This window comes from Perognathus longimembris, chromosome 26, assembly GCF_023159225.1.
Source record: "Perognathus longimembris pacificus isolate PPM17 chromosome 26, ASM2315922v1, whole genome shotgun sequence".
In the NCBI taxonomy this organism is placed as follows: domain Eukaryota; kingdom Metazoa; phylum Chordata; class Mammalia; order Rodentia; family Heteromyidae; genus Perognathus; species Perognathus longimembris.
The window spans coordinates 2,286,035-2,357,136 of record NC_063186.1 but is presented as its reverse complement, the minus strand read 5'-3'; the positions used below and the strand labels follow the sequence as shown (position 1 = coordinate 2,357,136).

Below are 71,102 nucleotides of genomic sequence, written 5' to 3'. Positions count from 1 at the left end.
GACGCTGTTTGGATTAAAAATGAGGACTAAATAAGTTACAACACCAAGCCACAAGAACAATGCTTCTGCTGATTTCACTCCTTTCTGAATTCGTGGCCTAAGAAATATAATATCACCAGAGTTTGTGAATTGTTAACTGAAAATCCATTTATTCCCTTCCCAAAGTGACTTTCTTTTTACAGAACAGATCCTATAGTTAGCACCATAGGAAGTGTCATGTCCACAAATGGTACAGTCAGGTAGGTGACAATTCTTTATCATTTATAGAAAGATAGAAGAAAAGTCATATATCAAATGGCCGCAGAAAAGCTTACTAAATCCAAAGACAATTTATCGCTTGGTTTCAGTTATGTGAGTAGGAGCAGAAGAGGCCGATACTGAGGAAAACGAAAGGGTACCATGTTGACGGACGCTAATGTACTCTTTATTTTCTAGGATAAATCAATTAGCACAAGTTTACCTGTCCTAGACTTGATAGATGCCATTGCACCGAACGCTGTTCGTCAAGAAATGGTCAAGAGAGAAAACCTTTCTGATGAGGACAAACTGAACAATGCTAAGTAAGCTTTCACGGCTTATAAATTCCCTAAAATGCTTCCGGGAGCTGAGGATGGTAGTATACACCTGCAATCCCAGCACGTGGAAGGCTGAGGCTAATCTGGGTAATACAGACCCTGTATTAAAAAAAAAAAAAGAAAGAAAGAAAGAGAAAAGGATTAATAAAATCCTTACAGGAAAGGTTTCACGTGTTATAAAGTACGACTTGAATGGGGAATGAGATTTAAGTCCCATCCTGAACCTTTTCTGTGGAGTTAATCTTACCAAAATGTTTGTACACTTTTGTGAACACCTGTCCAGTGAAAACCAGTTGACCACAGATTCCAAGATGGTTTTCCTTGTCTTTTCAAGGTATGCCGTCTCCGTCGCTCGAAAGATCGGTGCTCGGATCTATGCCTTACCCGACGACCTTGTAGAAGTGAAACCGAAAATGGTGATGACCGTGTTTGCGTGCTTAATGGGAAAAGGGCTGAACAGGATAAAATAACGCAACATTTAATGCGCTTTTCTGCCACACTAAATACACGGAATGCCTCACAGTTTACAGAATTTTGAAATGTAGCGTGTACAAAATCAGAGTATTTGTATGCTGAAAATAGAGTTCTATGTTCATGAATGAATTCAATACCCTGTTCCTATTAGTTAGAACCTGACAGCCTTTTTTTTGTTTGTTTTTGGATAACACAAATAATTTACCTCTTGATACTGATACTAGAATGGTTCATTATCAACTTGATATTTCATGATGAAATTATTTTTGTTTCCTAAAAGTTTTATCAAAACCAGATAAATTCCCTCTTTTTTCATGGCTTTAAAAGATCAAAAAAGTTTTTTCAGGTCCTGTTGTGAAATGTTTGGATTTTTTTTTGATGTGCTATTTAATTTTGATCGTAAATATAGCCAGACTCCAATTTATTCATTTTCTTCTTCTGATTATGTGATGTAAAACTCTATTCTGTAAATTTCTATAATGTCTAAAATCTGAAAGTGACAAGTATTGCTCATTAGCATGATTATTTTTTTGTGCCTGTACTGGGACTTGAACTCAGGGCCTCAAGCTCTTGCTTGGCCTTTTCCCATTCAAGGATGGTGCCCAGTTGAGCCACACCGCCACTTCTTGCTGGTTAATAAGAGCGAAGTCTCACAAACTTTCCTTCGTTGACTGCCTTCAGATTTCAATCCTTAGATTTCAGCTTCCTGAATAGCTAGGATTATAGGTACAACCTATCAGCATTTTTTTTAATGTATAAGAGAGCTAATTCTTGAATAAATACCAGAGTCCACTCTTTGTATAAGTAGCAGGAGCTTTTTAATACTTTAATTTGAACTACACTGCTATTTTGCATATCCTAGTTTGGTAATAGAACTTTATCTGTGACATGTAGTATATACTATATGCTGGTAGGATGGTTTTAGAGAAATGTGTGTATATCTACTTACACACATGCTCACGTGAAGAGTTCCTTTAAAAATATTCATTATGATTGTGTGCATTATTTTTTTCACCTGATTCCTTTCAAATACTTGTAGCCAAACACAGCTAGAACATGATGGCACTATTCCATCTGTATATTACACTTGCCAGTTTGGCTCTCTAGGGGAATTGACATAATGTAGAATACGCCCGCCGACACCAACGTTCCACCTAGTTCCGCATTTCCCCCCATAGTCTTCTTTAAACTGGCAGTGTCTGTTTCATATTTTTGGTATTCAGGAATAGCTAAAACTTGAGACCTCCCTTCTTTTCTCCTAATAGTCTAGCCGCATCCCAATCCTGTTTCTCCCAGCTAAATTCAGAAATGTACTCCCTCCACCTTTCCCTGTTTTGTGCCAGCAAGCAAGACTGCTGTGTAGCAAGAATACTGTCACTTCCGCTCCACTGCGACCCCTCCTTGGACCATTGATCATAGCAGTGTGTCCACGAGTTTAGAATATTTTTTAGAATGAAATGATCAACGGGTAGATAGATATTTGAAAATGTATTCTTCTACAAGAGATCTCTCTTTCCCTTTTATATTTTGATGATTGTTTTCTTATTTGAAGATCATTGTATGTTCTTGCTCTTTTATGAGATTCTTTACATTGTGCTGTCTTCTCTTTATTTTATTTTTTTTTCCACCGTGATATTCCCCAAACGATCTGATTTCCGTGGAATTTGGCACTTCGGGGTGTTCTTTTCCTCGCAAAGTATATTTAATTAAAAAAAACAACAAAACGCTGTGTAAGTAGAAATGTGTCGATATTTATTTCATTGGAGGAAAAACATGCAACCCTCGTGTAACCCAGGAGAGTGGGGAATCTTCAAGAGTTCAAGGCCAACCTGGGGAAAGAGAAAGGGAGATCTCATGTCAAAAGAAAAACAACACAAAATACAAACGCAAGGGCTGGAGCCAGGCATCCAAGTGGGGGAGGGGGGGGAAAACGGGTGCTGGGGCTCGAACTCGGGGCCCGGGCGCTGCTGGCCTTCAGCTGCTGCTTTGCTCAAGGCCAGGGTTGCTCTCTGCCTCTTGAGCCACAGCCGCCCCGCCTCCGCCAAGCCCCGCCCCCCCGAGCGCGCCCCGCCCCCCGGGGCCGCTCGCTAAGCCTCCTCCTCCGGGCCCCGCCCCCTTCCGGAGCGCGTCCAATTCCAGGCCGGAGCCCTCTTCAGGCCCCGCCCACCGGCCCCTTAGCCCCGCCCCGGTCCCCGCCCACCAAAGCCCCCATCCATTCCGCACGCCCCGCAGCCCTCTCCGGGCCCCGCCCCCCTCGGGCCCCGCCCCCTCCCGCAGGCCCCGCCCCCGCGGCGTCGCCGGCGCCCGGGATGAGGATGACGTGAGGGGAGAGCCGCGAACATCCATCCTGTCCGGGCGGGCGCCGCGGGGCCGGCCGCGAGGAGCCGCGCCCGTCCGAGCCGCTCTCCGCTCGACCCCCGCCCCGCCGCCCCCCGCCCCCGTCTGCCCTCGTCCTCCTCCCGGGCCGGGCCGCCTCCCGCGCGGCCCCCGCGGCTCCTGGCACGGCCCCGCGCTCGGCTGCCGCCCTGGCGCGCTCCAGTCTGTCGTCCCCGGACGGGCGCGGAGCGGCGCGGCCCGGCCGCCGGCGGCTGGGGAGGGGGCGCTGGCCCCGGGGCCGCGCCGGCGCCGCCACCAACCTGGGGCTGTCGGTGGAGGGCGAGTGCTGGCTCCGCGGGGAGGCGACGCCCTTCGGGGCCAACGGGCCGCGCGCCGCCGAGGCGGCGGCCGGGGGAACCACGCACCCCTTCTCGGGGCCGGGGTCGGGGTCGGGGGGAGCCCCGCCGCCGTCCCCCGGCCTGCCCCCGTCGTGGGCCGCGATGATGGCGGCCCTGTACCCGAGCACCGACCTGCCGGGCGTCCCCTCCTCCTCCCCGCCGCCCTCCCCATCCGCGTCGCCCCACGAGGTGATGGCGCTGAAGGATGTGCGGGAGGTGAAGGAGGAGAACACCCTCAACGAGAAGCTCTTCCTGCTGGCGTGCGACAAGGGTGAGAGCCCGCCGGGGGGGACCCCCCCCACCACACACCCCAACCCCGGAGGCGCGGGGCCCGGGCCTCTCCCCGCGCCCCGGCCGTCCGTTCCCGCCGCGCGCGCGCCCGCCCGGGCCCGAGGCCCCGCCCCCGGCCGGTGGGCGTGGAGTGGGCGTGGCCTCGCCCCCCTCCCCAAAGGTGTGCGTGTGTGAGGGGGGGGGGGCGTCAGGACCCCACTTTGAGCCCTACCTCCCCCAGGCTACTAGCTAGTCTACTCCCGTTTTCCTCTACCCCCCCCCCCACCTCTTCTTGCCTTTTGGGGAGCCCTTCCTGGCCCCCCCACATTCCGAGGCCTTCCCTTGAAGGGCATTTTCACCCTGTTTTAAGTTTTTGTTGTTTTTGTTTGTTTTAAAGGAATTTGGGATCTCGAATATCCCCAGGAGAATGGGATTTAAGAGATTCTGCTTCTCCATCTCCACCCCCCCCCACAACCCCTTCCCCCCAACTTCCAATAATAAACTGAAGAAGGTCTGTATGCATTGTTGCCAAAGGGAGGGGAAGGTTTATTGCTCCAGAGCCTTCTTTGGGAGATCAAGGTACTGGAAAATAACTACAGGGCGAACTTAGGCAGAATGCATTTAGTGTGCTTTAAAAAAGAAAAATCTAGAAATTGGTCATTTTTATGGTCTATGAAAGAAGCCGGCCTGTAAGTATGCCCCCCGAGTGATGCCTATAATAAAAAGGAGTAGGACGTTGCCCACAGATGGCTTTTTTTGTCCTACACGAGAAGCACTGAGAATTTTGTTTCTAAAATACGTAGCTTTGCTGTGCTGTATGTAGGCCATGCATGCCTAGAGGAAAAAAAAAAACAAAAACAAAACTCTGTTAGAACAGTGCAGACTTCCAAACATACATCCGAAGGACCATTTACACTGTGGGAAGATTAATTACAGAAGACTCCTTGCCTGTCCGCCTGTGTTGAGTGTGTTTTAAGTAAACAATGCCCTCTCTTACCTCCGACTGCTTTTGAAATAGAATTTTATTTACACACTTTTGGAGACATATTGATGTGTAAACAAAGTCTACTGCATGGTCTTATAAGCATTAAAATAGTATGAAAGCCTTTGTAAAGATTTCACAGACATCTTTGAGCAGTCTCCGAACTGTAAAGCATGGAATGTCTCTATCATCACAAAATTGTGGTCTCTGCATTATTTAAAATTTCCCAATATTGCTAGCATGGCTTGCCTGAATTCTCTCAAAAATTGTCTGAAAGGGGGGTGGATGCGTGAGAAAAACTGTCTGAGAGGGGTAATTTGTGTTATTGTAGAATAAGTACCCCTGCACCTACCCTACTTCATTGTGATTATTTAGAAGCCAACAGGAAATATAACAAGAAAAGAAACTGGATATTCCAGTCAAGTTGCAGGCAGAGAAATGTTATCATGGAATATGCTTGGTGTAGAGTTTTTAAGTTTTCTTTTGGTTTGTTTTTTTTAAAAACAGTCTCATGGTGAGTCCTTTCAAGTGCTGAGATTACAGACCTGTGCAACTACACAAGGCATAGGTATTCGGATGCTGTGTAGATTTAGGATTATTGCAAGATATATCTCAAACAAAAAAACGTTTAAATTGATAGCAGGTTCTGAGACTACCCATGGCACAAGTTGAAACAGCTTGATATTTGTCAGTTACTCATTTTATAACATTAAGATCCTTGGAGAGAGGCTAAGGGCATGGCTCAAGTAGTAAGAGGGGCTTGTCTAGCATTTACAAGGCTCTGGGTTCAATCCCCAGTACCCTTTTTAAAAAATGAAAAAAAAATAGTGAAATAAAATAAAAATGAATTCATGTGATAGTGTGTATATTGTTTACATGTCTGTGTTCAGTAATATTCTTAAACTTTTTTTGGTGTTAGGCAAACAAAATCTAAAAGTGAAAATTTTCTTAAAGTAGCTAAAATTCACATTGCATTGGCATCTTCAGACCAGGTGGCAAAGGTGTACTAAAATAGCTGTTGGAGTAGGGCGCTCAGGCTCTTTGTAGACCATTTCCTTAAATCCTTACAACTCAATGAGCCAGATATGTGTGCGTGTGTGTGTGTGTGCGCGTGTGTGCGCATAGCCTTATATACCTAAGAAGAATCTAGGAATTTCTAAAGCCAAACTTGTGGAAATATGATGGTCATGTGTATGTCAGTGAATGGGCGGTCCTTAGAGAAGTGTATAGGTAAAGGAGTAAGCAAAGTAGAAAAGATTTAGTTTATAATGACTGGCCTTTATGTAAGTAAGTCCAATAGAGGCAGGAAAAGCTAACCCCAGTAGTAGCCATTTCATGATGGCTATTACGTATTTGTCATAATGGGTTTGAACCTCTAATAGGTTAAAAACTGGGCCCTTTTCTGGACCAGTTTCTGAGAAAATTCAGTTTCTGTTCCAGTAATCATAAGTCTGAGTCTGCCACTGCTCCTATTTCTAGACACAGAACTTTATAATTCAAAGGCTAATTGAAAGGAGTTCACTTTCTAGGTGAATTTTATTAACCAGTAAGGCATGATACTTATTGCTCATGTCTTTTTCCTTTCTCATTGAGCGTGTGATCATGAGCCTCTTTTATTCATAAGAGTCTGTCGTTTCTCTCTTGCCAACTCATTGGAACAAGGATAGCTAGTATTTTATTTAGGAAGAACTTAAACTAACTGTGACTCATTAATCTTTCTCACTTAGTTTAACTGTTCAGTAGATGGTCCTTTGGGAACACTTGTGGACATATGTTCACATAGAGCCTCTGATTTGCTGATGACCAGTAATGAATTCTTATGGAGAAAAAAAGCATACAAAAAGGCTCAGTCCCTGCCAACTCTTCATGAAGACTGATTTTCGGGAAATTTAATTAGGGTTTGAGCCCGTCTCGTCTTAACGTTCACACACGAGGTCAGAGTGATCTGGAAAGGAAGAAGGATTCAGCCTACTTTGTGCTCTATTAGCTTTGTGATTACTACACTATAAGGAAGGCTACCTTTAGCTTCTTACATAAGCTTTGTTTACCTCAGGATTAAGGATGTTTTTCAAGTGTGCAACAACTTTGGGAGTGTTTCCTGAATACCTTAATATATTTAATGATGCTTTTTTGTTTGTTTGTTTTAGCTGTTCGTGGAGAGGTTCTGAAGCCTGTGAGGTTAGAGGAGGGTGGCAAGAATTAAAGACGCTGGGAGGTCTGTGTTGGTAGATGGTGGCAAAGGTTAGAGAGATTTGCCTAGGAGGGAAGAAAGGAGGAAACACACAGCCCGCCATCATCCATCACCGCATTTAAGTACTTTGTACAGGAAAGCCTTTCAATCACCAAAGTTTTAGGTTGTCCTAGCTGAGAAGTGCTACCAAGGGGAGTCGATTGTGGTTATTTTACCAGTGACAGAACAGCCAGCCAGCAAGATAAACAAAAAAAGAGGACTCCTCACTTGGGCGTATCCTGGTCACAGAGCCGAGGTTTTATTGTCATGGTTTTCCTACTGCTAAGACACTACAGTGGACTCACCTGGAAAAAGGGTTTTTCACGCTCTCCTCCAGCAGCAGTGGTAACCTTTTAGGGCTCCATTCCTTTGGTGACGTGTTTGCTAAGTTTCTACCACAAAGCATTAGCGTCTAAATTTTAATTAGTAGTGCTACAGGGACAGTATTTCTTTTGTGAATAATCTTCTTCTGGAAGGAATTAAGGAACTATATTTCAAGAAAACTAGTATCTTCTCTTCTCTCAGTGTGGGGATTGTAAAGTTATAGATTAAAAAAAAAATACCAGCATATTTATGCGATAGTTTAGCAAATAGAATCTGCTACTTATCTTTCTTATTTATCTATTTTGTAGTACTGGGGTTTGAACGCAGGGGCCTTGCACTTGGTAGGCAGGGGTGTATCAAATGAGCCATGCCCCTAGCCCTTTTTTTTGCTTTAGTTCTTTTTTTTTCTGGTCCTGGGCTTGAACTCAGGGCCTGTACACTGTCCATAAACCTCTTTGTGCTCAAGGCTAGCACTCTACCGTGTGAGCCACAGCCCCACTTCCAGCCTTTTCTGTTTATGTAGTACTGAAGAGTCGTATCCAGGGCTTCATGCGTGCCAAGCAAGCACTAAGCCCCATTCCCAGCCCCCTTTAGTTTGTTTTAAGATAAGGTCTTGAGCTTTTCGCCCAGGCAGTCCTCAGACTGCAACCCTCTTACCTCTGTCGCTTGCATAGCTGGGATTGCAGGTGTTTCCTACCTTGCCAGAATTGTTTATAAGATTGGGTCTTGCCGCTTTGGGTCTGGGCTGGAATACTCCTAGCTTCATTATCTGAGTAGTTGGCATTATAGACATGTGCCACCATGCTGGAGCTCTATTTTTCTTATTCACTTAGTCCAATGTTAGTATTTTTCTGTATCATGAAATCACTTTCTTTTTTCTTCTAGTTTCCACTCTGTTCTTTCCCAGTTTCTTATTAAGAAATAATTGTATTTGCAAGCCACTTAAAGTGGTGTATATTCATGTGATGTTTAGAAAGCAAAATGAAGCAAGACAAGGCACTCTTGCTTGTTTTCTCTAATTGCCATTTCTCTTTCGATTGATTCGCTTTATTCCTGCCCTGTACCATCTTGTCATTAGACAAAGAGAATAAATAGTTCCCAATTTCCTATGGGATAACTGATTGATTGTGGGCTACAATCTGGCACTGCAGTTCTAGTCATAATTTGTCAACTGAGTGTTCCCTGGTTACTTAAGTAGCTTCATTAATGAGATGCTCTGTGTGTGTGTGTGTGTGTGAGTGTGTGTGTGTGTGTGAGAGAGAGAGAGAGAGAGAGGATGGAGGGGAGGAGGAAAGGGGAGGATTTTCAGTCAGTCTTCTCTCTTATTGTAGATACCATACATACCAACAAGTAAAAATATACATGTTGACACCACTTTTCAAAAGTCTACTTTTCCTCTTCTGAGTATCCTCTATTAGATTTTTAACCATTATGATGTGGACGCAAAAGTATATGTGTGTCTGAGATATAAAATTTCTTCTTTTAAGAAACATTTCTTTTCTTGCTGCCAGTTTGCCTGTCTGGATATTCTTTATTAAATTGCTCTGCATATATCTTCTGTGAATTTCTCTCCTTATGTTGTCAAATTAAGAATTTTAAGGTAGTAAGTTTTATTTCATATTACTCACTTAAAACTTTTCTATTTGTGTTTTGTATTTGCTGCTGACACATAAATATATTTTTTAAATCAAGATACACAGTAGGAAAATTTCACATTTGTAGTGTTTATTTCCATATACAAGAATGAGTTTAGGGTTTTTTTTTAATCTTTTAATTCAACAAGCTAAGTTTTTCTTTACAGTCATTCTTATTTAATATGTCTTGAATATTAAGTTATGTTTGTATATTGTTATTTAGGTGACTACTATATGGTTAAAAAGATTTTGGAGGAAAACAGTTCAGGGGACTTGAACATAAATTGCGTAGATGTGCTTGGGAGGAATGCTGTTACCATAACTATTGAGAACGAAAACTTGGATATACTGCAGCTTCTTTTGGACTACGGTTGTCAGGTACAAGGCCAGATAATTTTATCCACAGCTTCTACGAACTGTTAGATATGCCATGTTTTCATCTTTCCTTCTACTTAACCTCCTTTGTCTTTGCCTTCTAACCTTCTCTCTTTCACCTTCTGTTGTATTTTGAGCCATAATACATTTTGAAAACAGACCAAAGGTCTGACATTTTTAATTGATCTACTTTTTTTTCTCTCAGTTGTCACTTTTCCCTACATTTGATAGAAGTCAATGATCACAACTTTTTTTCTTATTAACTATATCATTACTATTTTCATTGTGTAACCAAGAATAGTACAAGGGTTCTGAAAGTGTTTGGGGAGTAGGCTTTTCTGTGGCCCTTATTTATACACAAATAAAAAATTCTCATTAAACAAGATAATTTGACTTTGGTTTTCTCCTAAGTTTTTATTAATATTTTTTGTTTGAAATTTAACATTTACTTAGGTCTAAAGATGGGTGCTTTGTGTTAAGACTGGAAATGATAGATTTTTTTTTAATTTGTCTTAACAGCAGTTCAGGTAGAAAGGAATAAATAATTCAGTCTAGTAGAGATCCTAAAGCAACTTTGGTAATAATATTTGCTTTTCCTTTTTGATTTGCTTATAAATGGATGTAGTCATGAAGTCTCTATGTTGGTGTTGATGAGGTAGTTGGTTTTTTTGGACTGAGATCAGGAAGCACTCAAAGAAGATTCTCTTGCGCATAGGTAGATATTTTTAGAGTTAAAAAAGAAGCTGCCTTCAGTTATCCAGAAACGTCACTTATCCAGAACATAACTGAGAATCACAAAGTTAGTCAAAAGTACTTCTGAGCAGCCCGAGTAGCTGCTAAATTTAATTTCCAAATTAAACTTAGTTGTAGGAGTCCTTCTGGAGCCCTTATTCAGACTTTTTTTTTTCTTTCTCATTTTAGGTCCCAGTTTACCAATTCTCATTTCTTAGTTTTGTATTCTGAAGAGGTACATAGGCTATGAAAAGGGCAATAACACTTCAGGGGAACAAAATGAGACACATTTAGCCAAGAGGTGACAGGATTACATGTCTGGCCATCTCTGAGGTAGCTGCATGTTAGGGTGCCAAGGAAGGGCTATTTTATCATAGTAAGGAAAAGTTAAATTATATTCACTATCTATTATTGCAGAACAAAGAATATACTTGCAGAGTACTTCTGAGAGCAGAAGACCTTCATCAAAGTAGTTTCAAATGCAAAGTTAAATACTTAAAGGCATAAGCTTCAGTTACTAGAAAACAAGGTTATGAGGAAATGTAGTCCCTAATGATTCTGGATAAAAGGGTATTGTGCCATAATTTTGTGTTTTTACACATATGGTTTCATGTGAATAGTGATTCTGCTGTGTTTTATACATGGTTCTTTTACATCTTGATCACATACAAATATCATACTCCACCTCTCTGGATGTACTAATAGATGGAAAACTGAGGCTCATAGATTTTAATGAGTTGCCCAAAGTTCTAAAATAAGTAGAGGCAAACCCAAGATTTGAATTTACTCTTCTGACTACAAATCCCATGCTCTTTCCAGTTCACTGTGTTCTGTCCAGATTGCTATGTCTTATTCTACCAATCAACACATGTCCAGGACCTCCCGCTGGGTGTGATTGTGGCTATGAATAAACAAAACATGGCTTCTTCACTGAAGGACTTGGAAGTGAAGTAGACAATTAGAGTGTATGTGAATTACAAGGCAACCTAATAATGCCAAGGTATATTTAATAAGTGCAGAGCGGTAATCATGCTTGACCCTTGTATATTGCTTTGGAGTGATAGAATGTTTTCTTGTATATTACCTTGCGTTGTATTAGTGGTTCTTAACTAGGAGACAGTGGGAAATATCTGGAGATAGTTTCAGTCCCACAGTCGAGGTACGTGATTACTGGTGTCTAGTGGGTAGAGGCTAGGTGTTTCTCAACACCCTCTAGTGCACGGGACAGCAGCCACAACAAGCAGATGTCCACCTAAAATGTCAGTAGTGCTACCATTGAAAAGCCTGTGTTTTATACTTAAACATTTGTGGTTCAATATAAATATTTGAAATGCAGGAAAGGATGGAATCACTGTAGATTGGAGCTATCAAGAAAAGTTTCTAGTATACGTAGGGAGATCTGGGTTTGATCCCTAGGACAAAATAAAATAAAAATCCATATTAAAAGAACATTAAGAAGCAAGGCACTGTTGGCTCTCCTAGCTATTAGAGTCAGTGAACAGAATTTTTGAACTAAATATCTGTAATGGATGTTATCAGGAAAAACATAAAAAAAAGGCTTTAAACGCCAGGCTGGGAGAGTGGGGTTTAATTCACTGTCATTAACTGATTGTTGAGAAGAGGTGTGATATGGTCCAGTGGTATTTTAGAAAGTGAATCCGATTGAATTTAGGACAAATTGGGAGAGTAGAGGTAGCAGTGGCCTATGCGAGTGGTTCTTATAGTAATTCCATTATGAAAGTGCTATCCAGAACTGGAAGAGCACCTATAATAGTAACAAGATGAATAATAGCCACAAGAAGAGGAAGAGGCGGAGTGCACACCACCCTTGCCTAGAATGCACCAAGCCCGGGGTTTGAACCCCAACACTAAAGAAAAGGGAAAAGCAGATTTGAGAGATGCTATGAAAGAAGGAGGGGCAGATATTAATGAATATTTTAGTCTGAAAGTGGGAACTGAGGATTCCAGGATGATCTGGAGCTCTTAATCATGCCGAGCCAGGAGAAGGATGCTAGCAAGCATGCTCAGAAGAGAGGTCAGGCTTGGGGCAGAGAAATACGGTTTGTTGAGTTGGAGTCTCTGCGGGCAGTTCTGCACAGCCACAGGGAAAGATTGTGGCTTGGGAGAGACCAGGCTAAGGAGGTACTATGGAGTCAGGGGTATGATATCTTGGGAGATGGTGAAATCACAGGAAACAGAGCTGGTGCAGGCTCATTCTTAGGGATCATAGACATTTTAATAAAGAACATGAAAAGCCAAGGGTTTCATTTTGTAGGACTAAGTGGATGCTTGAAGGTGTCAAGGCAGTTAGGGAAGTATGGCATTGAGAGAACCAAAATAAAAATCTAATTGTGTTGCTTAGAAATTAAAAGAGAGAGAGAGAGAGAAAAAAAAACACAGTAAAGTGCATTGGAATTTTGAAGTATGGCATTGACAGAAAATGGTACACCCGGATTCAAGAATTTTGATACAGTATGTCAAAATGTCTTGCCACAGTGAGTACTAAGAAGAAGAATCAAGTTAAACTAGCAGAGAGTTGTGGGGTGGAGGAGCTGGGGTTGTTGTATCTGTGAACGAAGGACCAAAGTCTTGTGCCAAGTGTTGGAGAGTATTAAAATCCAGTACTAAGTCAGGCAAGTAGATTCGGAAAGGAAGCAGCTAGAGTTTAGAGGAAAGAGTATGGGAATTGTTGAAAAGACAAATTCTGAAGTAAGAAGGATAATAACAACCTCATGTATACATAATAAGCTGAAGATGTTTAATAAAGAGTGGTCAGTTTTTAAAAATAATTAAGATTTTTCCCACCAGTACTGCCGTTTACTTATCAAGTGACATATTGTTTGTATAGAAAAAATCAATAGTCTTTATTTACATGGCATTTTTATATAAACATTTTTTATAGCTGAAGCTTATCCTTTTAAGCATCGAATCATTTTATGTACATCTTTATTCTTTATTAAGTGGTATCTGAATATAATTTAACTTTACTGTCAGAAGTTGGAATCTTTGCAAAAGTAATCACTTTGCTTTGCTTCAGATGGTCTGAAAGTATTAAGATGTTTACTCATGTTAAATATCTTTAGACTGCTTCTACTGATAAGGGACTTCATTAGTCCAGTATTTGATTTTTTTCAACGGTCAACCTTTAACAATTTGTTTTCTGCCTTCTTGCCTCTTCACCTAGCTGTGTCCTATTCAGTAAATCTGAACTATACTTGGGAGAACCCGACAACTGGTTTACAGTTGTCTGAAAGTGGCCTGTTTCTTCTGGGAAATAATGCTGGAAAAATTAGATTGTGGTGGTCCCTCATAGGGTGTTTTTTGTTTTCAGTTGTAGCCATCGCTCTATTTCCGATGGTTGTGCTTGTCCAGTGTTTGAGAGCAGTGGTACTGCTGTATGGGTTGAAATCACAAAGTCATAAATGAAATGCTTAGCCAGTAATGGATAGAGTTCTTTTTTCAAAACGTTTGTTTGCTTCAACTGACCTAATAGGCTAAAATTGAAGAGAAATATTTACAAAGCATAAGAAAAATGCTAGGATGTAAAGGCAAGGGCAATAGCCCGATGTGCTTTAAAATTTGTAAGGGATGACACAACTGACTAAATCTCCCATTTGGGTAGGAGTTTTTTTCTATGGAAAAACATAGTTGATTCTTAATGGTGGCATAAAGACTTCAGCACTTTCTTTGGGGTGTTCATTCTCATGTTACAGCAAGAACGTTGATTGGTTAGAAAGATACACATTGAAATAATGGGAGCATTTTCTGAGATTCAATCACAATCCCCGTGTCTTCCTCCTGCCATTAAGGGTTCTCCTTAAATACAAGCAAACCAAGCCAAGCCCTAAGGAACCCAAACCAGACAGACAGACGTGGGACCGTGTGCTTTGTCACACGACTTGCAAGTCCTCGGTCCCTGGGAACTTTGGCGACTGCCCTTGCTGAGACCGCACACAGCAATGGCAAACCTGTGCACCCCTGGAGTCCGCCAGGGCACGGAGGCCTCTCCCTCCCCTCCACCCGGCTCTCCATGCTCCCCTGTTCCTTACTGCAGTCGTGATGTTATTCCCCACCCGTCCCCTACTCCCTACCTCCTAGTAATCATTCCTTGGTGATTTCTTTTATAGGTTTGGGGTGTGACAATTTTATTTTATTTATTTATTTTTTTTTGTCCACAATTGAAAAGTAAAGATCCTGAAAGAAAAAAAAAAATCTCCCTTTAAATCCTGCACGTTCCCCTTAGCAATTCCTCCAGCCCAGCACTCTCGCTCCCCCCCACCCCATCCCTTGGCCGTCTATGGGGTAGAGGGGCAGGGCCTCCCGGGCAGCACCCGCACCCGGACACCACGCAAACTGCGTTTTTTGAACCTTCACGTCACTGTACCCCAAGACAGTTGAATGAAACTGAATTCGTAGAAATAGTTTACCTTTTTATCTTCCACCTTCATTTTTAACTTTTTTTGTTTTAAAGTCCGCAGATGCACTTTTGGTGGCAATCGACTCTGAAGTAGTGGGAGCTGTTGATATACTACTAAGTCATCGATCAAAACCATCATCAAGACCAACTATAGTAGTTAGTACTCTTACATACTTCTTAACGTGGATTTTTAAATGAAAGTAGATCTCCTGAAATTGCCCTTGTTTTTCTGCCCACAAATTAATTATATATATATATAATTTTTTTTAAGAACAGATTTTTTTTTCCACTCAGTGAAATATTACTTTAAAGGAAGTCGATAATTGCAAGAATGATAGTATTGCTTTCAGGAAGCCTTTTTAAAATTTAGTTGATATTTCCTTAATTTTGCCAGTGTGGACCATTATTTTTAGTTTGGAATATTCTGCAGGTAATGTTGAAAATACAGATTAGTTTTTGATGGATTTAAGATTGAAATGTAAACAATGAATGCATAAGACTGGAAGAAAATGAAGTTAAATATTTGGTTGACTGGTAGTGGGAGGATTTTTTTTAAAGCATAAGAGCAATGAGCAAAATACAGTGGCAGAATTTGGCTATTTTTTGAGCCAACAGAAGTTCAAACAATAGGCAGAATGTAGAAAGTAATAAATAGCTAAGAGAAAGTATTTAAAGCAAAAATCTCTAGTTAATCATATTAGAAAATGAAAAACATTGAAATCATATGAGAACATAAAAGCTCAGAAAATACAAAGCATTAAAACTTACTGATAGTCAAATAAAAGATACTTATTTTTGCTTATCAAATCAGCAAACTTTTAAAAAAGAATAATCAGTGGTGGTCAGGAATACTGCAGGCTTACACACTACTGGTGGGGCCTATATTCACCGTGTGTCATGAACTAGAAAGATATTTGTATCCTTAGCTTAGTTCTTTCTCCTCTAGTCATCTATGAAGGAAATGGTCAGAAAACCAGACAAATGATTGGTCAAGATTAACCCCATCTGTGGGGCTGGGAATATGGCCTAGAGGCAAGAGTGCTGGCCTCGTTTACATGAAGCCCTGGGTTCAATTCCCCAGCACCACATATGTAGAAAATGGCCAGAAGTGGTGCTGTGGCTCAAGTGGCAGAGTGCTAGCCTTGAGCAAAAAGAAGCTAGACGGTGCTCAGGCCCTGAGTCCAAACCCAGGACTGGCAAAAAAAAAAAAAAAAAAGATTAACCCCATGTGACACAACTCAAACATCTTCAAACATCTTCAAAGTAGTTCAGTGGCAGGTGGTTTGCCTGGAATGTACAAGGCACTTGGTTTGATCCCTAGCATGGGGAGAAAAATAATTATCCTAAGAGAAAAAAATATAAGTAACTCTACATACAAAAGGAGGTATTTATTATCCATTATATTTAAATATTATAACATTTGTTATTGTGGGGATATAGTAAAACAAGCATTTTAAATAACTGTTGAGTATAAACTTGATTATACTCAGAAAAGTTATTCTTTTAAGGACTAGTTATAAATTGGTAGCAGACTTTCTACCCCTGTCTGAGAACTATAGGAGCACTGCAAGATTTCATACTTTATCTTATGTTAACCGAGCCTTTTTTTCCTCATTTAGGCTACTGCAGAACTGTGACTATTTGGCTGATTGGTAGAATGCAGGCGTGGAGGCCCTAGGTTCAGTCCCTACCACCACCAAAAAAAAAAAAAGTGTCACGCTGGGAATATGGCCTAGTGGTAGAGTGCTTGCCTAGCATGCATGAAGCCCTGGGTTCGATTCCTCAGCACCACATATATAGAAAAGGCCAGAAGTGGCGCTGTGGCTCAAGTGGTAGAGTGCTAGCCTTGAACATAAAGAAACCAGGAACAGTGCTCAGACCCTGAGTTCAAGGCCCAGGACTGGCAAAAAATAAAACAAAAATGTTAAATAAAAAAAAAAGTGTCACTCTCTTCAGAGATAGGACCTCCTATCTTAAGTGATAGTAAGAATCCAACAGGTAATATAAGTAGGCCTTTAAGAATGCAGCCCTTATCCACAGGACCAGAACCCTATCCCATCTAGATTCCTCCTATTTAGTTTTCTGCCATCTATCTTGCAGTTGCTCTCCTATTTTGGTGTGCCTATTTCTAGCCTTTTGACTTACATCTCATGGGCACAAAGGAGTGTAGTATGCTAGGTACTAGAATTGCTAACAGTTACTGACTGACTGTAAGTAAGAGTTTTCTTTTTTCCTTTAAAAATTTTTACTTTGTAATTAGGAAGATAGTTACTGTTAATCAAATAAGTGTTCATTTAAAATGAGATATTTATCCCATCATATTTAAATAACATTTGTTAAGTAACATTTTAATAACATTTGTTACTGTGGGGATATAGTAAAACAAACATTTTAAATAACTTGAATATAAACTGATTATACTCAGAAAAGATATTTAAGATAGTCTTTTAAAGACGAAGGAACTGCTATTATTTCATCAGTGACCTGAAGTTTCATGCAAAATTCTCTACATCTCTTGTTTTACATGAAATATCCTGAGCTATATCTTTATGAGATTATTAAAGATCATTATGAGATGATCTTTGAAATATTAAGAACTATGGTTGTTAATAATTGATCCTTAACGTACCTATTTTATTAAAAGATGTCCTTAAAAGGGAGAGTGGTAAAGACAGGTTTAAGGGAATTCTGTATTATGAAATGTTGTTTGGGTAGAAAGAATATGGGCATTTTTATTCTTCCTTGCTCTTCTGTATTTTTCAGATACTTTATTATGAGTGTACCCTACTTTTTAAAATGTGAACTTGATGAGCTTACACTGGAATCAAACAGCTTTCAGGGAAACCTCTGCAAACAAGTGAGAAATAATTGGAAAGAGTATGCATTAGTCATAAAAAGCCAACCTTTTATGTAATCCTGATTCTCAAATTACTACTATTTTGTCCTCATTGCATGACATCACTAGGCCCATTGGGCCCGCCTAGTTCAAGGAGTTCAGGCTCCGGAGTAAAGCAAAGGTGGATTCTGATCAGCACCCTGGTGCTCTGTTGTGTGGCTTGGGCACATTAACTTCTCTGAGCCTCAGTTTCTTCGTGGTTTATTAACCATGCTCAGTTTTTCAGGCTGCTATGGGAATCAAATGGGGAGAAGAATGTAACTAGTGTCTATGATTGGTAGGGCTTTTGTGTGTTTGTTAGAGGATTAGTACAGATGACGATGGAGAATGTGTAGAGAGAGAATGACGCAAATGACGAGCGTTTCCTGTCTCCTACCTTTCCCGGTAGCCCCATTGGTATCATGCTCTGATGCTCTACCTGTGGTTAATGCTTCATTTTTTCATTACATTCTTTTTCTAAACTTGTTCTTTATCCTTGTGGAGCATGTTTCTACAATCCTGTCAAAATTAAATGCTTTTTCCTCAGGTGTTTCTCTAAGTACCCTCACTTCTTTATTAGAAAACAGAATCCTAGTTCCATGAATTCTAGGTTCCATGAACCTATTGAAGGTTGTTGCTTATTATAATAATACCAAATTAATCATTAGAATTAAGGTTCCAAGTTGCAAAGTATTAGTCTAAAGTGTTTAATCGTATTCCTTAAAATAATTCTTAAGTTTTCTTCAGTTCTTTAGCCTTCCTATTTTTTTCATTTCACCCTTTAACTAAATATATTTCCAATCATACATAATAACTTTTGTGCATTTATGTAACTGTTTTTCAGAAACTAATGGAACGAATTCAGAACCCTGAGTATTCAACAACCATGGACGTTGCACCTGTCATTTTAGCTGCTCATCGTAACAACTATGAGATCCTTACGATGCTGTTAAAGCAGGATGTGTCTCTGCCCAAGCCCCACGCCGTCGGCTGCGAGTGCACGTTGTGTTCTGCGAAAAACAAAAAGGACAGTCTCCGGCATTCCAGGTCAGAGAGGGCGGCTTTTGATAAACACACAGGTGAAGCAGTGAGGCGTAAGTCCATGATGCTGACTCTTAAAAAGTGGTTCTCTGTGTGCCTCTTTGAAGGGACGTGAGACTGGGGAGCCTTATAAAAGCCAGACTTCCAGCCTCTTTGCTTGCCAGCGTGTTCTGCTTTTTGTAGATGTGCTCGCAGGTGGAGCAGTACATAGTCGTGTTATGTGAGATCCATGGGTCTGGTCTGGACTTGAGAAGATGATTTTCAGTGTTGGTCTTTACTATGGTTTAGATCTGGGTCCCCCCCATCAAAACACATGCTCAAATGAGGTTTGCAGTGTGGTCGTCCTGAGAGGCAGGGCCTTGTAGAGGCGCAGCGCCCTCGGGAATAGGCTGATGTCTGTGTCAAGAGCCTGGGATTGTGCTTGTGGTAATGGATTCATTCCTACAAACGTGTCACATCCCTCCCAAGCCGCTCTCACACATGTGTTTTCTTCTGCGTGTGGTGATATTCCAAGGGATGGTAATGTCTAGGGACTATTTTCATGGGAAGGATACTTGACGACTGTAGTTATGCAAATTGCTATGATTAAAAAAATACTGTGTGTGTGTGTGCGCGCTTGTGTACGAGGGCTTGAACTCAGGACCTCATGCTCCCTTAGCATATATCTCATTGAAGGCTGGTCTCTACCACTTGAGCCATACCTCCACTTCTGGCTTCTAGTGCTTAATTGGAGATAAGAGTTTCTCAAGTTTTGTCTGCCTGGGCCTCGGTTGGACCATGATCTTCAGATCTCAGCTCCTGAGTAGCGAGGATCACAGGTGTGAGCCGCCGACGCCTGGCTTCTTTTTCTTTTTCTTTTTCTTTTTTCTTTTACTACGTCGCCCCAGGTTGTGCTGGAATTAATGGTCCTCTTCTCTCGGCTTCCTGAGTGTTGAAGTTATAGGCGTAGGCTACCACATCCAGCCGAGGAATTGTGAGTCGATGAAGAAAGACAATAAAACAATTTTTTAAAGTAACAGATGTACTCTTTACCTGACTTACCTAACTGTAGCCCTCTGTACATCACCTTTATAATAACATTAAAAATTTTTAAAGTTATAGATGCAGATCCAATATTTGCATGTCAGATTATTTGTTTTAAATATTTCTCCTTTCAGACAGGTTATTTAAAATATTGCTCCTTTTATAGACGTCATCTTATAATAACTTCTTATATTTATTCTCATTGGTATTTCCTTTTAATTTTATAATATGTTATGCGATTATAAACATTTTAGGTTAAACCTCTAACTATGCGTGTATAAGATTTTCTTACATAATCTGATTGTATCATAGGTTTCGTCTCGATATATACAGATGTTTGGCCAGTCCAGCTCTGATAATGCTAACAGAAGAAGACCCCATTCTGAGAGCATTTGAGCTGAGTGCTGACTTGAAGGAACTCAGTCTTGTGGAGGTGGAATTCAGGTATGAACGAATGGAAACTGGAAATCCTATAAGGTCTTTTGTTTTAATTTTTCCCCATTGCGTTTCTTCATGAGCAGAATTATAGCTTACATTTATTTACGTCGAATAGATGACGACCACTTGGTGCCACTGCCTTGGCATTTTCCCCAAAGGAACAGATCCGGGTACTGTTTGCTCCTCCCCCTCTGCTCCCTGCCCTTTCATAACCACGGTCATGCTCTTGGTAAGCTGAGATAGTCCTTATGGGAGAGCATCCCTGGAGCCCTCCGAAGAAGAAAGCAATAAGGTTCCTAGCTGGTCTCTCTGGTGGGGTTTCTGGAGACTGAATTTTATTTCATCTTGATATGACAGTAGTATGTACTTTTATGCTCTCCAGAAGTCATGGTTAAAATGTAACTTTTTTCTACCCTCTAACTTCATTAGCACATGAGTCTATTGTTTAAATAGGAAGAATTCTAATCTCATACTTTTGAGATTTACCATATACAGTAGAATGCCTTTATAAATGAAGTTCCTAAAAAAATTATAACACAATAACTTCATTAGAAGACAGATGCGACCATTCTAACAGACCACCGCATTTTGCAGGAATGATTATGAGGAACTAGCCCGACAGTGCAAAATGTTTGCTAAAGATTTGCTTGCACAAGCCCGGAATTCTCGTGAATTGGAAGTCATCCTAAACCACACATCTAGTGATGAACCTCTTGATAAACGGGGCCTGCTAGAAGAAAGAATGAATTTAAGCCGTCTAAAACTGGCTATCAAATATAACCAAAAGGAGGTAGGAAGTTTTGTATTAAAGTTTGTTACTTCACCAATGTCTAGTGTCTCAAAGGTTTTGGAATATGTCTGGATTGAGAATCTACTTCTGCTTCATAAAAATTCTGTCTCCTTGTGGAACTTTTCGAGTCTGAGTTTTAGTTTTAAGAATTAATGTATATTTAAGCCAAATGTGGTGGTGCACAACTGAAATCCCAGCCCTTGAGAGGAAAAGAAAGGAGAATCCTTGCAACCAGGCCAGACCAGGCCAGATCTTGTCTCAAAAATTTTTTTTTTATTGTCAGTCCTGGGCCTTGAACTCAGGGTGTGAGCACTGTCCTTGGCTTTTTCTGCTCAAGGCTAGCTAGCACTCTACCACTTGAGCCTCAGCGCCACTTCTAGCTTTTTCTATGTATGTGGTGCTGAGGAATCGAACCCAGGGCTTCATGTATGTGAGGCGAGCACTCTACCACTAAGCCATATTCCCAGCTCTCAAAAAAAATTTTTTTAAATATAAGACACTGAATATTACCATTTATTGAGTACTTGCTTAATGCAAGCACATAGTAAACACAAAGAGTGAATAAGAGGAATGTTTGAGTCCACATTGCTTAACTTAAGCACTCCATATGTGTCAGTTGCTGTTATATAATATTTAATAATTACTGTTAAAATGAAATAATATGGACCTTGCTAAATAGTAACTACATAGATAAGTATTACCTGTTTCTATCTTATTCTTCATCTGTTATTGGGTTCATTTATAAATCACCCTTTGTATACTAATAGTGCTTTCTGTTTGAAAATACTAATTTACTTAAAAATATAAATATTGTATTTCATTATTCTTCTTATTCAAATTCATTGTGAACTCAGACGAAGAGACTCATGATATCACAAAGTTGAATCTAATTCTCTGGCATTACCCCTTGCCATTAGGCAAAAATGCCAGTTTCTGCTATACACACACATACGCACGCACATACACACACGGGCACACATGTGTACATATATACATATGAAAAAGGTAGGTATACATTTTATATTTCACTAAACAATGACATTTAGTCATGGACAATGATGCCTAGTTGATAATATGGGATGCTGGCAAATTGTATATTTTAAGAATTGCTTCTAACTCTTATTATTTTCATTATTAAAACATGTTAGAATCAGATTTGCTTACCAAATTTATATTTTTAAAAGGGATCCTAATATAAATAATGATAGAAGGTTCGGTTCAGGACCTTTGGTGCCAAAAGAAGAATTTGTTCTTATCTTGATTGAACATTTGACTCTCACAATGGCATTTTCCCCATTGCATTCCCTCTTATGCTATGTGGATGCATGGCATAGTAATGTCTGAAATTGACTCAAATTTTCCTCTTATTTGGGAATAACTTCCCTTCTCATGTGAAATTCACTTTTAAGCATGTTTAAGAGTATCTTTAAGCTGGGTGCCAGTGGCTCACGCCTGCAATCCCAGCTACTCAGGAGACTGTCATCTGAGGATCACAGTTGGAAGCCAGCCCAGGTAGGAAAGTCTTTACGACTCTTAACCACCTAAAATCCAGAAGTGGAGCTGTGGCTCAGAGTGGTAGAGAGCTAGCCTTGAACAAAAAAGCTCAGGGACAGCGCCCAGACAGAGTTCAAACCTCAGGACCAAAAAAACAAAAACCACCGTAGATAATCTTTAATGTATTTTAAGACATTCTAAGTGCTTTTGATGGAATAATATGTAGACTTTTTTGTTGTTGTTGTTTTGTTTTGTTTTGCCAGTCCTGGGGCTTGGACTCAGGGCCTGAGCACTGTCCCTGGCTTCTTTTTGCTCAAGGCTAGCACTCTGCCACTTGAGCCACAACGCCACTTCTGGCCATTTTCTATATATGTGGTGCTGGGGAATTGAACCCAGGGCTTCATGTATACAAGGCAAGCACTCTTGCCACTAGGCCATATTCCCAGCCCCTAGACTATTTTGTTATCTTTACAACTTGGCCTCTTGCTACTAAAATCAGTAACTTCTCTATACTAGAAATAGTATTATGAGTTTGTAGGCTGATACTATTGGAGAAGTCTTATAAGGTAATAATAATAGTTAATGTTTGCATAGTAAGTGCTACAAGCAAGGCATTGTTCTGAGATCTTCACACTGAATCTTTAGAACAGCTCTGCGGATGTTTTATGGAATCATTAGAGATTGAGGCTTAGAGAGGTTTGAAACTTGCTGCAGCTCTGCAGCAGAGTCTCAGTTCATGTCCAGGCAATCTAACTCCAGAATTTATGCTGTTAACCTCTTCACTATCTTATTAGTTGTAAGAAAAAAGCAAAAAAAAAAAAAAAACCCAACCAACCAACTGATTCACTGGATAGATTCTTCTAAACTATTATTAAAACCTTGAATAATTAGTCAACTACTATTTAAAGATTCTATCCATCTGTCTATCCATCTAGCCAGTCCTGGGGCTTGAACTCAAGGCCTGGACATTGTCCCTGAGCTTTATTTGCTCAAGGTTAGCTCCCTACCACTTGAGCCATAGCTCCACTTTCGATTTTGTTTATTTGTTTTGTTTTTGTTGCCAGTCCTGGGACGTGGACTCAGGGCCTGAGCACATTCCCTGGCTTCTTTTTGCTCAAGGCTAGCACTCTACCTCTTGAGCCACAGCACCACTTCCAGCTTTTTTCTAGATATGTGGTGCTAAGGAGTCAAACCCAAGGCTTCATGTATACGAGGTGAGGTGTGCACTTTACCACTAGGCTATATTCCCAGCCCATCCACTTTCGATTTTGGGTGATTAATTGGGAGATGAGAGTCTCATGGATTTTCTTGCCTGGGCTGACTTCAAACCATGATCCTCAGCTCTCAGCACACTGAGTAGCTAGAATTACACTCATGAGCCACTGGTACCCAGCCCTATTTCTTCATTTTGATGTCTGTGTATGTCCTTTGCAGTTTGTCTCCCAGTCTAACTGCCAGCAGTTCCTGAACACAGTTTGGTTTGGGCAGATGTCGGGTTATCGCCGTAAGCCCACCTGTAAGAAGATAATGACTGTCTTGATGGTTGGCATCTTTTGGCCAGTTTTATCACTGTGCTATTTGATAGCTCCCAAATCTCAATTTGGAAGAATTATTCACACTCCCTTTATGAAATTTATTATTCATGGAGCCTCATACTTCACATTCCTGCTGTTACTAAATCTGTACTCTCTTGTCTACAATGAGGATAAGAAAAACACAATGGGGCCAGCCCTGGAAAGAATAGACTACCTTCTTATCCTGTGGATTATTGGTAAGTATCAAGGTACCTGGACTTGGCCTTTGCGTAGCCTGTTATTTCCCCCCTGGCTTGATGGCATTGTGAGCATCAAGTTCAATTTGCAGTTTCACAGTTTGCATACCAAGAATTTAAACAATTTTAGAGTGACTGCACATTTAACTAACACTTTTACAAGGACAAATGTTCCTGAACTTGACGTTTCACTTTATGAGTATTCTGAGTATTCGGGACATGTATAGAATATCTGACAATAAAAGCAAGATTCTTATTCTTGAATTGCTCACTCAGAGTGGAAGGTTGTCAATTAAACAGTAGACACTTGAATTTCAAGAGAACCATTCTGGTAACTGTATTGAAAATAGATTTTAGGGAGAAAAGGATAGGAGCTAAAGACCAGGTAGGTAGCTGTCTAGGCAGGCAATAGTGGTAGCTGAAAATTGAAGTGGCTGTGAGAAGGACTAGATCAAAACATATTTGGAAGTAATGCCAGCAAGATTAACTTTTACAAGAAATATAGGAGTCAAGGACGTTTCAAGGACATTGAATTAGGCAGCTAGAAGCTGGAGTTGCCCTGATTGGAGATGGGAAATCTGCAATTTGGGGCAGAGATAGGAAGTTCAGTTTGGACATATCTCCAATGGAGTTGAGAAGCAGTGAATTACCTATATGAGTTCAGGAGAGAGGCTCATAGATATAAATTATTTTGTAAATATGAGTTGAGTTTAAGTCTACAAACGTACAATCTTGCCAAATATAAAATAATAAATTTCAAATTTAAAAGCCAGTAGACTAGATACGATCACTAAAATAATGAGTGCAAACAGTGAAGTGTGTGTGTGTGTGTGTGTGTGTGTGTGTGTGTGTGTGTGTTGAGTGTCAGTTTACTTATTTTCTTAGCTTGTCTCACATCATTTAACATTCTTCTCTGGCAAACGTGAAGCCTTGAGTTATTTTCTCTCAAATTTTAATAGTGGGCGGGGGGTGTCCTGGGGCTTGAACTCAGGACCTGGGCACTGTCCTGAGCTTTTGTGCTCAAGGCTAGCAGCCTACTGCTTGAGTCACGGCTCCACTTCTGGCTTTTTGGTTGTTAACTGGAGATAAGGGTCTCATAGCCTTTCCTGCTTAGGCTGGCTTTAAGCCGTGATCCTCAGATCTCAGCCTCCTGTGTAGCTAGGATGACAGGTGTGGGTCACTGGTGCTGGGGTCAAAGTTGAGGAGCTTTGCATTTAGAAAGTTCTTTTCTGCTCTTTCTTTTCTTTCTTTTCTTTCTTTCTTTCTTTCTTTTGCCAGTCCTGGGCCTTGGACTCAGGGCCTGAGCACTGTCCCTGGCTTCTTTTTGCTCAAGGCTAGCACTCTGCCACTTGAGCCACATCGCCACTTCTGGCCATTTTCTGTATATGTGGTGCTGGGGAATCAAACCCAGGGCTTCATGTATACGAGGCGAGCACTCTTGCCACTAGGCCATATTCCCAGCTCTCTTTCTCTTTCTCTTTCTCTTTCTTTTTCTTTTTCTTTTCTTTTTTTTTTTTAAATAAAGGCATGTCAAGCCCAAGGATTATTAACTTAATACTGAATCTTAAAGTAATATTTAGCTTATTATTAAATTAAGAAACTGCTATGTGAGTTTTCTTTCTTTTTCAGGGATGATTTGGTCAGACATTAAAAGACTTTGGTATGAAGGGTTGGAAGACTTTCTAGAAGAATCTCGGAATCAGCTGAGCTTTGTCATGAATTCCCTCTATTTGGCAACCTTCGCTCTCAAGGTGGTTGCTCACAACAAGGTGACTATTTACTTTGTTAGTATAAGTTTATTTTAAAATAACCTAAGGTATTCAGCTATTTGGACATAGGTCTGTGTCTGGTATGTTTTCACTTAAAAACCATCTGTGAATATATGAATTACTTTCACTAATTTAAAAGTGTTTTCCTTTGACTGATGGGTAGCTACTCTATGATAGTAGGTACTACAGTTAATATTTGAGATCCTGTAATTTTTTTTAATCTTTAGAGAGATTCTTAAAGACAGAATCCTTATCCTCATTTTTCAAGTAAGGAAAATGAAACTCAGAGATATTAAATAACATGTCTTGGTCTACCGAGTAAAATAACAACAAAAAACAAAAACAAAAAACAGATTAATCAAACAAAAATCTAAGCCTGGATGTAAATCAAGATCTGTCTAGACATTTTCTTTCTAGTAAATGCCAATATCTTATATCTGAGGTAGGTTTATTCAGTCATTCACCTGTGTATACTTAAAATGATTAATGTTAGGTACCTTTATATTAATCTGAAAAAGTTTATATCAATGGAATCTGTTGTATAGTATTTTGCATATTCTTTTTTTTTTTTTTTTGGCCAGTCCTGGGCCTTGGACTCAGGGCCTGAGCACTGTCCCTGGCTTCTTCCCGCTCAAGGCTAGCACTCCGTCACTTGAGCCACAGCGCCGCTTCTGGCCGTTTTTCTGTATATGTGGTGCTGGGGAATCGAACCTAGGGCCTCGTGTATCCGAGGCAGGCACTCTTGCCACTAGGCTATATCCCCAGCCCCTGTATTTTGCATATTCTAAGTCATGACTATTATCTTTTTTTTTTTTTTGCCAGTCCTGGGGCTTGGACTCAGGGCCTGAGCACTGTCCCTGGCTTCTTCTTGCTCAAGGCTAGCACTCTGCCACTTGAGCCACAGAGCCACTTCTGGCTTTTTCTATATATGTGGTGCTGAGGAATCGAACCCAGGGCTTCACGTATGTGAGGCAAGGACTCTTGCCACTAGGCCATATTCCCAGCCCACTGGTACTGCTTCTTTTTTTTTCCTGAATAATTACTTATGTATTGTCAAAGTGATGTACAGAGGGATTACAGTTTCATACTGATATTGCTTCTTAAGACTGAATTCTATAGTCTTATGATTTGTTGCTATCTAATATAGGACATTTGAAAGCAAAAGTATACCATTAATTATTTCAAGACAGACGGCAAGTATACTTTGTAACCAACTGATGTAAGCAGTTGACATGTATAGATTCTCTTTGTCCGGAAACACTGATGCACTCCGTGTGTGTGTGTGTGTGTGTGTGTGTGTGTGTGTGTGTGTGCCCATGTGTGCATTTGAAAAAGGAAAACCAAACTTCTGCAGATGGTTCTAAAATCCTGGTTCAAAGGACTAGGTTTATTTCATGCATGAGCTGGCTAACTGGCAACAGACAGTTGCCAGAAACAGCGATCCGTTAGGCGAGGGAAGCTCTATGAAGCATGCGTGGTGATCCTCCACAAGCAGGCACAGTGAAAGGCAGCTTTCTGTCTGAGAGCTGGGGAGATTTCTTTGTGTGGTCCTACACGTGAGCACGCCATTTGGTTTTTCTTCCTGATTGCAGTTCCATGACTCTGCGGATCGCAAGGACTGGGATGCCTTCCATCCAACCCTGGTGGCAGAAGGGCTGTTTGCCTTCGCGAACGTGCTGAGTTACCTCCGCCTCTTTTTTATGTATACCACCAGCTCTGTCCTGGGCCCATTACAGGTAAACACCTACCACTTTCTTAAAGATCGTTTGTTGTTGTGTGCCATTACTATCACATCTCTCTATGTATCCACCGAAACTCTGGTCTGTCATGATGTGAAAGCGAAACGTTGCTTTGGAAAATAATGAGCAAAATAATGAGCCTGTTCATCTGCTTTGCTTCTAATAATAATAATAATAACAATAATGCCTGGCTTTGAGGAAACCCGACTGTAGTCCATTGTGGTCCATTAGCCTCCTCCCTCACTACACTTTTTGCCTGGATTGGCCTCAAATCATGATCCTCCCAATCTCTTCCTTCCAAGTACCTGGAATTACAGGCCTATGCAACCATGCCTGGGCACTGGCTCATCTTCTTAATGTGATAATGAATTTGGCTTGATGGCATTTTATTGCGGATTTTTTGCAGATATGCTCATTAAGTGTGTTGACCTGAATTTTGAGTGCCTGTTGTTTGAAAAGATAGACCTTTCAGACAGGTAACTGTGGCTTTATTCTGGGAGGTTGGAAAGAGAATGACTAGAAGTTGCGATCATTACTGTTCCCTGTTGTCAGCACCTTTTACAGCATAATGGGCCTTTCATGATATCAAGCTTTTCCCCACCAAATACATATATAGGTTGTGTTTGCCCTTCTGCATAATACTAAATATGAGATACTGCAATTTGGCTTTGATAGATTATTTTCTACGGATAAGACTCTAGAAATAATATTAACAGATCAAACATACAATCTTCTTAGTAACTCCTCACTGTTTGTAAATGGTTGTGTGAATTTTCTGGCACACAGCAGAATAAAATCATACTATTCAAGCATCATTCAAATAGCACGGCATTAAGCAGACATGATTGAACTAGCCTGTAGTCTCAGCTCTCAGGAGGCTGAGGCAGGAGGATCTCGAGGTTGAGGCTATCCTGGATCATCTGATACCACCTTGTAAGTGCATACACATACATCTACATCTGTACTTAAGTATGTCTCTGCCTCGACCTCCACAGCAGCCCAGTCCCCGTAGGCATGGTCCAGATTCAAGGGCTGTGCCCCCGGCACTCAGTGCTGGCATCACTAGAATGCTCTGCTGTGAAGCAGCTTGGCTTCCCGTGTGCTCAAGGTGTTGAAGTTCCTCAGCCAGGTGGAATAAAGGAGATGGCCCGTGGAGCATGTGTCTGTCTTCCTCTTACTGATGGGTAATCTCGGATGTAATGTCAAGTTTTTGATAATGTGACTATCAGCTACCCTATGTAATGCATTCCACAGATTTCTATGGGACAAATGTTGCAAGATTTTGGAAAATTTCTTGGGATGTTCCTTCTTGTTTTGTTTTCCTTCACAATTGGACTGACCCAACTCTATGATAAAGGCTATACTCCAAAAGAGCAGAAGGACTGTGTGGGCATCTTTTGTGAACAGCAGAGCAATGATACTTTCCATTCGTGAGTGTCTTTCAAAATATTTCCACTAAGTATATTTCTGTGCCATGTTCTCTATCAATTAGTGATGACAGAAACAAGAGCTTCAACTTTTCTTTAAAAAATTTTCTTTGCGCCAGGTGCTGGGGGGCTCAGGCCTGTAATCCTAGCTACTCAGGAGGCTGAGATCTGAGGATAGTGGTTCAGAGTCAGTCCAGGCAGGAAAGTCCATGAGACTCTTAACTCCAGTTAACCATCAGAAAACCAGAAGTGGTGCTGTGGCTCAACATGGTAGAGCACTAGCCTTGAGCTGAAGAACTCAGGGACAGTGCCCAGGCTGAGTTCAAGCCCCATGACTAACCAAAAAAAAATTTTTTTTTCTTTGTGTGTTATCTTATAAAATAAGATTTGAGGGCTGGAAATGTGGTTTAGTGGTAGAGTACTCACCTAGCATGCATGAAGACTTGGGTTCGATTCCTCAGCACCATATACACACAGAAAAGGCTGGAAGGGGCACTGTGGCCCAAGTGCTAGCCTTGAGCAAAAGAAGCTCAGGGACAGTGCTTAGGCCGAGTTCAAGCCCCAGGACATCAAAAAAAAAAATCAAATAAAAAAGATTTGATGAGTATGTGTTCATTTCACACTATTCTTTGTCCCAACTTGACTGAAGTAGTTGTGAACAGAACATTCTTAATGGAGCTTACGTTGGGACGTAGGTAGTGAAAAGATCAGTCAAATATATATTAACGTAAGCGCTCAAAGGACAACTCAAGCGTGTGCTGAGGAGCTTGTGTGTGAGAGGTTACGGCTGGATAAGATTCAGGGAAAGCTGGTGACGGAAGGGACTGGAGAAGGCGTAATCACAAGCAGAAGGAACCATGAGATCCACCATCCAGCAGCAAGAGCCTCACTGGCCTGTTCAAGGCAAAGCCAGAGCCCCTGGGAATGACGCACAGTGAATCAGAAGGGAAAGAGGTAGGAGAGGAGGGTAGACAGCTCACCAGGATCATGGGAACTTGCTGCCTTTGGTAAGGATTTGGGGTTCAGTCCTGATGAAAAGCAACTGAAGTTTTTGAATAGAAGAATGACAAAATCTAGCTACCATCTAGGCTGCTGTGCTCACACAGGAAGCATGTATGTCCTCTTGGGTTTGTTTCCTTATTCAAAACAAGGCATATCTGTGTCATGGGAACTAATTTCATGTATTTTTATAAAGTATTATGCAAGGATTATGAATGCTTCACTTGTATGATTTTGATGAAATGAATTATTCATGTCTGCTAATTGTCACTATAATTTCCTTCTAAGCAGAAGTATGCTTGTCTTTCCAGGTTCATTGGCACTTGCTTTGCTCTGTTCTGGTATATTTTCTCCTTGGCACACGTGGCGATCTTTGTCACAAGGTTTAGCTATGGAGAAGAATTGCAGTCCTTCGTTGGAGCCGTGATTGTTGGCACCTACAATGTTGTGGTGGTCATCGTTCTTACCAAGCTGCTGGTCGCCATGCTTCACAAAAGCTTTCAGTTGATAGCAGTAAGTGTCCCTTCTGTAAGGCTGTATGTGCTCTCCAGATCATGCCCAATACATGGAGTAAAGGTGGGGAGACCTAAGAAATAGCATCACTTCAACGTTAAATACGGATTTCAAACTGTATGGTAATTTCACATTGGACCAGTTTTTTTTTTTTTATCTACAACTATATAGAAAGAACATTTAGGGTTTTAAACCTGAACTCCCTTTCTCCCGCCGCCTGTGTATGTGTTCTCATGTTTTGTACCGCTCTTCCCTTATTCTCACAGAATCACGAGGACAAGGAGTGGAAGTTCGCCCGAGCAAAGCTGTGGCTCAGCTACTTTGATGACAAGTGCACCCTCCCGCCGCCCTTCAACATCATCCCTTCACCCAAGACCATCTGCTACACCATCAGCAGCCTCAGCAAGTGGATCTGCTCTCACACCTCAAAAGGGAAGGTCAAACGGCAGAACAGCCTAAAGGTAAGGGTCAGAACTTGGAAATGCACCCTAAAAGTTGGAGCCATTTCTGATCTCAGATGTTTTTTAAGGCATAAATATTGAAGCTCCTGAATGGCTGTAAATGACTGGTTTTTCTCCACTTCTCATCTCCCATGGTCTCTAGCTAAACATTCAGTAAATATCAGACTTAGACACAGGACTAAGCTTTGGTTTTTAACTTGTCAAATTTCCCCAGCCTGTGAAATTTTACCTCATCGTTTGAGAGCGTGAGAAATCTATGCTCTTAGCATAGATAAAAAATGATTACTAAACTTGCTTCTTGTTTTTCTGTTTCGTCTTTGAAATTATGCAATGCACCGGTAACTCAGTACATATTGCTTGTAAACCAAGGACTGGCACATTATTCCGACAAAAGGCCAGAGAGTAAATATACCATACTTTGTTGGTCAAAACAAAAATCAGAGCTATTATGTAGGCAGTGATATGACAAGAAAGAATTCAAACTATGACAACTTGAATAATAGTCATTATCATACAGGCCTACTTGTGAGAAATCATATAATTTTTTTCTTTGCCAGTCCTTTGCTGGAACTCAAGGCCTGAGCACTGTCCCTGGCTTCTTTTTGCTCAAGGCTAGCACTCTACCACTTGAGCCACAGCACCACTTCCAGCCTTTTCTGTTTGTTTATACCAGTCCTGGAGCTTGAACTCAGGTCCTAGGCACTGTTCCTGAGTTTCTTTTGCTCAAGGCTAGTGCTGTACCATTTGAGCCACAGCACCACTTCTGGCTTTTTCTGTTTATGTGGTACTGAGGAATCGAACCCAGGGCTTCATGCATGCTAGGCAAGCACTCTACCACTAAGCCACATTTCCAGCCCCATACAATTTTTTTTTTTTTTTTTTTTTTTTTTTTGGCCAGTCCTGGGTCTTGGACTCAGGGCCTGAGCCCTGTCTCTGGCTTCTTTTTGCTCAAGGCTAGCACTCTGCCACTTGAGCCACAGCGCCGCTTCTGGCCGTTTTCTGTATATGTGGTGCTGGGGAATCGAACCTAGGGCCTCATGTATCCGAGGCAGGCACTCTTGCCACTAGGCTATATCCCCAGCCCCCCATACAATTTTTAATAGGGTAAAATTTTGCTTAGTCATGGTTCCAGAATTTTAAGTTGCCTATCAAAAAGTTCATTCCAAACATTATTTGTAGGGCTGGGAATATGGCCGAGTGGTAAAGTGCTCGCCTCATATACATGAAGCCCTGGCTTGGATTCCTCAGTACCACATATATAGAAAAAGCGGGAAGTGGTGCTGTGGCTCAAGTGATAAAGTGCTAGTCTTGAGCAAAAAGAAGCCAGTGACAGTGCTCAGGCCCTGAGTTCAAGCCCCAGGACTGGCAAAAAACAAAACAAAACAAACATTATTTGTAAAAGCCTTCTCAGCTCACTGGTTATAGTGGGCCACATTTGGCCCATGGGACCCCAAATCACTGGAGAGATTGAGGATTGCTGAGACTAATTTTTAAAATCAAGATAAGCATAAAAAGAAGAGTGAACCAAATCAATATGCAACCTACATTTGTTTTAAACACATGTTGAATATTATATTATACCACATCATGGTAAAAACTGTCAACTAATAAAGTATTGAAAGATGTGTTTGAGTGTAATAGTACACATGTATAATCCCAGCACTCTGGAGGCCAAAGTAGAGAAACTTGAGTTTAAGGGGCTGGGATGTAGTTCAGTGGCAAAGCACTTGCCTAGCAAGTACAACGTCCTGGGTTCGATTCCCAGGACCAAAAACAAAACAAAACAGAGAATCTTGAGTTTAAGAGCAGTGTGGGTTACAGAGAGGCTCTCTCTCAAAGACAGTAAAGGAAGGAATGAGGAAAATGATATGTTTGTATCTGTGATTTTTAAAAAATTTACCTTATTGGTCATTTACCGGTGGCCCCCCACCTATAATCTGAGCTACTTAAGAGGCTGGGATCCAGAGAATCAAGATCAGCCGGTGCAGAAATATCTGAGAGACTCAATCTCCCAAATAACCAGCAAAAAGCCAGACTGAAAGTGTGGCACAAGTGGCAGTAGAGTGTCCAGCTGTGAGCAAGAAAATTTAGTAAAACGGAGGTACTGAGTTCAAAGCCAGTTATCTGTCCCCCCCGCCCCCAAATTAAAGAGTAGGTATATATGTGTATGTAGGTATGTAGGTGTATATTAATTCACATACCTATGTAACTTTACACATGAATACACACACAGCACGTCCTTAGTATGGTAATATTGTCTGTGTTGAAGGAATGGAGAAACTTGAAACAAAAGAGAGATGAGAACTATCAGAAGGTGATGTGCTGCTTAGTGCACCGGTATTTGACCTCCATGAGACAGAGGATGCAGAGCACAGATCAGGCCACTGTGGAGAACCTAAATGAGCTGCGCCAGGACCTGTCCAAGTTCCGGAACGAAATCAGGGATCTGCTTGGCTTTCGGACTTCTAAATATGCTATGTTTTATCCAAGAAACTAACCATTTTTCTAAGTCTTGCTGAGAATAATTTTCAAGAGCAGATTCAAAAGACTGGGTATTTGCATAACTAGCAATTAAACTAATAAGACATATATTGAAATAAACAATTATGTAAAAGCCATTCTTCAAAAATATTTATAGCATAAATATATGTTATATAAAATATGTATACAGAATTAGTTTTTTAAGAAAACCATCTGTCAGCTTTTTGTAGGAGCAACACTAATGAATAGATTTTTGTTAGCATGCTGCTTAGTTTTCTCAATTTGAACAGTGCTTTATGATGTCCTTAATGTGTAAGAGGGGCAGTCATAATCGTACAGCTCATCCACAAAATTAAATGAGGATCAGCCAAGGTGAGCTATCTCCCGCCATAAGTTACACTTGAAATATAAGTCGTGGCTTTAAAAACCTCTGCTTTAGAAGTCCACATATAGTTCCATATTTATTGTTTAGGAGTATAATTTTATCTAAAATAATCATCTATTTTTTTTATTTTGTTACAATCTTAAGCAACAAAGAAGAAACCCTAATTCATATTTGACTCTGTTTTTATCAATTTAAATTCATTTCATTTTTGTGATTGTAATATATTTACTTTTACATGGTTATAATCATTTTATATTTCTAATTTTGTTCTTTTTACTTAATAGTATTTTATATGTATTTCCATGTGTTGATCTGGCCAGATTATTTAAACTTTTACAGAATTATGTCACTAAAAAAATACAGTCAATGGGCATTTTTCTTTTTTTGGCCATGAAGTATTTGTTTACATTTGTTTGCATAGTCACTTCCCCTGCCCTTGCTTGCTTCTTTATCATAGTAGTTGTATAATCTTGTTCAAGTAGGAGTGAAATCCATAGTTGCAAAATAGAAGATGCTTCCTCACGAGTGGTACAGCCTCCTTGTTTGGTTTGGTAAGGCATTGGGTGACCCTTTAATACCTGAGCTAAGGTTCTTGGCCTTCTCTCCCGAAGCACTCCCCACAGAACTTAGCGTAGCTACTGCAAAAGTGACTTCATGCTTACTTATAGATTGTTCTTGCTGCTTAAGGTGAAAAGCATTGTTGTTGTTTTTAAGTTGAATATAAAGTACTTGTTTGGTTTGGTTTTGTTGGTGTTCATGTAACCATGTAGCTAAACTTCTTCGGGCTATTGCTTACATTTTCCTGCAGCATTTCCAGCTAAAAAAAAGTCCAGAATTATCTTCTTATCTCAAGGTTCTGCTCTTAGGACCATGGGTGCAGGCAGCCCTTGGCCTAAGCACCTCTGACCCAGGGACCATTGTGTAAAGATGTGAGTGGTATATTCCATCTTGCTTTTTACTCTTTATTTTTTAATTTCCAAAGTTTAAGTGTTCCCTCTTTTGGGCTAATTCTTATAAAAATGTTTATTGTAAAGTTATATATTTTTGTCTACTATGGGATTATACACTTCTCAACTGGGATTTTACATCAGGATTTTTAGTCATTCTAAAAAATACCTACTTACTAGATTACAATATTTTAGAGTGCCTATTGTATGCATGAGTTATTTATGAGGTATATTTTGAATGCCAGCATATTGTAAGAAAAAAGGTGAATAAAAAATGTGGCATTAGATTATACATTGACAGTCTCTCTGTTATATTATCATCTACTTTTAAAATTCGAGATATAATTCGTATACAATAAAGCTCACCCTTTTAGAGTATATCACCATTCGTGGTTTTTTTTAAACTCATGATAACGAAGGCCTAACATGCAAAATATCAACATTTCTTCCTACCTCCAGTGGCAATCAAATGTAACTGTTAGCTGTTTCCTCCTTGTTTGAAATAATGTCTCACAAAGACCTGATTTGTGAATGTTCCTAAAAGCTTTATTCGAAGTCTCAAAGAGAAAATAATGAAAATGCCCATCAGCTACTCAATGGACTAACAGATTGTGTCTCTTACAGTGGAAATCTTCAAAAGGAATTGTACAAGAGTTCAGTCATGGCAGCAGAGCTTCTAGGATGCTTACAGGATTGTGTGTGTGTGAAGGTGAGCATGTGTGAGCGGGTGCACATGTGTGCACGTTTGTCACTTGTTTGTAAGGATTTGAGGGTACATTGCAGTTGGTAAGCGGTCTCTGTGAGGCTGTTGTTTCTGCATCTGATGCTGCTGGAACTGGACGTGTATAGGGTCAGCAGCTGAGAAGGTGGATTGCCGCCACAATGCTTCTCATGTCTCTTGCTTTATGACGTGCTCTGAGGGAGAACTGTTGGAAGTGCATTAACCACACACAGTTGGCCCAGCCATGAGAGAAGCTAGAGGAGGACCCAACGAATGATGGAATCGCTGTAGGCCCGGGAGCTGCCCCAGCTCAGAGAGGTGAGTCCCGGAGAGAAGTTATAACATGTTAAAACACAGATAGCTGCTGCTTCACTTCTGCTCTCCCGATCTCACACTTGCGTGTCTCCTGGCCCATGCCAAAACGACACATAGAGAATTCTTCAGGTCCAACCCAGTTAACACACAGGAACCAACTACTGATCCATAGACTGACGTAGATGAACGTCAAGTAGGCGAAGGCAGCCAAGTTCAAAGGTACGTGCAGTGTATGTAATTCCATTGCATTACATACTAGAGACGATACAGCCATAGGAACCAAAGTCAGTACTTCACAGGATCTGGTGGAAGGAGACGATTGGTCGGACATGTCTCAAACTGTACACTTAATGAATTTCAAGGTATAGAAATTGAAAGATAAATTATAATGCCATGACATATGAGAACAAAGATAGAAAAGTAACAGTGGGATCTTTGTTTGGCCAATTGTGTGTTGGCATCTAGTCAGCTGATGAGAAATGCATACACTGAACTTGAAGAACACGGAGATCATCGGTTTCAACCTGATAATTTAGTAAGTGAAAAAGCTAGTGTTGTATAATCTAGAACAATTGATCATCTGTGTTGGGTAAGACATTTCTGAAAGGTTTGCTTTTTAAAATTAATTTGTAGGTTCTTCTTGGTCAACAAACAGAACTTGTAAGATGCCTCGTCTTTGCTTTTCTGAAAGATTGCCTTCCTAATAAAGTCTTTTATGACCGGGATCAAGCAGAGACCATGAGGTAAGAGTCAGAGGGAGACAGAGAGACAGGCAATCAACACAAGTAGGAAAGCAGTCGTCAGCCTCAGAAAGGAAGGAGCCAGACTATGCCCAGAAAAACAGTGCTTACATACTAATGACGAACATGAGGGTTTTTGTTTTCATTTTATTTTTTGGGGTGCTAGTCCTTGCATATGCAAGGGCAAGTATAGTACCATTGAATGCCATCTCCATTTTCTTCCCCCACCCCTCTTCTCTCCTTCTCTTTCTTCTCTTCCTCCTTTCCCTTTCCTGTCTTCCTTCTCTTTTCCTCTCTCCCTTCTTCTTTTTTTTTTTTTTTTTGGCCAGTCCTGGGCCTTGGACTCAGGGCCTGAGCACTGTCCCTGGCTTCTTCCCGCTCAAGGCTAGCACTCCGCCACTTGAGCCACAGCGCCGCTTCTGGCCGTTTTCTGTATATGTGGTGCTGGGGAATCGAACCTAGGGCCTCGTGTATCCGAGGCAGGCACTCTTGCCACTAGGCTATATCCCCAGCCCCGTCTCTCCCTTCTTCTTGAAACTTCTAATCACCAGCAGAGTAGGTTACCTCACATATTCTATCTGAATAACATATCCTTTCTTCCTTTCCAAACTTTATATCATACATTTGATTTTCTTCTCATTACATCGTGTCAAACCTCCAGTACATTTCTTTCATTCTTTTTTTTTTTTTTTCTGTCCAAGCCCAGGTTTTGAACTCAGTATACTTGATCATTGGCTGGTGCTCTACCAACTGAGCCATATCTCCAGCCCGACAATTTTTAATAGAAAGGATTATTTCAGACATTCTGTTTTACCACTAATAGTAAAAGAATTGCTTTAAGCATGAAACTTGCTAGAGGTTTTCTGGTCAACTTGAAGATATTCTCTTCATAATTTGTTCCTGATTTATTTTTGTTATGAATAGACGCGGAATTAAATTAATTGCCTTTTCTGTGTTATTAAGATAAAATTCATTTTTCCTCTAATCTACTAGGAATGGGGCTTAGCAGCCTTTGCTCATTTGGCTAAGAATTTGACCTTGGCTAGCTACAATTTACCAGAGGAATTAGATAATACATTATGTCAGCTGTGTTGTTAGGCAAACTTGTTCATGGCGAAAAATGCACTCTGGCTGATGGATTACATCTGGTTTGGAGGAACCACAGCTGAACTATGAATATGTACCAAGGCAGCCAGAACTTTATGCGTTCTTCTAGGAGTACATAACTCCTATAAGTAGGCCAGTCACCTGTAAGGAGCCTGGAAGTTATGCCTATAGAGTGGTATGAATCAGCAGAAAGCCTAGCTTTTCTAGAATACCCCTTCAAGCCGGAGTGTCTAATGCCCCTGACATGCATGTTGTTTCCTTGCCTCCTTGTCACCTAGGGAGCTAAGGGATGCTGTAGAAACTTCTGCCAGACTCATCAAAGACCCCTACGCAAGGAAGTGTAGCCGTATCCTACTGGTAAGCTCTGCTCCCTGCGCTCTGTCCTTCTCAGCAGGCCTGTCATATTCATACAAGCCTGAAGAATGTCTGGCTGTGTCTACAACTCCCTGGTTGGCATTGCCATAAAATATATTCATTGATTTTTTTTTTTGAGTGTGTATGACTGTACTGAGGCTTGAACTCAGGACCTTGGGCTCTTCCTTGGTTGGCTTTTTTTGTTCAAGGTTGATACTCTACCACCTGAGCCACTCCTCCACTTGTGGGTTTTGTTTTGTTTTGTTTTGGCCAGTCCTGTGCCTTGGACTCAGGGCCTGAGCACTGTCCCTGGCTTCTTTGTGCTCAAGGCTAGCACTCTGCCACCTGAGCCACAGCGCCCCTTCTGGCCGTTTTCCATATATGTGGTGCTGGGGAATTGAACCGAGAGCTTCATGTGTAGGAGGCAAGCGCTCTTGCCACTAGGCCATATTCCCAGCCTCCACTTGTGGTTTTTTGCTGGTTCACTGGAGAGAAGAGTCTCATGGGCTTTCCTGCCCAGGCTGGCTTTGAACTACAGTCCTTAAATCTCAGCCTCCCAAGTAGCTAGGATGACAGGCATCAGCCACAAGAGCCTGACTATATATGTTTTCAAGAACGGAATCGAACGACTAGCCCGTGTCACCCACTAGGGACCGTGACACCTTCAACTATTCAAGCTTGATGTACAAGGTACCAATGGGATGAGTAGTTTGGACCTGAGTTCTAAGCCCCAGTACCACCGAAGAGGTAGATTTAATCTTATACGAGAACAAGTTTAATGGGTGCTTCATAAACATTTAAAAATGTTTTTATTAAGCATCATTTTTTTTAAATGCAAGAGAAAAAGTTAATACCTCAGAGCAAATGCCTAAAGGTAAAACGAATGATCACTATAAATAATGCACTTTATAAAACCTCTTTTTTTCTCATCCTCTGACCGAGGCGTATCCACCAGGGCCTCCCCGGAGCCAGCGCTTGGCACCGCCCGTTCCCTGCCAACACCCTGGTCGGCAGGTTTGCACAGACTCACATCTATACCACACGGCCAGGAAGTGAGTCCAGCTGTGCAGGAAGCCACAGGCCAAACCGGACAGGCGGGCTTTATTCTACGCAGCGTAGCGGGAGCAGGTCTTTCCATGGCAACAACAGGCGGCGCTTCTCCGTTAACATCGCTTGTTTTCTAAGGCTGCCAGAACCTTCTGATTCTTCGTCTTGAACATCATGACGAAGTTGTTTGGCGTCACTTTGCCCTGGCCATCTTCACCCACTTGGCCCATAATGATATAATTCAGACCTGAAGGAAGGGAATAGAGAAGTGGATAGTCTTCTTTATGGGCGTCCTTTGAAAAACATCTTAGGTGACAACTTTTCTCAGGGTAGATGTTCTTCTCTGTAAATGATACAAATGATCCACTCAGCTATCTAGAATAAATCTGGCTTAAGCAAAAGGCTAGCCTCAACTAGTAGCATATTCCAGTTCAGCTAGCGCAGAAATAAGCAGCAGTGAGATGCAGTCAACGCGTGGGCCATCGCTCTGCAATACTATAGGTCACTTACAGTTTCTTGATGCGTCCTATGACTGATGTACTGCATGACTATGGAAGGCTCCTCATTACTGCTGACTGGCCATCCTTGGACAGCCTCCCGTAGTCCCAAAATGCATCTGGGCTGCAACTCGTGACCTACTCTTCTGATATTGTCTTGAACATTTGTGTTTTGTTGGTTATGGGATTTGAACTCAGGGCCATGGCACTGTCCCTGAGCTCTTCAGCTCAAGGCTAGTTCTCTCACCACTTGGGCCCCAGCACCACTTCCAGTTTTCTGGTGGTTCATTGGGAATAAGAGTCTCATGGACTTTTTTCTGCCTTGGCTAGCTTTGAACCACGATCCTCAGATCTCAGCCTCCTGAGTAGCTAGGATTATAGACGTGAGCCACCAGTGCCCAACCATGTTGAACTTTTATCTACATTTCAACAAGTCTGTCTACATTGTACATTTTTTGAGGGCATAGGTAGTTAAGATCTTTCTTGCACTTTTTTATTACCTTGCAAGAAAACAGGTGCTAAAAAAAAAAAGTACTCTGGTCTTTCCAAGCTTTGAGTTCTTGCCTAGCTAGAATCCTCTCTTCTCAAGTTCACTTCTGCATTTCCAGTTGCTTGCTGGGCATTTTCTCCAAGAACAATGATGGCACTTGACACGCTTAACTGTTCTCTCAATCTCTGTCTCCTGTCGGTTCAACTCTACAAAGGTTCGGGATTCCTTATTTATTTCTACTACCTCCTCTTCTTCCACACGTTATAGGAACTGGGGTTACTGTTCAATTCTGCCCCCCCGCCCCCGCCTCCAGGGCCTGCCTTTGCTATCAGGTATCGTTAACACACTAGTCCTGACTTTACTTCTCTATACCTGTCACTGCCCAGAAAGTTTCATATCCCGCTCCAAGAAGCTCTGCCATCCCTCCAGGATCTCCCTGCGAGAGAGATGAGAGTTTTCCTTATTACTCACCTCTTCTGAGGAGGGGGCACTGCTTGCAGACCACAGTGACCTTGGCACTCATGTTCTTACCAGCCTGCTGGATTGGCAGGTTCCCCTCTTTGTAGATGTTAATGATGGAGACCGTGGCATGGAGGCTCCCGCCGCGAGTGACGGTTGTGATCACAGTGCCGGTTAGTACTGCAAGAGACGGGACAGCACTCTGGGAACCGGGTGACAGCACATGCGGGGGGAGGCAAGTGCGAACAGAACTGAAAGGTATGCTCTCTTTCAGAAATGAAATAGTTCAGTGTTACAGAAAAGGCCTGACTTGAGTTCTCCAATGGGGTTCTGTGCCTTTGTCATCAAAAATCCTTAGATTTTTAAAAACGGTTCTGAAAGCCCGGCGCTGGTGGCTGAGGATTGTCACTCCAGCTACGGGAAGCTGCGATTAGGAAGGTGGTGGTTTCTGGCCAGCCCGGGGAGAAAGGAGTGAACAAGGTCTTGAACCCACAGAGGCAGTGCAGGACTTGGAGGTCGCGCAGTGGGGTTGGGGAAGCGCTTGGAGTCTGTCTTGCCGGTGAATGTGGACCTTCTGTCGCTCCCTGGCTCCTACCCAGCTATCCCCTCTCCTCGAACGTCTTTCCATCCTGATGAACAGTCTCTTTCTAATGATCACAGGTCTCTGTCTCGTGCTGGCCCTTTTGTAGTCTCCTTCCTTGTCCATGTTGTCTGTCTCATTTGAAAAGTCCAAGGATAGAACTGAGTCTAACCTAAAACATTTTTTTTTTTTTGCTTAAAAAGCTAATCTCTAGTAAAATCCAGTTGGTCTTTCTACACAGTGCCTTCTTTTGAGATGCTGTCTCTTTCAGAGGGCTGCTGTTGGCATTGTAGGCGTTTGAGGGGGACATTTCCCTCTAGCTCAAGGCTTGCACTAGATTAAAAAAAAAAAAGTTGTGTTCTTGCCCAGATAAAACTCAGTAGCATTCCCCAATTCTGCTAACTCTGTTGAGAACCCCTGGGCCGTTAGCAATGCGCCATATATAAGTGAATCACAGCCAATGGATGTATCATTCAAGCTTGGGACTTGACTGCAAAGCGAGCCCTCATGCTCGTGTAGTGCACTAAGCTCCCGAGACCTCACACCGACCGCACTTTGATTCCTGGAGACAGGGCTTCACGACACATAGCACGTGACAGCCAGGTGGAACCAGGTGGCCCAAGACCCAGGGGAGGTGATTTCCTGAGCTCCCTCCTCCAGAAGACTAACCTGTGTGTGATATAGCAAGTGGTGCTATTTGGTTTCCTTCTTGTGCCACTTGCTGGAATCTCACCAGGCCAACAAGAGTACCATTTAGAACCCCAGACTCCACGTCCTCCTAGCTCCCCTGTAATACAGCCCTTCGGGGCTACAGTCCTTGCTACCTCATGACACCAAACACCAGCCCCGCCTCTGGGGAGGCCCTTTGTTGTAGATAACCTACTTGGGCCACTAACAACTTTCTTTTCCTGATAAGACTTCTCAAATGTTTCATCTTTCTCAAATGTTTCTTTGAACCTGCTTTTGAAAATGCTCGGCACAATTACATTCAGCTCTGAAGCAGTGTGCACAGATAGGACAATTTTGTAATTGGAAAAAGCTCTTAGAAACTCTTAAGTCCTTAAGTACTATCTCCTCAGGTTCTCGTTCATAAGAGTTTCCCCAAATGGACTTCAGAGATCCAGGTTTTAATTTAGCCCCTGGCAAACACATTATGGGCGAAGGACTTGAATTTCTTCTGAGTGAGGTGAGCTACTGAATGTAAACTTGGCTGATCTTCTGAGGCACTTAAGTTGAATCACAGATGTGTGAGGAAAAAAACAAAAAAGAACCTGCAAATGAAAAATACGTGAAAGAAAAGGTATACAGGGGTTTTCAGGAAGAGTCAGCCAGAAGACACGGAGTAGCAGTATCATGTACTGAGAGTCATTTCTCGACACAGGTGAAAAAATCTTTTTTTTTTTTCCCTGAGTACTTGTTTTTCTCACCTCATCTTGTGCTTCGAACACCTTAAAGCTGACACAGCTAGAGTGGAGGAAAGGATTTTCCTGGGCACATGAGTAGTGTTACTGACCCTTTGCCATTAAAGTCACGGGAATTCCTTGGAGGTTAAGCGTGCAGTCTCAAGTTTCTCATTAGAGAGAAAAGGCTGGGTTTTATTTCTTACCGAAGTTGCTTGAACAATAATTGCTCTCCAGAGTCCCTGACCGTCTACACTTCTGTTGACACAGGGCCACAGTGGGTTTTAAACCTTCAGCCAAAGAAGAAATACAAAGAAGTGAAACATAAGATTCAGGAAAATGAACTCACGTATAATTGGTGTTTACCTCTAGACCTATCTATTTAAAATTAATGTTTATTTCCTGAGCCACTAATCTGGCATTGTGATAAAATAATTATAAATCGTGCAAAAGAAATTCTTGCTCTAATTTCCTCAGGGCAACTCAATACCTCTTCTGTATTTTAAACCCATGATCAAAGATAATCCAAATTTAGCCCAGTTCTCTTTTTCCTTTCTATGCAACTAACACCAGAACCAAAAATAGATACACTCTGTGTGTACCTTGCTTAGAAGAACCCAGTCCAACAGTGCTCAAGACCGAAGATATAAGGTAACTCTTCCTTTGCACACAGAATCCTAGAGTTGTCCCCAGAGGACAGAAAGGAGCTTTCTTGATACCTTGATCAAGATATATTGTATTCGTAAGCATAAGCTGCCTTGTTAAACGGGAACTCCTTTGCACAACTACTTAGAGGTAATAGTAAAGGTAAATTTAAAAAGAACATATGTAATTGCCTGGCTAGAAGTCGTTCAGGGCTTTAGAAATTCTTCTCACATGTAATGTGTTGTATCTGTCACTAGACACACGCACTGACTAAATACTTATTCTGGGGCTGGCTGGGCCTAGGAGGCACCAAGAAGTAGACAAATTTTAAAGTAAATCTGAATAGACATACACAGTGGTTCTCCACTGTGTTTTTGCCCTGTAGGTGACAGATGGCAATTTCTAGAGGCAATCTGGTTGTCATAATTAGGGGGTGTTTATGGAATCTAGTAGCTATAGTTACTTTAGTGTCAAGTATTTTTACGTCCAAGGAATCTTTTTTTTTTTTTTTTTCTGTTTCTAGCACACACACTTCCCAACTAAAGCACTTACCTGTAGTGACAGGGTATGCGGTGGTAGCAGGTGGGGCGGGAGTGGTGGGCAGTTTTTTGGGCCTGAATTTGTAGTGACCGATGAACCCGTCCGCTGTTAAACTTAAGTCTGACAAAAACTGAATGAGAAGTTCATTTTTCTCAGATACGATTGGCCTAAAAGAAGACAAGTGTCGAGTTTAAGTGGCGCCTCTGTGATGTCGTAAAGATCTACCTTCTCATATTTCTCACAATGAGTAGGTCATTTGCTGAAATTTAAAAGCTCACACTCTTCAGTAAAAAAGGTCAAAGTCCTCATCTGCTAAACAGCAATGCTAATAGCTGCGGGCACTGTATTTGCTCAGGCAAGCACTCTATTTCTTCCATTCCATCTCTACTACCACCCTGATACCCTTTTTTGTGAACCAGACCACTGAGGCGGAGCATTCAAGTGGTCTGTTCTAGGTCCTGTCACCAGCCTGTGGAAGGCCACTAGGCTTTGCTGGTGGCACTGCATTGGGGCTCCACTGTCCTGGGGCCCAAGAATTTGTTAATCAAACAGCAGCGTAAAACCTTCTATCAACTAAACGTGCTAGCTTCATTAAAATATTAAAAACGCAAAGAGGTGTTACTTACGCAGGTGGACTATCCCCACAGAACTTCCCGATTCTGTTAGCATCGTTGACTTCTCCACCGTTAAACACAGCCACATAATCATAACGGCAGTAGTTATCACGCTCGAGGTCAAACTTCTCAAACTTTAATTCGATAAGCTTTAGAGGAAGCACAACATTAGAGATGTCCGGTGACACTAGTGAATCACAGCAGGTGGACTTCTCCCATTTTCCAGATTTGTACAGTGCTAGGATGTTTTTTGTTTTAAAAAATGTCTTTGTTCTGTTTAAATATCTTTTCCTTGTTGTGTTTCTTATTAAGAAAGCTGTGGTTTTCTTTTACTTTCATTTTTAATCTCTACAAAAGGTGATCTCAAACCCAGATTGACCCTCGTTAGCATTGCACATACGACAGGTCCGTTTTCTTGCAGTTCCTTCATAAGGAACACGGTGTCATTCCAGCCACCTACAGTAAGGCCATTGTTGGCATCTACAGCACAGCGTGACAGCTATAGTTGATAATTATACACATATATACATATATTATACTCAACAATTTCTAAGGGGAGAGATCTTAGACTTTCTAAAACATACATGCTCACAAGCATAACGAGGGGAGATGATAAATATGTTAATGAGTTTGATTATAGTCTATTTCACAGTGTATGCATTTAAACCCCTGGCTTTGCAAATTAAGCAGTGTCAACATCAAGCTGTATAATGTATATGCATACATTTTTATTTGTCAGCGATGTCTTGTAAAGCTGGGAGGAGAAAAGAAAATGAGAGGTAAGAGATATGAGCCACCAGCACTCAGCTACTGCTGTTTTTTTTTTTTTAAGAAACAAAAGGACCCACACTAGTGGTGTCCTTAATAATTTTTATAAAGTTATTGTTAAAACCTCCCAGAATTAAGCTTCATCTATTCCTGTGTCAGGTTCTGTCGTTCAAAATATCTGAAAGTAACTCCTAGAAAGGGCAAAAATCCACAGGACCACAAGCTAATGAATACTAGAAAAGTAGACTTTCTCTGCTAATCTTCTCACCCATCCATCCACCCATCCTCCATCCATCCATTCACCTACCCACTCATCCACCCACCCACCCATCCATCTACCCATCCACCCACCCATCCACCTACCCATCTATCCACCCATCCGCCCACCCATCCACCTACCCATCCATCCACCCACCCATCCATCCATCTTTCTAACTTTCACAGCACCACAGATGAAACCTAGGGTCTTGCTCATGCCAGACAAACACACTCCTGCTGAGCTCTACTCCCGGCCCCTATTCATTGCTTATAGCAAAGCTTTTTGTGGGAAACAGTTTTTATTTTAAACTTCAGTCTCCGTCTGGTTCTTGGAAGGGCTAGGTAGTCGTGCTTGCGTGGCAGGCCTTGTTGAAGCGAGGCGTGCAGGCTGGTGTTGGTTTGGTGACTAGGATGACTGTCACTAGGACATGACGTGTGAGCTCTGCCCATGGGGACCCTGACCTGTAGCTGTTTGTGGGGAGTCTTATCACCTCCCCCCACCTCCAGCTGGTCCATGCTCCGTACAGCACCATGCTCCTAACACCTGCGCCAGGGTGGAACTGTCTTACGTGGGATTTGCTTACCATTTGCATTTTTTAAATGTTTTTTTTTCCCCTTGCAAATGACAGTTCTATAATAGGAAATTAGATCCCTGGCTTTGCAAATTAAATAGTGCCCAGGCTAAGTCAGCTTGGGTCTTCACCTGTGTCCCACGTGGCTCCCTCTCCCCGGAGCCTTAGCTCTCGTGCGGGGGGGTGGGGGTGGGGGGGCACACCATCGGGGCAGGTGACACTCGCATGCTGTCCTGGCATCGCCCGGCGTCTCACCTTGTTCTTGGGGGCCGTGATGTGCCACACGCAGGTGACTCCCGCAGGGTAATCCCGGTCTGGCCAGTTGGGGGTTTTAAAAGACCCAGAAGGTTTCTCAAGGCGTCCTCCGCAATACAGGTCTCCTGAAGTGATGAAGGACGGGGGAAGTAAGTACCCAGTCTGAACTCGAGTTTATGCCCCAGTGCGATGCAGCCATACGGAGATGGGGAACGAGAACTGTCAGCCGATGGCAAAGTAAACTTAGGCAAGGGAGGAGGCTCTCGGCTGGCTGGTGGGGAACTGCTGCAGAGCCTTGGGCAGAAAGGAGGTGCCCTGCCGTCCGTGCCGAGCACCCTGACACCAAGCCCTCCCCCGCCCCCGTCTGACGCCCGGCAGGCACCCGATCACGGCGACGGCCGAGAGCTCCCTCTGCCCCGCGTGGAGACGGTACCTCTCTCGTGGGGCTGAGCGGCCGAGTACGCGGCCATGAAGCCGTTTCCAGCGGTGTTGGCATCGGAAACCATCTGCACCATCATCTTGTTGCCGTTGGACACGAGGGCCCCCGGGCGGAAGGTGCCGCAGAAGCGCCCGAGGCGCTGCCCGTGGGCGTGGCCACTGTACACGTCCACAAAGTCGTAGCGGCACAGGTTGTCGCTCTCGAGGTCCAGGAACCGGAAATGGAGGACCACCACTTTGCCCTCGGGGACCTGTCAAGACAAGGGACAAACACGAGGCCTTGGTATCTAGCTGAGGATCCCAGTGAATCGGGGAAAGCGTGGTACCGGGCTGGGTTGGGGGCGCGTGGGTGAAGCCCCGGGTTCCGTGCTCAGCCCCTCAGCCATGAAAGGGGGATTACCCAAGATTATCTTTAGTTTCCTCTTTCAAATCTGAACCGTAGGAAAAGTGTTCCAGTACACCGCGCTCCTAAGAGAACGTGATGACTGAGTCTCGTATGAAAACTTCCATAATCGTCTGGGGGAACAGTCTTGTTTCTAAGAATGTATCTCGACCCAGTTATTAAACATTAGACCAGTCTTTTTAAATGATGTCCTTGCTTCCACAAAGAACCCCAGGTAATCGGTACCAGTGTGGGTCCGTCGTCAAAGAGAAAGGCGAAATACACATGGTCGCGGGCCTTTCCCGCGTACAAAACCCGTTCTTTGTTTCTCCTGTGGGCAGGCAACATCAGCCAATGTCCTCTGATGCAGACTTCATTTTCTTGGTGGTGCTGGGGTCTACACTCGCTCGGTTGGCACTCTACCGCCTGAGCCACGCTCTCCGCCGTGGTTGCCTTATGTTTCAAATAGGGTCTTGCTTCGGGCTTCGGTCACTCCTAGGCCTCTCTCCTTCTGCAGGTGCCTCATGCGTGGCTTGTTGGTTGACATGAGGTCTCCTAGCTTGGCGCCAGGGCCGGCTCCACTTTGGTGCCAACTTGGCCAAGAGTTCCCGAATGTCATTCTGAAGGACTTTCAAAAAGCATGTTCTCTGAAGATGAGCCTCCCGCTTGAGTCTAGAGTCTGGATTTTTCTTTGTTAAGGATATAACGCGCTATATCCATATAGCTCTATACATCATATATACACACATACATGTATATACATATATATATCTCAGAGAGATGCCCAGAATCATATACTACACATATGTTAATCAACCAGAATGAACTTAACCACACATTTGAAGGCTCCCCTTTGGTAAAATGAGACATTCCTGATACACACGAGGCTTCCTTTGCCTCCGTCTCCTTCCTTTCTCAGAAGCAATCCCTTGCACAGATTTAGTGGCTTTCCTTCCACGACCTTCAAAATACGTTTATACGTGCATTTGTGTCAGTGTCTGTCTGTCTGTCTGTGGCAAACCATGTCATCGTGTTGTGTCTGTGTTCTCTCAAATGATTCCCTTCACCTGAAACACTCACCCAGACACCCTCCAAACCCAAATGGGCGGCTCTGCCTGATGGCAGCCCTTCCCTCAAAGTCCCTTGCTCATGCTTTTTCCTGAAGAGGGAGCCCCCCCCCCCCGCCTTGCCCTCTGTTGTACCCCTGGCCTTTGGCACAGCAGACAGCCCAAGTCAAGGCCCAACCTACAAAATATTTGTTGCATGAATGGAACCATTAGGCACTAAATGAAAACACCACGCAGATCCTGGACAAGATTCCTTCTGAGGGGCTCCGCCTTCTGGCAGCAGAGCTCCGAAGGCTTGTTCCTTTCTGGGTCATTGGGGGGTTTCATTTTATAGTTCAGAGAGGGAGGCTTGCTGTGTTACGCGTCGTTCCGCCCGGGCCGCTCAGGTGCTGGGATTACAGGTGCGCAGGGCCACGTCCAGCTCTCCGGGAGTTTCCTAGGTCAGATCTAGACACGCTCACACTGGAAGCGGAAACTCGGTGGACTCGCTCCTTTTGGTAGCACTTAGATAAAGTACTGTGCGGCGAGATTATGTTGACCAGGGGCTTCATGATCTGCCTGTGGGAAAAATGATTTAGTGCCTGTGTTTGGGGGTTGTTCCTTTTTTCCCCCTGTCAACAGCTGGGCCTGTATGGCACTGGCTTGTGAAGCCTAAGGCTAAGACAGTGACCTCAGTTCACCTCGAGGGGGTGGGGGGGGTGGGCGGCCCTCCCCTCACAAGCAAACCTGCCAAGCGCTTTTGCTTTCAGTGTCCGCACTCCTGCCAGCAAACTGAGAGGGGGTGCTTTGCATGTTCCGGATACTACAGCACCGCGCACACGGAGCACGCGGGCTGCTTCGCCCCTAACGGGTCTGACCTCACGGCCTGTCTGGCTTTTACAGTCCTCATCCCCGTGTCCCGCGATCGCCCTCTTCCACCGACAGACCTTTATGCCAGTTTGCTTCTTCCCTGCAGCTGGAGTGGCGGTGTCGCTCGGCGCCAGTTCCCGCACACCTCCCTCCCCCCGAGTGGAACCCAGAAAAAAAGGTACGGACAAAGTAGGTGGGAATATTTGTCTCCTGGGTGCAGCTAGGGTTACGGTGTGACTCACGACACCCAGCCCTTCCTCTCTTGAATCTCAGCCTCCCCATTCCCAAAACACCGCCTAGTTGTTGTTTACTTTCGCTGGGCATTTTCTGCCTGGAATATTCTCTGTACCTCGAATCCTTGACTCCCAAGGCAATTTTTTAAGTCAAGGCCAAATGCAGGAACCTGCCTCCTCACCCCTCTCATTGCAGTCAGTGCCCAGGCCCCGGGGGGAGGAGGGCAGTATCTTCCCTCTCCTCCTCCAGAGAGTCTCCTCTTCCCTCCAGGCTTTGGGGGGGCTCCCCAGCCACCCCAGGCCGCCCGGAGCTTTGCGGCAGGCCCTTTGCCCCGCAGTGAACCGTGAACTGCATGTGAACCGCGTTCCACTCCGATTGACCTGTGTCTCATCCACTGAACCCACCCCAGGCAGCTGGAGGCCAGGCGTGCAAAGAGCACGCGGAAGGTGAGGACGATGGGCCGGGAAACGTTTTCTATCCTCGCTTCACGAATCCTGGTCTCAACTGTTCCAAGGTGTCTATAGTTCTGCAATAGAAGCTCTGAGGGTCCACGTAACTTGAGCCCACCCTCTTTGGAGCAAGTTGGGACCTCAGAAAAGTGGGGCGCTACAAGTGCGTACGACGTTGGTCCCAGGTTGCTTATGGTTTCTCAGTCCACGTGTAAAGGAGTCTGAGCTTTTGGAGTAAAGTTACTCATTTCTTTTTCGGAGTAGTTGTGTTTTACAATCAAAGATTAAAGATTGCAGAAGGACATGAAAATTAAGTTGAGCCAATTTCTCAACATCTTCCCCCACCCCCAGCCCCTCCTTAAAAAAATGGAACAAAGTACTTAAAGTCATTTGGGGACATTCAGTTCTCCAGAAGTTGTCAACATGAGTTAATCCAGAACGGGATAAATGTGATTGGCAGAGATTCTTGGACGAGAGAGAGTCCCCACCCTGAAGTACTAATACGAGTCTTCTGAGGGCTGTTTTTAAGAACAGCGGATCTAAAAACCAGAGGAGGCTTTTCTTCTTAATGACAGAGGAATATAGTTTTATCCCAAACAGTTTTCAAGATAAAGCTGATTTCTAGGCAGTGACCTTAAGAGGAGAACGTTTCCGAAATGACAGTGTGAAGAAAATACTTGGGTAGTTTTTATTTTCATCAGATAAATCCGTGAAGGATCAGGAAGTCCAAATTATACTGTTGTTTTACTAAGACTGGGACGGGAAAGCCCTTCTGTTCTGGGATGGAGCAGTCAGTAAGGTTATACACCTAGAACAAAAAGATACAGGCTACTTGCTGCTCAAAAACATCCAAAAGGGGCTGGGGATATAGCCTAGTGGCAAGAGTGCCTGCCTCGGATACACGAGGCCCTAGGTTCGATTCCCCAGCACCACATATACAGAAAACGGCCAGAAGCGGCGCTGTGGCTCAAGTGGCAGAGTGCTAGCCTTGAGCGGGAAGAAGCCAGGGACAGTGCTCAGGCCCTGAGTCCAAGGCCCAGGACTGGCCAAAAAAACAAAAAAACAAAAACAAAAAACATCCAAAAGCACTGAATGGATGTGATCAGCTAATATGAAGCAGGGCTTAAAGCCTAAGGCTACCCTGTTTGTTTGTTTGTTTTGTTTTGTTTTTGGCCAGTCCTGGGCCCTGGACTCAGGGCCTGAGCACTGTCCCTGGCTTCTCTTTGCTCAAGGCTAGCACTCTGCCACTTGAGCCGCAGTGCCCCTTCTGGCCATTTTCTGTATATGTGGTGCTGGGGAATTGAACCCAGGGCTTCATGTATACCAGGCGAGCGCTCTTGCCATATCCCCAGCCCTGAAATCTGTTTTTAAACCAAATTTCTAGGTGCAAACAAAAAGTAGCTAGGTGGGGTAGCATATGTCTGTAATCCCAGCCCTCGAGAGATGTAGGAGGATACTGAGGTTGAGGCTAAGTGACAAAGCTAGATGTCTCAAAAATTTCAAAGTAAGTAAATAAATAAAATGAAAATGAATAACGTGGTCTCCATCATTCGTCATCTAAAATAACATGCTTTAATAGGAGAAAATCATCTTTCCTTCCTCTCCCATCATGTCCACTCCTGAAGGACAAACATACTTTCTGTTGCTTATTCTGGAATTTACTTCCATGGTTTGTCTTGTTTTTAATAATAAGTTTGTGCTGCTACTTCTTTTTTTTTTTCTGTTGTTATTGTAGAGTTGACACACAGGGAGGTTCCAGTTACATGAATCGGGTAATGAGTACAATTCTTTCTGAACCACGTCTCCCCTCTGCTCTCGCTCGCTCTCCCGGTATTTCCCTCCATCCACACCCACAGGATACCCACTTCATTTTTCCACGTAGTTTCTAGTGAGTCCTCCCGTTGTATTTGTTCACCCTTGTTCCACCTTTCATTTGCCCTCCTTCACTCTCCCAAATACAAACTCACAAGACAGAAGGAAGAGAAAACCCCTGTCAACGTGACCATGCGCCGGATGGGAGGGTTTGGAGCTCTTACCTTCCCGCCCTCCCTACCCAATCTACACTGCCTTCTCACAAGGCCTGCTACCCAGCGGGCGGACTCAGAACTTGGCTTCATCCCCCAACTTGGGAACACCCCAAGGGTTCCTATGTCTTTTCAGTCTTCTTATTTGCTTCCTTGGTGTTAGTTATCCTTTTCTTACAAAGGGTGTACAAAGCTCAAAAGTTTTAACATCTTGCCTATCTCAAAATGTCTTTCTCTCTACTCAGACCCTCTCTGCAAATTTGGTAGGATTGCAGAATGATGTCTTTAAAATATTTTCCTGTCAGAACTATGAAGGCATTGAGCCACTGCTTTCCAGAAAACATAGTTCTTCTCCCTCGATGAATTTTCTCCTACAGAAACATGAGGATTTTCATGGCTGACTTCATCAGCCCGGTGCCTAGTTTGTTTTTGCTCATTGTCCTGAGGATAATAATAATAATAATAATACTTGTAATAATAGTTCCTGTCTGAATTCCCCTGTTCTATTTTTTGGACTTCCTGGATAGATCCTCTAATTTTCTTACATTTTCTCTTTAAATACGTCTTTTGTTTTCTACTTTCTACGTGCCTTCAAGTTTGTCTTGTAGCCTTTCTATTCACTTTTTGTTTCTCCTCTCATTATGCATGTCCAAGTGTTTTCCTCGCATGCCATGTCTTTTGCCAGCATCCTGCTTGTATTTTATGTGTCGCATCTATTTTGAAGGTAATAATGACAGTGTTTACGTTCTGCTCCTCCTCATCCCTGTCTCCTTGGTGTTTCTGGTTGGGGTACGTCTGGGGCTCTAGCTCTTCATGTAAGTCGCTTTCCTCCAGTGTCTTGTTCAGAACGGAGGGGCCGGCCACGCTTGGCAAGCTTGTCACTACAGTGTAGCGGGGACCACAGGCCCCTTAAGGAAGGGTCAGTGTCTGCACAGAGCTTGTTGCTTTGGGACTGTCATTTTCTCTCAGTTCCGTCAGTGCCTTCTTGCCTGATGGGTTCACAGGGTGTGGGGGGGGGGGGGGGCGGGGGAAGGCGCCAAGGGTTTCCCCATCCAACACACAGAGTTTAATTCAGCTCCCTGACATTCAGTGCCCTGCCTTTACTTGGCCTGTTCCAGGATACTGGGCACCTCCCAAGACCCCCTGTGCTTCCTAGGGGATTAAAAAAAAAAATTGGCCTCAAAGGGGAGAGAGAAGGGAGAGGAAGAGGAAGGGAGCCACCCCGTTTGCTGATTGGGGTGGAGATAGGAGCCTGGAAAGGCAGCTGCTCTTACAAAGCTTTCAAACATAACTCCACGTGGTCACCTCACCCACGACTGCTGCCTTCCAAGAAAACCTGGGGCCTCTTACTCCAGGCCTTTCGGGGATCCTGAGGCATCAACCGGCACCGCTTCTAGAACCTCCTTCCCTCTCCAGCACACACCATGTCTCGCTCCTCTGCGGAATCAGCGGCCAGTGCCCACCTACCTTCTTAGTCTCTCAGACTTGATTGATAGTCTCCTCCAATACGAATTCCATTCCAGTTCCTCTTCTCCAGAGCTGAAATGTTTTACGGGGGGAGTGGACGGAGGGCCGCATGCCCTCTTGTTTGGCGGGTGCTGTGCCACTAGAACCACAGCTCCACTTGAGCCACCCTCCCATGTCTGGCTTTTTGTTAATTAACTGGAAAAAGTCCCTTGACTCTATCTGCTCGGGCTAGCTTCAAGCCCTGACCCTCAGATCTCTGCCCCCAGTGTAGCTAGGATTACGGGTGTGAGCCACGGTGGTATGCACCATTGTGCTTTTTATTTCCATATCTTTAGTAACGGTGCTAAACATCTCTCATGTACTTTTTGGCTATTTATTTATCACTTTGATGGAATATCTAACTCAGATCTTTAGCCTGCTGTTTTTAAATGACCAACTCCATAGAACTTTAAACACAAGGAAAAGCATTAAAACTGAACTCAGAGCAAACAACTGAGTCACTCTGGAAGTCTGATTTCACAATCCATTTTCAGCCAAAATCAAGAGGCAGGGCACCTCTCACATGCTTGTCGTAATGAAGTTATTCTGCCCAAAATAAGAATCCCATGGCAAGGAACATTATTTCTCATTTTATTATTACTTTTTGGGATCTACTATAATTTTTAGGTTTGTTTTTTTTCTTGCCAGTCCTGGGGCTTGAACTCAGGGCCTGAGCACTGTCCCTGGCTTCTTTTTGCTCAAGGGAAGCACTCTACCACTTGAGCTACAGCCTGGGTCAGGAAGGAACCAAACAGAAAGTTCTACCAATGTTCTCTGTCACTAGCGGGTATTTGTTGTACCAAGTGCATTGTGCCTTGGTTGAACTCACTAAGTTGGAAATTTTCTTTTTTAAAAATTCATTATTATTATTTTTTTTTTTTTGCCAGTCCTGGGCCTTGGACTCAGGGCCTGAGCACTGTCCCTGGCTTCTTTTTGCTCAAGGCTAGCACTCTGCCACTTGAGCCACAGCGCCATTTCTGGCCGTTTTCTGTATATGTGGTGCTGGGGAATCGAACCCAGGGCCTCATGTATATGAGGCAGGCGCTCTTGCCACTAGGCCATATCCCCAGCCCTAAGTTGGAAATTTTAAATCTGTGCAGTTTTGCTGTGTGGTGAGTATACCTAAGACAGAAACACAAATGAAGAAAGACACAGGAGTGTTTTTAGAGCTGAAATGTTCCAAAGACCTGTGTGTTGAAAGCTTTTGGTCCCTAGCCAGTGGCACCACTGGGAGGTGGCGGAAACTTGAAGAAGGGCTCTAGGAGGAGTCCTTGATGGACATAATGGGATCCTGGCTTCTTTCTCCCTTCCCCGCCTTCTTCCTGGGACCAGGAGCTGGGCAGCTCTGCTTTGCCATGCACTCCTGCTGTGAGGTTCAGTGTTAGCACAGCCCACAAGCATTACCATCCAGACGGTTCTCATCTGAGACGGGCACACATCTTCTGTCAACTATGTTTTCTTTCTTAACTTTCCTTATGTATAAATAATATCAACTCGCACCTTGGGTTAAATAACTATTCTAGCCATTGAAATAACTGTGTCTAGTAAAGCAAATATATATGTTCTCTTAATATATATGTATATATATATAACAACCCATAGTTAAGATTGGAATTCAAGCCTCTATGTAATTCTCAATCCTATGTATAGTTTAAAGCCAGGAAATGCGCGTTTAGGGCCAAAATTCCATTGCTCTATCTCTCCTGCTATTTATAACAGACAAATAATAGTTACAGTAATTTTAGAACCCTTTGATAGACCCTTAGGTATAATTAAGTGGCTTAAACATTGAGTTCCTGCCTACATTCATTATTTGTTTTCTCAAATTATATACCCACGCTGATCGTACCGGAGTATCACTGTATGTTCCAAGTTAGACATAAGCTCACACACAGCCCTGTCAACCTCCTGCTCACGAATTGAATAAAAGTTGAGAAGCGTTAAATCAACCACCTCATTTTTAATCTACAAATTCCTTTAACTAAACGTGAATGCCTTTTACATTCAATTAGGCACCTGGAGGATGAATTCCGTATGATGACTTTAACATACATGCGTAAGTGCCAGAGTCCCCCCGCCCCCCCCCCCCCCGGATAATGCGCTGATATTCTTGTCATCAGATGTTTATTGGTCCTGTTTGGAAATAGCGAGGCACCCGCGATATGACCTGTGAAGTCAAATTAAACCTGACAAAGGCTTATTCCAAATGATCGATATGTAAGCCAACTTTATGTAGTGTGTCTCTTTGCAATGCACGTGTGCCCACGTACTTGCCAATCCTGGGGCTTGAGCTCAAGGCACTGTCCCTGAGCTTTTTTGCTCAAGGCAAGCACTCTTAATAACACTTGAGCCACAGCTCCACTTTGGGCTTTTTGATGGCTAATTGGAGGTAAGAGTCTCAGGGACTTTCCTACCCAGGTTGGCTTCAAACCACGGTCCTCGTGTCTCAGTCTCTTCAGTAGTTGGTTCGTGTACTGAGTATCAACATGCTTTATACCTGTCAATAATTCTTCTGTTTCCTCCCTACCAGGTGATGAACTCCTTGAAGACAGAAACCATGTCTTGCCTTTTGCTCCCCAAGCCCAACACAGTGGCTCACCAATAGAGTAATCATGCAGTCCATTTTGGTGAGTATTAAATAAGCACTTAAGGAATCATGTTTCTAGTGACCCCAAACTTCCCGACAATTGAAAAAAAAAAAAAGAAGAGAATAGCCACTGCTATACCAACCGGATGATTCAACCCGACACGAAATCCAGACTTCATTTTCCCCCTTCTTGTGTGAAGGGAGTTGTGTCTGACTCTGGCTTCTTATCTGAACATGGCGTGAACTAGCCATGGCTAAGCAGCGCGGGCGTTTAATCACGCTTGAGACTGACCGCATTGCTATCCTTCTCTGGCCTCAGGTCTCCTTTACTGGTGGTTTCTACTCAGAGATAGAGTACATCATTTTTCTTCTGTTCCCTAAGAGCCAAAGCACCTCCCTCCCGTCTTCTGTTCCCCCTGGGAGTCGATGTAGGCTCAGGGGTCACTGTCACCCCAGGCCCCCCACTGAAACTACGTTTTCATTATGAATACATTAAAAAAACAACTCAGCCCAGGGAGGCCGGGCTTGGGGCAAACATCTGCTGTAGGAATTTATTCCTTCAAGCACTATCTCCAGTCCTTTCTGATGTCTACTGCAGGGCACTAAAAATCTCCCAAATAGTTGAAGTAAACCCAACATTTCATACCCCAGGCCTCTACCTCCAACCCAAATCCCAACACCAGAGGAAAAAGAGCGCCGCTTTTCACTGCGTCCAACCCCGACTTGCAAGAGAATACCTTTGCTTAAAAAAAAATAACTTACTGTGATTTTCCAAGTGCATTTGCTGTTTGGAGGGTACACTCCTGGAAAACCTTCGCTGCCAAGAAATCCAGACTCTCCAGTGAGAACCCCACCACATGTGAAAACCGGCCTGGGGAAATGAAGGAGAAAAGAATCATAACTTGAAACATAGTCTATTCATCTAACGTCAGCTTCAGAAAAACGTTACCTATGGATGAGTGAATAGTGCATCATAAATTGAAGAGCTGGAGTCCTGCTAGCTTTTGAAATGTGTAAATCGTAGTCTGATAAAACAGTCCAAACACATGTCTCTATCATCTGTTTAAGATTGTAGGCCAGGTGCTGTTGGCTCACGCCTTTCATCCTAGCTACTCAAGAGGTTGAGAGCGGAGGATCACGGTTCAAAGCCAGCCCAGGGCAGGAAAAGAAATCTATGAAATCTATGAAACTCTTTATCTACAACTAAACACCAGAATACCAGGAGTGGCGCTGTGGCTCAAAGTGGTAGAGCCCTAGCCTTGAACCCAGGCCCTGAGTGCAAGCCCCATGGCTGATCCAACACCCTCCCCCCGCCCCCCCCCATATATAGATATCTAAGATAGATAGATGGTAGATAGACAGATAGATGGTAGGTAGATAGATGGTAGATAGATAGATACATAGGTAGATGGATGGATGGATAGGTGGTGGATGGATGGGTGGATGGATAGATATGTCCACATACACACCATGTCCACATAGATGGCATGTGTGTGCATGCATGTGGTTGACACATTGGCACACCTATGATAGGTCGTGTTCAAATGGTGTGTGTGTGTGTGTGTGTGCATACCCGTAGATGTCTATCCTAGAGCCAACACGTGTGTGTGCACAGGGATAGATGGATCATGTATGTCCCCTGTGTCCTGTGGCAGGCAGGTTCTTAGTGTGACTGGAGACAGACAGAGAGGAGAAGAGACAGAGAGACAGACAGACAGAGCTAGAGAGACAGAGAGACAGAGACAGACAGAGAGAAGAGAGGAGAAGAGAGAGAGACAGACAGAGCGAGCGAGCGCGCCCCCTCCCCGGGGCTCCGGGCCCCCTCCCCGGCGGGCCCCGCGGAGGTCGGGCGGGTCTGGGGGCGCGCTGGGTCCCCCCGGGGGCGCCTCGCCGGGGCCGGGGTGGCGCGGGGCCGGCGGGGCGGGGCGGGGCGGGGCGGGGGTTACCTCTCGGGGGGCTGCTGCACGCGGGAGACCCGGGCGGCGGCGGCGGCGGCGGCGGCGAGCAGCAGCAGCGGGCAGAGCGGGCGGCGGGCGCCGGCGCCCCCCATGGCCCGGCCGGGGCGGCTCGCGGGGTCCCCCGCCCCCGGCTCCCCCGGCCTGCGCTCGCTCGGGGCTGCGGCGGCGGCGGCTCCGCGGGCCAGGACGGGCCGAGCCGGCGCGCGGGCGGGCGGGCGGCGGGCGGGGCGGCGTGAATGTCCCGTTTGTTCCCGGGCTGCAGGGGCGGCGGCTCCCGGGACCCACCGGGCCCGCAGGGGCGTCCACCCCACCCCACCCCACCCCACCCCACCCGCCCCCCACGCCTGGCCCCGGGCCCGCCCTCCGCCCTCCGCCCTCCGCCCCACACCACACATAGACACACACCACACCTACACACTACCTACACCACATACACACACACACCACACATACACATCACACACATACACACACACCACACCTACACATACACCACACCTACACACATACACACACACCACACATACACACTACCTACACCACACCACACCACACACACTACACCACACCACACCACACACACCACACACACACATACTCCACACACCACACACATACACATCACACACACCACACACATCACACACATCACACCTACACACACCACACACACCACATCACACATACACACACACCACACCTACACACACCACACACACACCACACCACACCACACACTACACCACACATACACATCACACATACACACTACACCACACCACACACACACCACACCTACACACATACACACTGCACCACACCTACACACATACACACTACACCACACACACACCACACCTACACACATACACACTACACCACACCACACACACACACCACACCTACACACATACACACTACACCACACCACACCTACACACATACACACTACACCACACCTACACACATACACACTACACCACACCACACATACACATCACACACACCACACACACCACACACATCACACCTACACACACCACACACACACTCCACACCTACACACCACACACACACCACACACACCACACCACACCACACACACACTCCACACCTACACACCACACACACACCACACACACCACACCACACCACACACACTACACCACACATATACACACACATACACACACACACACACACACATCCGGGGGGATGATATATCTTCACTTAGATGCTTTATTGGGGTATTATTTCTTCTAGACTATTTTTGCTTCTTAATTTGTTTTTTTCCTTTGGCCAGTCCTGGGCCTTGGACTCAGGGCCTGAGCACTGTCCCTGGCTTCTTCTTGCTCAAGGCTAGCACTCTGCCACTTGAGCCACAGCGCCACCTCTGGCCATTTTCTGTATATGTGGTGCTGGGGAATCGAACCCAGGACTTCATGTATAGGAGGCGAGCACTGTACCACTCGGCCATATCCCAGGCCCCTGTTTTTGCATCTTGCAGAAGGAAAAAAACTGGACATTCAAATATTATCAAGTTTCATTCCTAATGGTGAATGACATTAAATCTGGGTAAGGAAATGAGCAAAACTGACTTCAGCAAACAATCCGACTCTGTGAAGACTGAAGCCAGTCCTAGGACACCTGTGGGATGCAGATTATCTGGCCATTTTTGGAAAAAGAAAGGAAAAACACCACCACCACCAACTACAACTTCAAAAGAATATTCCCTAAAGGCACCACACCCTGTATGACAATTTTTTTTTTAAAGGGAGGGGAATTAGAGAATCTGGCAAACTACATCCTGAAACTCACACATTTAACTCAATAACATTCTCCTTAAAACGGCAAAGAGAAAAACAAGTGATTGTTTACTTAGCACACATTTCAGGAACAAGCAACCCAATAGTACAAAGTTTTAGAGGATACTTTACAAAGTCATAGTTTATAGTGAAAATATTGCCCAATTCACTGTCTGGTCATCTAGAGTCCTCAGAGCCTGAAAAGCCTTCATTCTTCCCACTACGTTTCCAAAATTAAAATAAAAAATGAAGAATTAAACATGCCTATGTAGATTGGAACTATTTGAGCATACATCTGTAACCATATTTTTAAAAATAATTTATACATGAACGGCTGGCTGTGTGTATATCCTCAGGACAAAGTTCGTATTCTGACAGGAATCACTCTGTAGCTGACACTCATAAGAAAGATGTTGATTTTTACCATGTGATTGTAAAAAGTTTGCTAAGACGCGTATTATTTGCTCTTAAAAACACATATTTGACTTGGAACTACCGTTCTGACCAAAATTATAAACCTTAAATATCCCAAGAAGTTTGATGAGTTAAATTTGAGACAAGACTCACGGAGAGAGTATGAGAGGTATGTCTAAGGTCCAACTCAGTGAGAGCAATTTCTGGCATTTGGGGGATGTAACATTCATTGGATGGAGGGGACTTGGGGAGTCCGGGCAGTGGGGAAAGGGAGAGAGGTGTGGAGAGAGCAAAGGTCTGTAGGTAGATTCTCTAGAGGGACACTGAGGGGTAGAGTCTGCAATTATCAGGTCGCCTAGAAAACCAAAGGCGTAGGAATATGAAACTCTTCTCCAGTGAGCTCACCACGTGTCGAGTTAGGCCCACATGAGCTGGATAATATTAATAACTTAGCTGGCCTAGTACGACAGCTTTTAGCCAGTGAACCAACCTTGTAAATAATGGAAAACACAATGCTTTTAGAACCGGTGCACAATCCTTGTGTAGTTGTAGTTCTGATCTGGATAAATGTCCAGAATTCCATGAAATTGAGCCAAAGGATGTTGATAGAAATGTGATCGTTAGCTTTTTGTTACTATTAAAAAAAAAATCCCAGGGCTGGGGATAGGGCCTAGTGGCAAGAGTGCCTGCCTCATATACATGAGGCCCTGGGTTCGATTCCCCAGCACCACATATACAGAAAATGGCCAGAGGTGGCGCTGTGACTCAAGCGGCAGAGTGCTAGCCTTGAGCAAAAAGAAGCCAGGGACAGTGCTCAGGCCCTGAGTCCAAGCCCCAGGACTGGAAAAAAAAAAAAATCCCAAGCAGTCATGTTATTAAGAAGAAACGTTTAAAACCTTACAGTTTGGGAGTTGCTGTTGCTTTGGGACACTGGCAGCCCAAGGTAGGTGCGTGAGGCAGAGTAAACTGATTATCTCATGCTGGGAAGTGAAAGAAAAGGGGTTAGGGTTTCATCTATCCTCTTTAACGACACGCTTCCAATGACCTAAAGACCTCTCACGAGATCCCACAGCATCATAGAATGAGGACCGAGCCCTTAACACAGGTTTGTAGGATGCGTTACATTAAATGGTTTTCTTTTTCGAAATGTAAAGCAGTATTTTAAATCGCTAGAGAATCCTTGTGCATGTGTGTGGGTTAGAGCGTGACATGGTAATCCGTGTCCACGGTCTATTGGAATCAGATGAAGATAGCTGGTGTATCCACCCCCCCCCCCGCCCCTTCAGACGCGTTATGTATTGTGCTGGGGTGGAGAACATCAAAATCATCCCTCTTTGCTATTTTGAAATACTCAACTGTTGCCAGTGAGTTGCTGACTTTCAAATGTTGAACTGACCTTACGTGCCTGGAACAAACCCAATTGGATTGGTTGGGGTGTAAGATTGCATTTATACATCGTTGGGTTTGATTTGTTCCTATTTTATTGATGATGCTTGCATCTGTTATTCCTGAGAGCTCTGCATTGATCGATGCTTTTCTCGTGCTCTTTGTCTCATCGTGGTATGGGGTCATGTTGGGCACATAGCATGCGTTAGGAGGTATTCCATCTGCTTTTCTCTTGTGGAGGAGATAGTGAAGAACTGATAGAACATATGTGTTAAATGTTTGCAAGGCTTCACCAGGGAACCCGTATAGGTTAGTAGCTTTTCTTTTAGAAAATTCATTGTTGGAGCTGGAGGTATGGCTCATGTGGTAGCGTGTTAGCCAATGAGTGAAAGTGTCAGGTACCAAGTAAAGGAAGGGAGGAAGGGAGGAAGGAAGGGAGGGAGGGAAGGAGGGAAGAAGGGAAGGAAAGCTGGTTCGTTGTTGATTCAATTTCTTAATAGATACAAATTGTAATAAATCTTGACTACCAACTAGATTCGATTGAAAGATACTTGGGAGACTACTACAGTACAGTTCTGGATCTTTTTCTAGGGTCCTTTCAGATTACAAGGATTAATTAGATTACCAGGGCACTGCCTTTTTTTTTTTTTTTTTTTGGCCAGTCCTGGGCCTTGGACTCAGGGCCTGAGCACTGTCCCTGGCTTCTTTTTGCTCAAGGCTAGCACTCTGCCACCTGAGCCACAGCACCACTTCTGGCCTTTTCTATATATGTGGTGCTGGGGAATCGAACCCAGGGCTTCGTATAGGAGGCAAACACTCTACCACTAGGCCACATTCCCAGCCCCTACCAGGGCACTGACTTAATCATTGCTTTCATTTGTTGATCAGCTTACAGATCCTTCCTTCTCTCCTGCAGATCCAAGTTCCTGACTTCTCTCCTCTCCTCCCCAAAGGCATTCTACTGTTCCTAACAAGACGGATGTGTTGGCAACAGATTCCTTCCATTTTTATTTAACTGAGGATGTGTTTATTTCTCCTCATCTTTGGAGGATAATTTTGTAGGTTACAGAATTGTTGGTTCAGGTGTTTTCTTCCAATACCTCTTATGTATTTGGTTCCAGTGCTGCCTTACTTGCGTGGTTAATGAGACAATCATGTGTAATTCTTACCGTTAATCCTCTAGAAGAAGGTGTTTGGTTTTGTTCATCCTCAGGCCTCTTTTAGGGCTTTTTACTTCATCTTTGATTCTCTGTCGTGTAAAAGGTATACAACTCAGTGTAGTTGCCTGACATTTATCTTTGTTGGAGTTTTCTGAGCTGCCTTATCTGTGGAGTCCGACATTGATCTGAGGGAATTCTCAGGTGTTATCATACCAGGTCTTTCTTCTGTTACTTTGCTGCTTCCTTTCCCTTCTATAATTCCCAGTATATTTATTATGCCCTCTGTAATTGGCTCACCGTTCTTGGATATTATTTCTTTTTGGTCTTCTTTGTCTCTTTGCTGATCAGTTTTTGGAAGTTACTAGTGAACTACTCTTAAGCTCTCAGTCTTTCTCAGCCCATGTACAACCTAATAATGAGCCCATGAAAGCCATTCTTTGTTTACTTTTTAAATATTTAATGGTTCTTTTTGGCTGTTTCTTGAAATTTCCACTCACTGCCTATATTGCTGTCTGTGTATCATTCCTGTGTGCTGTCTACTTTATCCATTAGCGCTCTTAGCCTATTCATTACAGTTATTTTACATTTCTAGTTTGGCAGTCCTCGCATTTCTCCTGTATCTAAATGAGGTTCAGATGCCTCATCTCTCTCCCTAAAGTCGTGGGTTTCGCTTTAGCTTATACATTATAATTTTGTCTTACAATAGCCAATGAGCCCAAATACAATTTACTAAGGCCCTTCAGTGGCCAAGGCCCTGGGTTCAGACACCAATTGTGAAAAGAAAACAAACAAACAGCTGCAGAAATAGGGAACCACACTTCGAATGCAATCTCCCGCAAGAAGAAATAGAAGAAAACAAGAATGCACGCCTGCCACTCGATTACAACCCGGAGGAACACGTAGGAGGCGGCCTGGCCTTGCGCGGTGCTTTGAAGCGTTGCTCATTGTAGTTCAAGATGCCTTCATCCAGGGCAACCTTCGGAACCCCAAGTATCAAACACACAATCAAGAACAGAAAGCAGAGGTTCTCCGATGTCTTGCATACAGTGGGCACCGGGGCCTTCCTGCTGTTCTCTTCTTCCCGCTGCTGCCTTCCTCCCTGTGCCTGCCCCACGCCACACTTCTAGGCCGGGAATCAACCCCTGTGACATCTTCACACGACTTGAAAATCCCTGAAAGAGACTGGTTAAACATTGCATGTAAAAAAAAAACATGTGTTTCCCCCTGAGAGAGAGAGACAGACAGACAGAGACAGAGACAGAGAGTTCCTCATCTCTCCACCAGCCCTGCGCCTAAGTCCTCACCAGCCAGCAGGGGGCAGTGTCTTCAGGCCAGACAGGGAGCTCTCGGTCCCTACGTGCAGGTTGACAGGGCAGTAGTCCCCCGGCTCTGGCCAGCAGAGTGAGCTGGCTTATATCTCCTTCCCTAGCCACTCAGGAGACTGAGTATAGGAGGATGCTGGTTCGAGGCCAACCCCAGGCAGAAAGGTCCGGGAGACCGTCTCGGTAGACGAAGCTGGGTGTGGCGATGTCCGCCTGTCACCCCCTCTATGAGAGGAAGCCTAAGGGGGGTGGAGTGTAGCAGGAAGCAAGACCCTATCTCAAACGAAATGAAGCAAAACACGGTCTGAAACAAGCCTGAAGGCATGGCGAAGCTGGAGATACTTGGTTAGCAAGCATGAGGCCTTGAGTTCAAACCCCAGGACCACCCAGAACAAATACCCCCCCTCCCTCCAAAGCCCATCAACCCAAAGGCAACATCATAAATTATGCATCTCATAAACAAGGGCTCTGAGAGAAGTGAGGACAATGCCTTAAGTGAATGTTTTTCTGCACGTGGTTAGAAGGAGCCCTGTGGTCTTGGTTCTATTAAAAAAGAAATGTATTATTGTGTCTCTGTGTGTGTTTTGTTGGTCATGGGGCTTGAACTCAGGGCCTGAACTCTGTCCCTGAGCTCTTTTGCTCAAGGCTAGCACTGCTGTACCACTTTAAGCCATGGCTCCACTTCTGGTCTTTTTTTTTTTTTTTTTTTGCCAGTCCTGGGCCTTGGACTCGGGGCCTGAGCACTGTCCCTGGCTTCTTTGTGCTCAAGGCTAGCACTCTGCCACTTGAGCCACAGCACCACTTCTGGCCTTTTCTGTGTATGTGGTGCTGAGGACTCGAACCCAGGGCTTCATGGATGCTAGGCAAGCGCTCTGCCACTAGGCCATATTCCCAGCCCCACTTGCAGTTTTTTGAGTGATGGATTGGAGATAAGAGTCTCACTCAAACTTTTCTGCCCTGGCTGGCTTTCAACCATGATCCTCAGCTCTCAGCATCTTGAGTAGCTAGGATTACAGGCGAGCCACAAGTGCCCAGCTTTGTCTTGTGTGTGTGTTAATGAGAGTCTGTGGAAATGAGAACAATTGGTGAAAGCCCTTTTAGTTATCTGACCCACTTTTTATTTTAATGATGTAGCTTAATTGACCACTGACGATGGAGAGCCAGTCTTTGTTTTTTTTGTAGTACATTATTTATTGTGTATTGTTTTACTTGCTCTACCTCTTGAGTGTTGGTCTTTGATTTATTATTATCTTCCTCTGTTGAGCACTAAGAAAATTCTACAGATAACCTAGTCCTTTTCCCAGTGGGTCATATAGTCTTATTTGGGAAGGTAACAAATGGGTGTATATTTTAAATCTATTGCTGGGTGCTGCTGGCTCATGCCTGCAGTCCTAGCTACTTTGGAAGCTGAGGATCGAGGTTCAAAGCGAGCTGGACAAAGAAACAAAAAACCGTTGAGAGTCTAAGACAAGAAAAAGTGTATGCGTACATATGTGTGTATGTATATATAATATATATGTGTGTGTCACTTAAGCGACATTGGGGAGGAGCTGTAGTTTCTCCTCAACATCCATTAAGCTTCAGCTCAGTCAGAAGAAGTCACGTTGTGTATTTGGATTACATGGAGCTGCTTCGGCCGGGCTCCAGGGATGGGCCCTTGTTGGTGTACATCAACCAGCGCAATCCCAGCCTGTAAACTGGCAGCTCCCGGAGCTGCCGCAGTACTGGGAGCTGGGCTAAGGTCCCGGTTAGCACACATTCTCTGGGACCGGAACGCAGGGCTTCGTGCTATTGGCTTGGTATTTTTGCTCAAGACTGGCACTCTACCAGGTGAGCCGCAGCTCCACTTCTAGCTTGGCAGTGTTTAATTGGAGAGAAGCATCTCAGGGACGACTTTCCTGCCTGGGCTGGTTTTGAACTGGGATTCTCTGATCTCGGTCTCCTGAGTAGCTAGGATTTCAGGCTGAGCCGCGGCTTCCTGGCCGCAGAGTTCAGAAATGAACGGAATCGATGACTATTCTTTTGCATGTCAATGTTGAATATAAATGACCAATATCTTTAAGCCATGTCCTCCCTAGCTAACCTGATGTACAGATCACACAAATCCAATGCACCTAAGAACATGACGAAATTTCTCTCTCGTGATTAAAATCTACTCATACTCGCGTGAAGAGAAGGAAGCATGCAAGGACTTCACAAATGACCTGGCAGTTTGTCCTTCCCAAGCCTTAATTCCAAGTTAGTAAGTGATAAATCTGCATCCTGATTTATTTTACCATGTGTCTTGAATGTTTGGTTACGGTCATGTTTATTTCTGCAGTGACATCTTTCGTGTCTTGACTCTCCAAGGGAGGCAAGTATCTGAATGTTGGATCCAAAGCCGGCATGCGTGCTGAGTATTTGCATTTGCATTATTTAATGAGATCTGCACCCCCTGCAGGGGCAGGGGAAGGGAGAGGAGAGAAGAGCTAACACTAATGGCAGGGTGCCCAGGATTAAACTCCACTAGCTCTGGCCTTTGCAAAGTGTTTCCCAGGTCTTAATCTAAGTCCATTTCAAACCTGGCAAAGGTCATTTGCCAGTTCTCACCAGCCGCTATGGAATCCACTCGGGGGATGGGCTTAGCCAAAGAGAAACCTCCTGTGAATTAGCAACCTGGCTTTGGAGAAAGCTTACACAGTAACTAAGGTGTTGGATAAACAGACACTGGGTATTTACAAAGACGCTCTGGAGCCGTGATTATATCATCATTTGCTCCTTTATAGCCCATCATCGCTGGCTGCCCTGAAACACTTGTGTCCAAGAAGATGATCTGTTACAAATCTGGAATTGTTGCCTTGAATTGGAATAAATCAGCAGATCCAGAATTCCGAGCCTAGATAAGATTACGCTGATCAACAATTTATACAAAAGGATCATTTTTAGGAGTATAGGATTTTTAAAGTACTATGTATTAAATCACCCGAAAAGAAAAAAATGAGTCACATGGTAGTGAGTGAAAAAAGGAAATAAAGACCCCTGAAAAAGCACAATAATATGTCATTTTTTGTTGTTGCTGTCCTGTTGTGTCCAGCCCTTCTTCTTGCTAGGCATGCTTTCTACCACTGAACTCTACCACTAGCTCTTTTTTTTTTTTTGGTACCAGTTATTGTGTGTGTGTGTGTGTGTGTGTGTGTATACGTGTGTGCGTGTGTGTGTGATGGTACTGGGGCATAAACTCAGGGCCTCGCGCTCTTAGCTTGGCTGCTTTGCTCAAAGCTGGCATTCTACTGCGTGAACCACAGCTCTCCTTCCAGCTCTTTGCTGGCTAATTGGAAGTAGGAGACTCGTGGCTTCTTCTGCCCGGGCTGGCTTCAAGCTGTGACGCCCAGATCTCCTGAGTAGCTGGGATGAGAGGCGGGAACCATGGTGCCCGGCTCCTACCCGATAGTTTTGAGATAGCTTGTCACCTCTTCCCCAGATAGAAGCTTGGACTGTGACCTGCTCCCCGAGGCTTCTTGCTGTGGCTAGGAGGACAGACACATACCAGATGACAAAGAGCCTTGTGAATTATTCTGCCCGGGCTGGCCTAGAACTGTGATCCTCCCGATAGCTGGGATGGCCGGGACGCACCCACCGTACACAGCTGTTAGTCGAGAACGAATCTTGCTTGCATGCCTGGGCTGGCTTTGAACCCAGGTGCTCTCGGTATTTACTTAGCTTCCTAGGATTTAGAATTACAGACATGAGCCACTGGTGTTGTCTGTAAATATATATATTTATATTATATTTGTACATATATATTTTTAATCATAAAAAAATCCAACCTGGAGGAGAGCACGGTTGGCTTTATTGATTTGCACTACAGCCGGCATTCTTGTCATGTAAAATTCAGTAGGTGTCTCAGGCATTCAATTTTTAAACTCGGAATCATCATTAATGTTTTATGTGGCTCTGATCAGCTTCTGGGGTTACCGCCCTAGTGGAACCCTAATGTGTCCCTCACAGAGCGATTTACTTTCTGGATATTATGATCTCTTACACAGACTAGAAACAGATGCTTTACTTATTGTTCTGGAAATCATGTACAGCAACTTTTTTCCTTCCCTCTTTGCGTTTCAATGATATTACATTGCCAGGCACATATATATATATATATGCTGTATTTATATATGTATATTTATATGCTATATATATTATGTATATATGTATATAGAATGTATATATGTATTGCGTATATATATGCTGTATGTATACATCATATACATATATATAGGATGTATTTTTTCCCTTCTTTCTTAGCTTTATGAACTCCAGCCAAGAAGTTAATCTTCATGAACAGAATCGAAAATGGGGCGGGGGGGGATTGTTTTTGTTTTTTAATCTTCCGAGTTAAATTCTGGGTCATTCAAAGATTAAGCAAAGTGACTCCAACCTGAAAATCCTCTAATTACAGCATGTCTGTCTCCTGGGCAGTTTCGCGTTCCTGGGTTGGGCAGATGTCCTGAGCTGCAGGTTAGGAAGGCCTTTGACGTGTTCCTCTTGGATCGGCCCACCCTTTGTTGTGTTTCAGGTGGGATCAGGCCTGGGTTTACTCAGGGAACGGGTGACCACTGGAATGGACAGGAGTCTTTACAAACATCCGTGTTTGGTGGGGGTCCTTTCTTCTACACCCTCTTTAAATACCGTGTTGAGGGGGTGCTTCATACACTCGTCACTGAGTTTTACAGATGCCGGTGACGAGCCCGGTTTTAAACCACTGACCCTGGAAGCGAGGAACACGTGACTCGTCCCGGCCACGGCCTGGGCATGGCAAGGCCAGGGCTCAGCTCCGCACAGCGCGATCTGCCCTCTCCCTGCACTGCCACGCGGAGGGGCCGGGCATCCCCGCGGGAACCAGGGGCCGTGGGACAGTATGCCCGCAGCACAGCTCTGTACCCACCTCAGATTCAGAGGTGACAGCCCGTCCCCAGCCCCCCCCCCCACCATCTCAAAGGGCCTGAAAACTGGACTTGCCCCAGGGTGACAATCGGGCACTTTGAGAAAGACTGCCGTGTATGCTCCTCATGCCAACCCGCTTCAGAAGCCGCTTGTACAAGGCTCCACCCTTGGGAAGTCATGCTTCTTCCCCCCACCCCTCCTTACCAACCTGGTTCAGGATGCTGAGTTGGAGTAAGGACGGCAGCCAGACCGACGGACAGACAGGGACAGATCTGCGTTCAAGTGTCAGCCGGCACTCAAGCGCTGAGTAGCTCATTCCTTCCTAGCTGCTGCCCTCCACGCAGTGAGCCGTAGAATCATGTCCCAGGCGTGGAGAGGTAATGGCGTGTGCTGTACCTGAGTGCAGAAGCAAAGCTCAGGGACAGCGCCCCAGTCCCCGAGTTCAAGCCCAGACCAGCCTCAATTAAAAAAAAAAAAAAGCTGCTTCCTTTGTTCTTGACCTACAAATGTAATCCTATTCTCACAGACCCATCATCCCGGTCAGTGTGTCCTTTGCTCTAATTCTCCATGTGCTGTTTGTCTGATTGAGAAATCTGTCTGTCTACAGAAACTGGCCAGTCAGCACCTCGTGAACTCCGGGACCATGCGGGCTGTTTGTGGATGAACTTTATCCTTGCTTCCTTTCCCCCTCCCCCTACCCCACCCCCGAGGCCCCCAGTGGCCCTCCCAGATCGGCAGACTTTGTCATCTTTTGATGGAGAGAGACAACGCGATCAATGTGTAATCTGTTTGTTGATGATGGGTCCGTTCTTCCCCAATCCATCCATCCGATCAGTGATCGTTAGACGGTGTTCAGTGTCGTGTCCAGGATTTCTCTGGCTGGTTTATGATCAACCTTTGAGAACTCAGCGTTGATATGTAGCATAAGCAATATCTCACCCTACTCTCTTAACTCTGTGATTTTGTGCTTAATGGTTAGCGTATGTCTTTTGAGATTACTCTCCAGGATTTTTGCCTCTGTTTTCTTCCTGGGAAGATTTTGGTGATAATTACTCAATCCTGGGTTGTCCCACAAACCCTTTGTCTCATGAATCTAACCTACAGGTAAAAGCATGACTTGCTTTAAAATGATCTTGAATGAGATGCTGTGATTCTAGAGAATCTTTGAGACGCATGTTCAAGTTTAACCACGTGTAGAGTGCACCTCTCGTTCCTATCATTGGGAGTGTTTCTAAATCGTATTCATTAATCCATCTATGGTGCTTTGCACGCTCAATAAAGCAACCCTTGCACTTCAGTGTTGTGTGGTCTCTCTGGTGTTTTCATTTCCTAGTGTAGATTAGGGCTCTGCACACTTTTTCGTTCAAGAGCTAGAGGGTGTAAATACATATTGGCAGTGCTGGGGTTTAAACCCGGGGCGTCTTGCTTGCAGGCAGGTGCTTTCTGCCGAACCCCAACCCCTCCTGCCTGGGAGAGTAAATATTTCATGCTTTGCATACCCTATCATCCACGGAGCTCTAACACAGCCATAAATGATTCATAAACGCATGCGTGTGGCCAAGAGCCAATGTAGCTCCAGCGACGGACACCGCAACCTGATTTTCACATACTTCTCACCTGTCCTCAAGTATTACCATTTTTTTTGCTTGTTTTGCTTTTTCTTTAACCACTTAAATATGTCAAAACTATTTTTAGCTTGTGGACATATAAAAAGCACAGGCAGAAAAAATGGCCAGACTTGCCCTGTGGCTACAGTCTAAGGGTAGCACAGCTTCTGGTCAGGAGCAGATCTTGGGTTAGTGAGGACTGAGTCCTTTACAATTAGTGGTGTGTGTGTGTGTGTGTGTGTGTGTGTGTGTGTGTGTGTGCCAGTCTTGGGGCTTGAACTCGGAGCCTTGAGCTCTCAAGCTTGGCACTCTACCCCTTTGAGCCACCTCTCCACTCGTGGTTTTGTTTTGGTGGTTCCTTGGTGATAAGAGTCTCTTGGACGTCACTGCTTGGGCTGGCTTCGAACTGCCGACCCTCGGGGCTCAGCCTCCTGAGCAGCTGGGATGGGAGGTGGGGGGTGGGGGGTAGGCACGCCTTTAGGGACCTCATCTGCTCTCGTGGCTCCTCCCACCTCAGCCTAGGAACGCAGGGGGCTGCGCCCTTGGTCGCTGGCACTCCGCGTCGTTTTCCTGCGCTAAAAGCTTTGTTCCAAGCGTGGCAGACATAGATTAATTTTTAATCTTAAATGGACGTCCAGCTCTGATAACCTCTAAAGTAAATAGAGGGTGCTTCTATCACAGGAGAGAGAGAGAGAGAGAGAGAGAGAGAGAGAGAGAGAGAGAGAGAGGGAGGGAGGTAAATCCCAGGTTGG

General features: G+C 43.8%; 3 protein-coding genes across 6 annotated transcripts in view; 2 read left to right on the top strand and 1 right to left on the bottom strand.

Moving 5' to 3' along the window:
- Pls1 (plastin 1) overlaps nt 1-1,674 on the top strand; it is a 43,670-nt gene extending 41,996 nt beyond the window's left edge. Inside the window, exons 15-16 of the mRNA XM_048334959.1 lie at nt 436-560; nt 910-1,674. Of these exons, the coding sequence (XP_048190916.1) occupies nt 436-560; nt 910-1,045 (261 nt within the window). The 3' untranslated portion in view covers nt 1,046-1,674. The remainder of the gene's footprint in view (nt 1-435; nt 561-909) is intronic.
- A 1,667-nt stretch (nt 1,675-3,341) lies between these two features.
- Nucleotides 3,342-35,172, top strand: Trpc1 (transient receptor potential cation channel subfamily C member 1). 4 transcript variants are annotated; one of them, XM_048334954.1, is made up of 13 exons: nt 3,342-4,034; nt 9,427-9,581; nt 14,782-14,883; nt 18,447-18,649; nt 19,979-20,110; nt 20,699-20,894; nt 23,823-24,159; nt 25,789-25,928; nt 27,521-27,664; nt 28,922-29,097; nt 30,405-30,606; nt 30,873-31,067; nt 33,337-35,172. In XM_048334954.1, exons 1-13 carry the CDS (start codon nt 3,866-3,868, stop codon nt 33,562-33,564), a joined length of 2,379 nt encoding a protein of 792 aa, XP_048190911.1. In that variant the 5' UTR covers nt 3,342-3,865; the 3' UTR covers nt 33,565-35,172. The 4 variants fall into 4 exon arrangements, with proteins under 4 accessions (XP_048190911.1, XP_048190912.1, XP_048190914.1 ...); XM_048334955.1 differs by lacking the exon at nt 14,782-14,883; XM_048334956.1 differs by lacking the exons at nt 3,342-4,034; nt 9,427-9,581 and adding an exon at nt 11,173-11,310.
- A 3,737-nt stretch (nt 35,173-38,909) lies between these two features.
- Pcolce2 (procollagen C-endopeptidase enhancer 2) lies at nt 38,910-57,828 on the bottom strand. Its single transcript, XM_048334961.1, has 9 exons — nt 57,725-57,828; nt 56,541-56,649; nt 46,676-46,931; nt 46,243-46,367; nt 44,402-44,538; nt 43,788-43,942; nt 42,797-42,880; nt 40,623-40,790; nt 38,910-39,411 (listed from the first exon to the last, which is right to left on the bottom strand). The coding sequence occupies exons 1-9, from the start codon at nt 57,826-57,828 to the stop codon at nt 39,281-39,283; spliced, it is 1,269 nt and encodes a 422-aa protein (XP_048190918.1). The 3' UTR covers nt 38,910-39,280.
- Nucleotides 57,829-71,102: the final 13,274 nt, after the last annotated feature.

Bases quoted from the DNA above. Each gene is read 5' to 3' on its own strand.
- Trpc1 (XM_048334954.1), top strand. From the start codon at position 3,866: ATGATGGCGGCCCTGTACCCGAGCACCGACCTGCCGGGCGTCCCCTCC. The intron at 14,884-18,446 runs GTTAGTACTCTT...ACTGTTTTTCAG, and splicing joins CATCAAGACCAACTATAGTA to AAACTAATGGAACGAATTCA. The intron at 20,895-23,822 runs GTAGGAAGTTTT...TGTCCTTTGCAG, and splicing joins TCAAATATAACCAAAAGGAG to TTTGTCTCCCAGTCTAACTG.
- Pcolce2 (XM_048334961.1), bottom strand. From the start codon at position 57,828: ATGGGGGGCGCCGGCGCCCGCCGCCCGCTCTGCCCGCTGCTGCTGCTC. The intron at 44,539-46,242 runs GTGAGACGCCGG...CTTCCTCTAAAG, and splicing joins TCACGGCCCCCAAGAACAAG to CTTATCGAATTAAAGTTTGA. The intron at 43,943-44,401 runs GTAAGTAACACC...GTCTTCTTTTAG, and splicing joins TGTGGGGATAGTCCACCTGC to GCCAATCGTATCTGAGAAAA.